The 69966-nt window shown below is 37.5% G+C and overlaps 1 non-coding gene across 1 annotated transcript; it reads right to left on the minus strand.

Moving 5' to 3' along the window:
- Positions 1 to 24938: 24938 nt before the first annotated feature.
- Positions 24939 to 25029, minus strand: TRNAK-UUU. The gene is given in 2 exon segments: positions 24939 to 24974; positions 24993 to 25029. It is a non-coding gene; the product is annotated as a tRNA-Lys (tRNA).
- Between the last annotated feature and the right edge of the window lie 44937 nt (positions 25030 to 69966).

Consider the following 69966-nt stretch of genomic DNA (forward strand, 5'->3'; position numbering starts at 1 on the left):
CTGGAAATATGCCTTTTTCTTTAAATTTATTTTTATTTTTTAATTGTTTTAAAAGATTTTATTTATTTGAGAGAGAAAGAGAGAGTACGAGCGGGGGTGTGGGGGCCAGAGGGACAGGGAGAGAGAAAGGGAGAAGCAGACTCCCTGCTGAGCACAGAGTCTGCCACCACTGGGATCATCCCAGGACCCTGGGATCATGACCTGAGCTGAAATCAGAGGCTAAACCAACAGAGCCACTTAAGTACCCCAACTTTGAATTAATTAATTAATTAATTAATTAATTTGTTATTATTATGATCATCAATTTGGAAATTCCTCCAAACACTGAAAAGTTTTTATAGAAAAGGATGAAATGATACCTTTTTTCAATAGAAGTACTAGAATGATCTTATGCAAAATGGTTTAAATGGGGAATATCATAAGTAAAAAGTTGAGATAAAATTAGTAATATTTACTTTTTTCCATAAAGATGCATGTTTCTAATTACTGTGGCCAATCTATGAATTGCTAGAGTCATTATGACTAATGGCTAGACATCATTCCATCAAGGCATAAAATCTATTTGGATGTAAAACCTGTCACTAAGAATGACAAAAACAGAAATAAGCTATTCAAGAGCTAAAGGAGTTATATTACATGTATAATATATGTTAGATTTACGTTATATATAAGTATTAGTGTGTATATATGTGTATGTATATACTTATATGCAAGTGTATACTAATACTTGCATGTAATATATATATATGTCATATTATATTGATAATGGCAGTTATTTAGCATGTGGGAGATAGATTTTCATTAATGTTAAAACTGGATGTTAAGGTCCTGAAATTAATTCATAACTCTAATCAGTATGACAAATATGCACTTCTTTAGGCATCACAGTTTTAATCATCAGAGTAGAAAAACATAATTTCAGTGGTCCTTTGCAGAGAATAGTCCACTGAGAACCTTGCTGACAAGTGTCCAAAATAATATTCTTTCAAAATTTGAAATAATTAGTTAAGTAATATGACTGAAAATCACTTACGTATCTCACCTATATATAGTTAAGTGATGATGAAAAATAGATCTTGTAACTTAATCTGAAATGTGCAAAACTGGTAATGAAGCTACTTTTTCCTTGTTTGTTTGACCTAAATGTTTGTTTGACCTAACCATTATGCTTCAAATGATGTTATAGAAGAGGGAAATTAGGATGGGAGAAGTTAAAATTCTAGTTTTTAAACATATTCCAAACTCCTGTGCACAAGAGCTTTAGGGATGGCATTTAAAACCTGAATGTTGAGTTCTCATTTTTGCTATTGTGCCAACTAAAAATATTTGTAGCTGCATCTGGAAGATGTAGGAAAGCTCCAGCCATTTGATTTATGAACTCCACAAGTGTGGTGTCTAGGACAGGGGCTTTTAGTCCACAGTAAATTCTTTGAATTCATAAACATCTTGCAAAATCCTGCTCACATACACAGAAAATGTATTTAATCAACACTGGTTTGCAGGAAGTGGGGCAGAGCAAAAGCAGTTATTGAATAATTAGGGTTCAAATGTAGTGAGGCTCTGATCTATTCTGAGTGTTTTCTCATATGAACTTCCTTTTGTTTGAATTTGCCTGAAATTCTAGGCAAACATTTAATTTGGCTGAATTGCTTCTTGGAATAGGAAATTTCATGGCCCTAATAACTATTAAGCAAATTCTGGGGCTTACTTCACCACGATCGTTGTTTCATGAAGGCACATTTTGCCTGGTGGAAAGTGCTATTGCCGTCAGATAGATGCCTCAGACATGTTGAGGTGTTGGCAGGTGTTATAAGTCAGCAAGTGAAAAAACCCATTTGTGCAAGTTGAAAGTTGTCCAATGGATGAGGGCACCCATGTGGTCAGCTGGTGGCTGCTTAGTGGGAATATTCTTGGGACATGTTAAATACAAAGTTGGATGGGGATGGGGCATCCAGGGTTGTAAGACAGGGAGTCATTTAGTGGCTAAGAAATCAAATAAGTATGCTTGCATGTGTGTGGAAACAGAACGAAGGCCTATAATTCTGTGGAGAATAGGAGAAAGATAGGAGAAAAGAGTGGCTTCATGGAAGTCAGCTCTACCAATTTCTTCTGGTCTTCTGTGTCATTTTGTATGCTTCCCTTTCCCTTTGCACCTTCCAGCTGTTTCCATTCTCTATCCTGGATGAGGAGCCACACCAGAACCAGTAGTCTGTGTGAACCTGCTGAGGAGTATCGGATCGGTCCAGAGAAGCTTGGATATTTTGGGCAGAGCAGGAGAGAAAGAAGAGAGCAAAACTGAAAAGACAGGAGCAGGGTAGAATAGATTTTAGTGGAGTGAGTGCATATTAGCCTGCCCAGGCTGCCATAGCAAAGCGCCACAGAATGGGTGACTTAATAACAGAAATTAATTTCCTCACAGTCCTGGAGGCTGGAAGAACAAGATCAAGGTTTGGCAGGGTTCAAGGCCTCTCTTCTTGGCTTGTAGATAGCCTTATTTTTCCCGCGTCTTCACATGGTCTTCCTACTAGTTTGCGTATTATTTTCCTCTTCTTATAAGGACACCAGTTATATTGGATTAGGGCCCACCCACATGACTTCATATAACCTTAATTAACTCTCTAAAGATCCTATCTTCAAATACAGTGACATTCTGAGGTACATATGAATTTTGGGAGGATACAATTCAGTCCAGAACAGGGGTCATAAAATGGGAGAAGGGAACGGATCGGGGCCACGTTGGAAGAAGCCAAAGCCCTTCGTTAAAGGTGATCAAACAAACCCAGCCTGGGGAGAGTGTCTGCAGATTGTCTCAGCAGGCAAAATAAGTGAAAGGCTAAGCGTCTCAAGAACTTGCCAGAATGGCTTACATGTATGAGACCTACCAACATGTTTTAAATTCTTCTTTCCCGCTCTCAACCTCCTGTATGCGAGATCGTTTCCCTCTATATTCTCTCTCCTCTTTGAGTGCAAATTTTCCCAGCCTCCACCCCAACATGATCTATACTGTTTTTGTCTCTGTTTTTTCACGTCCCTGACTAATCCTGTTGTTCTATTTTTGCCTCTAGTAACCACCAGCCATTTTCAATGTAATCAATATGTTCTCTGTATCTTCCCTGTTTTCTCTTGATTAGCATAAGTGAGCCTAGGAGCCAAATATTCAAAGTATGTAAGGAAAGAAATGAGACTTAAGATCTCCCGCTCCCCCTCCTCCCACTGCAAGGGACAGAGCAGATGTCATTCGATATTATTGATAAACAACTGTTTCAACAACTGTTTGTGAATATTTGTACTGGATGCTGACTTGGTTGATAAATCTTCCCTTGGGAGAGTGTGTCTCTGGATATGATCAAACTTATAACTACTGTAAAAGCTGTTCCCATGTTCAAAGAAAAAACAGCTGTACTTGCTCTTCATTTGACTTCTTAGAAGAGGAAAATCTTAACATTTCAAGTGAAAACAATTTAAGAAGGAAAATAATACTTTGAGTTCAAATAATTGCTTTCTTTGAAAATTTTTATTAAAGCACAAATTATTTTGCCACCAAATGTAAATTGGGGACTTTGAAGATTATTTACCTCACCTTACCCTGGCCCCCTTCTCAAAAAAAAAAGCCACCCAAATTCTAGATTTCCATCAGCATTTAAAGAGGCTTCCATTGGGTGTTTTTGCCTGAGTTACTAAGTGACTGTCTAAATTTTATATTGACACATCTTGTATTTATTAAGAATTTTTTTTTTCTGCTAAATCTTGTGCCTGGAATATGTGCTTTATTTAATGTCTATTTTACTATCCAGTAGAATCTCGGTCAAAAAACTGAACAGAATTAAAAAAAAACAATCAAAGCCACTATTGGACCATCAAAAAGTTATTTATTGTTCATATTTTGATGATTCTGTTATATTGATGTGATGAATAGAAATTTTGGTGTTTCTAAAAAGTTATACATAGATTGTGTTTTAAAGTGAACACAAAATCTGCCTGTACAATATAAGAGAATCTTATCCATTAAAAAAAAAATATTTAGGCCTGGTCCAAGGGAAAAAAAAATAAAGTGAACACATCACTTTTTGGTTGTTCAAGATTGAAGAAAATAACATTTCTTATCAGGACATATACAAGCACATTTTACTTGACCTGGCATTATTTTATATACACTCAGAAAACACAACTAGTAGTTTTTTATAAGAGGATTTTCCCCTACCTCAATAGACATCAATATCCTTTAGCTTAACAATATATTTATATTGAATTTATAATGAATAAATTTATTTGTGATGATAACAGTGTCCAGTGAATACTGATTTTTGTTAACACAGTGGTTGTTGAAAATGTAGTGAGAAGACAGTATCTCAGGTTTTGACAATGTACCAAATATCGTAACTCTAGAATTTTAATAATGTTGAGATTATGTTGTTTAAATGAGCAATTTGTGTGATTTACCTTCTTGACAAAATGATGCACGAGACTGTCAACATTAATTTGCTCTTTAAAATTGTTGTATGTGATTACATTTAGCTACTTAAGTGGTTGGCATAGTATTGTGACTTCTCATATACATGCTTTCTCAAAGCTCAACTTATTTTATGTAGATTTTTTATTTCTTTGTAGAAAAACTTATAAAGGTGATAATAAAGTGTAACCATACTTTTAGGGAATGAAGGGAGCATTATAGTGTTTGGGCTTAAAGACACATTGTAACTTAAAAATGTTGAGTCTTTTTTTGGTATTTATCTAATTGTGCTATAGTGTGTAGAGTAGACATTACACCAGATTTGAGACTATTTGTTGCTTTCTCTAGCCACTATTCTGTCTTTCCTTCTTTGTACATGGTTTGACTTGCTGAATTTTGATTCGTATAAATGCTGGAAATTATACACACACACAAGCACAATCTCAAACCATTAATTGTAGTAACATATCAAAGACACATGTTCCCCACAACATTTTTCTCATTGATGGAGCATGAGACATCTTTTTTGTTGTTGATTAGAACTTTTGTTCAACGAGTAAATGCATTTTCTTCTAAAAGTTTAAGGCAATAAATGCTTTTGACAGGCAAATTATTTAAATCATTTTATATCTCTGGGTTTGTTTTTTTTTTAAAGATTTTATTTATCTATTTGTCAGAGAGAGAGAGAGCACAAGCAGGGAGAGTGGGAGAGGCAGAGGGAGAAGCAGGCTCCCCGCTGAGCACAGAGCCTGGTGTCAGACTCGATCCCAAGACCCCGGGATCATGACCTGGGCTGAAGACAGACGCTTAACCAAAGCTCAACCACCCAGGCGTCCCTCATTTTATATCTTTAAGGCAATTTTAGTTTTAAATCTTTCCATTAGGCACCGTTAGAACTAGAGTATACACTCCTCTCTATTTTGGAGAGATTGGTTCCTCAACCTTTTTCAGCCTCGTCCTCCTGGAGTTGGGGGTGGCAAGAGAGGAAGAACACACTGACATCCACTGCGGGGGACCCACCTGTCTGTGGTCACCTTGGCGATGCTGTGATGTCCCAGCAGGGCTGTGCTCCTCACACATGCTAAATTAGGATGGCTTGTCCTTTGATGCCTTCCCTAGCTTTGCTCTCCTCTTCCTCTGTTCACTTCCGCTTGTTTGGTATTCTATGGCTGGAACTATTACTAGATTCTCGCTGCCCCCTCTGTGCTTCAGTCTGCTTGCCAAATTTCTCCCAATACTCTCTTTCCTTTCTCCAAACCCCTCTTCACAAAACCACTTTTCTGTCTCTGTGATTCCTCAAAACTCAGGTCTTTAGAACAAACGTTATTTCTCTAATTTTCATCTATTGAATTGGAGCTAATGATAAAAAAAGAATGTTTGACCTTATTATCTCCTTTCTTTTCATTTTTCCCCCTTGTTTTAAGGCTCCCCAAAAGAGATCCAATGCATGCGTTTACTATTTTGTCTTATTTAGCCAAAAACTGATGGCAAATGAAACTACACTTTGCAAGTGTCAATGAAGTGTCCTTGCTGTGTGACATCCTTGTGAGATGCAGCCACTTAATGTAGGAAATAGAACTGTTAAGACTGATGGAAGATGATGCGATACAAATCTACAGCTGAAATACCTTCTCTGGATCAGTTCGATGAAACTAATTCACTGAAAGACATTCACGGGACAGGCAACAGTCATGCAGTTTCTACTCATGTAGCTTAGGAAAACACTGCACACACTTTTTAAAACATAAAGGTACAAAAGGATAACATAGGTAGAGGCTTGCTTCTATGGGCGTGTGTGTGTGTGTCAATTGCAATGTTAGACTTATGTTGGCACCTTATTATAAGACCTTATAAGACCTTGAGAACATCAAGATGCTTCACAGCGAGAAATACCTCTCCCTGTACAGCAGTTCCAGACCCAACCAGAACTGTGTTGGACCGCGCTTTGGCTGATTTTTAAAATCAGTCAAAAATTCTTAAGTATAAAAAGAAAGAAAAAGCTCCACCACATTGTAGTGGTTCCTTTAAGACCTCCCACATAGCTCCCCTGACTGACAGGTCTGACATCCCTCATATTCCCACAGCATTCCAGCTAATTACTTAGAAACAGATAAACCCACCAAAAGCTAACCAGTAAGTAGGAACGTATGTGAGGAGTGATCTCATCCTGGGCTTTTCAAGGAGACAACACAGACATGGAAAAAAAAAAAAAAAAAAGAAAAGCAAAAATAGTAATTGGTGGTTTTTATTGCAACCATCTCCCTTCTTCCCTTCCTGCCTCTCTGTTTTGATCATCAATATTTTACAGTAAATGCACGCTCTATGAAAGATATTAGTGCAATTCACTGGACAGATATTCGGTTTTATGAAATCGCTAAATTTGATCAGAAACTAAAGCATCAAAATTTTAATAGGCATTACCCTGGAATGATATTTGCACTATTGGGAATGTCCTGGAAAATTAAAAAATCTTAATTGTAGGCAGTTGTTTAGGGTAATATTTTCTGAAGGCAGGGGGCAATGGATTTCAAGACATTTTAATATAGAAGCTTAAAAAATTACCATTTCTCTTTCTTCTGCCTTGTTTAAGAAATTCTTTCCTATCTAAAGGCGTCATAAAAATATTCTTATATTATCTTAAAATTTTGAGCTTTGCTTTTTCACATGCATATATTCATAATCTAGAATTTGTTTTTTGTCTGTGGTATGAGATTCTTTTATTTTCTTCAGCCAGAAAGGAAATGGTCTCATCAGCATCACTGCTCCAACGATTTGTTATGCCAAAGCTGTATGTCATAAGCAATGCCTCCGTGAACACAGGGCTCTATTTCTGAGCCCTCCGGGTTATTATTTATATCCCTGCAGGCAGCTGACCAGAATTCACATTTCAACACCAGCACTTACTAGCAATGTAGGTATTGCTGGCTTGTGGTAACTTTCATGGGTCCTTCAGTGGAGAAAATCACAACTAGATTCTTGGGTATGGTGTTTACAGGGGATATGCTGCTGGTGGAACCAAACAGGGGCTGATTTGATGCTTCCTGTCCTCTGAAGAAAAGAGCTACACTGGAGATGCTTGGGTGGCTCTGTCAGTTAAGCGTCTGCCTTCAGCTCAGGTCACAATCCCAGGCTCCTGGGATGGAGTCCCGTATGGGGCTCCTTGCTCAGCAGGGAGCCTGCTTCTCCCTCTCCTACTCCCCCTGCTTGTGCTCTCTCTCTCTGACAAATAAATAAATAAAATCTTAAAAAAAAAAAGATGCTTCCTTTGAGAATCCATTAGGGCGTTTGACATTAACCACTGAGGCACAGCAAGGTACTTCAGCTCTGAAAGGAAAGTCTCCCAGGATGCTCTGCCCATTCTGTCACCTCAGTTACAAAGATGCTGTTATACTCCTAGCATCTTCTTCCCCAAGATTATATTAAAATTTCCCCACTTGTTCCCTGAATGTCTCTTCTAGCATAGTTTTTATTTTTTATATTTTGACTATGCATTTTATGTCTCCGTCCTTATACATATTAAATAGTTTCTCTCCTTTTAGGGGGCCAAAATGAATTTGCTATACTCTTACCTCTCCGAGCTTACATCTGAGACTACATCTCTCATTTTTAGGTTACCATCTGCAAATTTATACGAGTGGAAAAAAAATAACACTCTCATTAAAACAGAACTCTCTGTCCCTACAGGCCAAAAATAAAAAATCCACACAACTGAGGTCTATTTCTGTTTAAAAAAATTCTTCAGAGTAATGAGTCTTCTAATATTTGCAGTCATTTTACTTGTTTAAAGTTTTATGAATTTTATATTTGCATACTTCTTTCAAAGTGTGTGGTATCTGGATACTTCCGAAGATTATACAGTAAAAAAATTGTTTTCTTGCCTGAAGTGGCCCATTTGCTGCCTGTATTTGCCAGTATCCACAGATATACTATAATACATAGAAACAATGTCAGGAAACAAGATATATAATTAGTCATTATCCTTATAATAGTTTTTGGCTCACTTTGATTCATTTGCTAACCTATTAAGAGCTTGAGGTAATTACTTATTCTGTGTTGTTTGGAGATGGTTACTTACCTCCTCTGGATATCAGTTTCCTTGTCTCAAAAATGGTAACAATAGTGACTTTGCAGGGTCCCTATGAGGATTAAATATGGTAATTTGTAAGGAATTTAGCAGTACCAAATTTGCCATATAAATGATGATTAAAAATGGAAGGTATAGTAGTAGTAATAGTAATAGTTTTCCATTTTGTTACAAATATTAGGATTTGAAACATTTGCGTATTATATTTTTATATACTTGCACTAGGTGCTTATTTAATAAGAAATATTTATAAGTGTCAAAGGTACATCTTGATGGTTTAAATTATTAAACATTAGAGTCCAATATCTGTTGATCGTATTTATCTACCAAGTACATTATTTGAGTTACTAATCATGATGTTGACTTTTAAAAGAGAGCAAATTGCTCATAGAATGGTTAGACTTTTAATAACTGAAGTTGACAGAAAAACTTCACACAATAAGTAAGAATAGAGTGAGTTGAAAAGGGGAAGTTTGGAGAGAGAATAATGTTCTGTTTGTTCCTTTCTGACTTCAGCTCATTAGTGAATTGAGTACAGTCGTATCCCATAAAATATAATATTAATTTAATATCTGGAAAATATCCAGTAAGGACTTAATGTATTCTTAAATACTAATTAAGGAGATAAATTTGCTATTAACCCTCACTTCATAGCTGCAACAATAACACTATGCTTGCCAATCTTGCAGAAAGCAAGTATGAGGCTTTTTCAAGGAGTTTACTTTATGCCATGAAATTTATACCTTCTCCTCTCAAGTAGGACTCATGTGGTATCATCTTGTAACAGGGTACAATGGGTTAGGATCAGAAGAAAGGAAGAGGATACACTTACTCAGGGACACATGTTTCAATGAGACTAGGAGGGTTCCCAGAATTTCTTTAAAGTTTCAAAGAAATATGATTTTTTTGATAAAGATACTTGGGAAGCATGGAAGAATAGAAACATGTCAGAAGATGTAGAGTGATTCTAGACTACAGGCCTCATAAAATTGGGGTCATCCTTATCGGGCATTCAATAGCAGCTCTCGTGACTTGGTCGTTTTGTCTTCCTTGCTGAAGAGGGCACTGGTAGCTTTCTGCTACCGTCCTTTCAGCCTCTGTGTGGATCTTATATTTATACTCTCCATAATGAGGGACTTCCAAAGAGAAAGAGTGGAGAACAAAGAAAAGCAAGCAATTTATGTGGCAGAGGCCAGAACATTCCAGTAAGACTTTACATATTTTTTTCCCACTCTGAAAAAGCAAAAACGGAGAAGAAACTTGGATCGGAAAGAATAAATTTAAAGGTAAAATTGTGTGGCAAATAGTCAAGTAAGATTCTACCTCCACTTCTTCTACTCAGAAAGATAGGAAAGGACAAACTTCAAGGTAGGACTGAATGACGAAAATCAAGTTCTTACTGACACAGGCTGAGGAGCTGAGAATAACTAAGTTACCACAAACATATGGTTGGAAATGAAGCAAGAGAAAGATGGGGGAGAAAAGGGGTAGAAGAGTTATGAGCAATGTCTGAAGGAAAGAAATAGCCAGATGTCATTAATTTTAATAAATGTTTAGTGTCTTCAATCCACATCAAATAAATTCCTAATATATATATATATATATATATATATATATATATTGGTGAATAGAAACATACAAATTAAAACATAAGTCCTTCCTTGCCAATTTGGACAGCTTCTACTATAGTTATGAGAAAACTTACCATAACTTAAATTTTGTATATTGTCATCGAAGACTGTTTTCTAAAGAGTTTTCAATGCTGACCTCTTACAAATGCCCTTCAGCAGTCTTTTCTTCTTTATTTTAATGAGAAAAACCATGCTGTTGTTCATGCACAAACCACTTTCTAATGTTCTTTAACCTTCTGCCATTTGGACTTGCCTCTCCAAAGAGAGATATTGCACTAAGTGGCCCATTACTGTTACAAAGAGGAAGAGCCTCATTTTTTTCCCATAACCACTGAAGCTCTTGCTAGACATCCCTGGAGTTTGTACTGATAGTACAACCGTGAAGCTCTTCAGCAAATGGCGACTCCAAACCAGTGCCTGTTGCAACCCTCAATCATCCAACCCCAGCTCACAGCAGACATTGTTTACACAGTGGTAATCAACAGGGTAAATTTAGAATATCCTAGAATAAATTATGATAAATTTCCTGCTGTAGGATGATAACTTAATGGAGCCGACAGCGACTATCTCCTTGAGAAGAGAGTGAATTGATGACCACTCTCTTCAGTTGACAATTAGGAGAGAATTCTTTGCAGTTGTAAAATTCAAATTTGATTATTTTAAAATAATTTGCACTCATTTCTTTTTTTTCTTTTATTCCAAGTTCATGCTTTGCAAGTTAAGGATACTTGTGGGTCTTTCATAGGTCAAGGCATAAACTGTTTATAGCAAAAGAGCAACAGGGTCTTGTTGGGAAGATGATCCTCTTTGGTTTCTTCCTCCCACCAGTGTGACCCACTGATCTCCAGGAAGAATCCAGAGGAGTGTGCCAGATATGCAATTCTTAAACAGTCTTTTATTCTCTATGGTTAGGGTGACTGGCTAATATCTCTTTGAATCTATCAAAGCAATTTTTTTTATGTCCTCCTTCTTGGAATTTTATTTCCACATGTGAGACTGAGTAGCCTGTATGGAATTCATAGTTCACCTTTGACTTCAAAATCTGCACCAGCAGCCCCTAGTGAACAAAATAGCAGCCAGCGGATAGATCTAGTTTATTTCCATTTCCATCCGTCTGTGACCCTTTTCAGTTCCCATCATTTCAGCTTAACAATTTCATTTTTCACTCTAATGCCTTTATCCATTTGAGCAGAGATTACATTTCCCAACATGGACCTTGTCTCCAGCTGAGAGGTTTTCTTTTCTTTTCTTTTCTTTTTCTTTCTTTCCTTCTTTCCTTCCTTCCCTCCTTCCTTCTTTCTCTTTGTTTAAGATTGAGATCATGGAGCAATGCTTTTCTTATTTTCAGTTCTCAGGACCCCAAATTCTGGTTGTTGGAACAGAAGCTTCAGGGGATAAAGTCAATATTAATTAAACATATCTTCAGTGGTAACACATACATTCATCTACTTTGGAAATTAGTGCCCTTGCTGTTTCCTCCAGGAGCTCCATGAAATACAGGAGTTTCTCTTTGTGAGTGGGGCAGAAGTTTAACACAGTGGTTAGACAATTTGACCCTGGACTCAGGCAGAACTAGGTTTTCATCTTTACTCTACCATTGCATGGTCTTGGTTGAGTTACTTAACATCTCTAAACCACACCTATAGAAGGGGATTAATAACACTGACTTATAGAAATGCTTGCAATGGAAATGAGAGTAATAAATCTAAAGAATTTGGTGGTTCCTGTTAGAGTGGCCATCATCAAAAGACAAGAGGTAACAAATACTGGTGAAGATGTGGAGGACAGGGAATCCTCATGCACTGTTGGTGGCACGGTGAACTGATACAGCAACTGTGGAAAACAGTATGGAGATTCCTCAAAAGAATTAAAAGTAGAACTACCATATGATCCAGCAATTCCACCTTTGGGAATGTATCCAAAGGAAACTAAAACACTAACTCAAAAACATCTGCACCCTCATGTTTATAGTGCATTATTTACAACAGCCAAGACACTGAGACAATGAAAGTCTCCATCAATAAATGAACAGATAAAGAAGTTGTGGTAGACAGATACAATGGAATATTACTCAGCCATCAAAAATGGGGAAATCCTGCCATTTGCAACAATGTAAATGGATCTTGAGGGCATGATGCTAAGTGAAATAAGTCAGACAGAGAAAGACAAGTAATGTAAAATCTCGCTTATATGTAGCATCTTAAAAAAAAAGCAAAAACAAAAACAAAATAAACCTCTCCCCGCCGCAAAAAAGGAACACAAACAAAACCCCAACCTTACAGAAACAGTGATCAGATTTGTGGTTACCAGAAAAGGATGTTGCAGGGAGGGAAAAGTGGAGGAAAGTGGTCAAAAGGCACCAACTGCCAGTGATAAGATAAATAGGTACTAGGGATGTCATGTCCAACATGACGACTCTAGTTACCACTGTTGCATGATATATACAAAAGTCATTAAGAGAGTAGATCCTAAGAGTTCTCATCGCAAGAAAAACATTTTATTTTTTTTCTTTTTCTTTTCATTGTGTTTATATGAGATGATGGATGCTAACTAAACTTAGAACAGAAATCATTTCATAATATACGTAAGTCACATCATTAAGCTGTACACCTTAAACTTATACAATGATGTATGCCAATTATATCTTAATAAAACTGGAAAAAAATTAAAAAGAGAAAGAATGTGGTGGTTAATGGGCACTCAATAAGTCATTTTATTTTATTTATTTATTTATTTTTGAGCAGCAAGGTAAGGTTTATTGAGCGATAGCAGAGTGATAGCACAAAGCTCCCAAGGAGGGAGGGGATCCGAGAGGGTTGCCGAGCACTCAATAAGTATTAAATATAATGATTACTTTTTCTGTTTTTAATCCACAATGACCATGTTTCTCTAAGTTAGTTATGGCTTCTTGAACTGTTTCCAATAATTGTGAGCTGGTTATAAGAAAAAGTTTTGTATATAACATAGGCAAAATGTACAAGATGGTACATGTGAAAGTGCTTTGAAAAACAATAAAGCACTATGTAAATATTATGATAATCATGAGAACACCTAAATGTGTTTTCTTACCTCAAGATAGTGATAATAGCCCCTCTAGAAGTGTGCATGATGAAGCGTGGCGCCCACATAGGTAATAGGAGTACGGGTAATATTGAAAGGGAAGTGGCAAGACAATCCCAGAAGGAAAATGAATTCAGGCCAATGTTTCAGGCTTGCTTTTGGTTGCAAATGACAGACATCTGACTCACACTGACTCTGTGTGGCTCTGACTCACCAGAACTGGGTCAAATACTCACTCATGGAGTAGGTGGTCGAATCGGCTCCACCAGACTGAGACTAGAAGAGCAATCTCTTCATAAATTGGAATTACAAGATCAATACATTTCCAAGGAGAATTGGAATGATTTTATTGGGGAAAAAAAAAAAAAAGGAATGGAAGCTCTACCAAGGATGTCACCAAGGAACCCTCCCATCTCACAGAGGGTCCTTCATGTCCACAGTAGTGGCATCAACGGCAAAACATCTGCGTGGCTCCAAATATTCTTCCTTATCTTGGGAAATAGTGTGAGACTGCATTCAGATCGGACAAGCCCACTTGCCACATTAATGATGTTTTACTTACTGAAAAACTGATGATGGAAATTTTTCAGGGTACAAAAACCACTGTTCAGCAACTGAATAAATACACTGAGATAGGTGGTACATTAAGAGTTGCTAATACAGTGAATTTGAACTACACTTAATATGAAAAGATGTAACTTCTAATTAATGACAAATCATTGTGAAAATGGATATTTCTTTCTTCAACACAATATATGTTCCAATTTGTGGGTCAGAAAGTTAATTGAATGTAAAGTATTATATAGAGAGAGCTTCAATCACAGTGGAAGCTTGATAAATATTTGTTGATGCTGTTTTTCCTTTCTGCCAAGTACCATTATTTCATCAATTCATCAATTCATAGGATAATTACCATGTCTGTATAAATTGCACTCCTACATTTAGCTTGCTTTCCATATATCCCATATACATGGAATGATATATCTTATTTAATTGAATTTCAACCGCGTACTCACATTGAATTTCAACATAATGCCTTGAATTTACTTTCTAGTTTCTCTACTCTTTTGCTGAGACTACTTTCTCTATTACGTACATTTGATATTTAACTACAGCTTTTAGAAACATCAAAATACCATTTCCTGAAAAGATCCTGATTGGAAGCCATTTCTCTGTGAGGTGGTATTGGCAAATAAAACATGGCCTCCAACAAAACGTAAGAGCTGTGGTGCTGGGAAGGCTGCATCTTAGGAAGTATGGTGCTTATCACAAGTGATTCTTTTTTTTTTTAAATTTTTTAAATTAACATATAATGTATTATTTGTTTCAGGGGTACAGGTCTGTGATTCATCAGTCTTACACAATTCACAGTGCTCACCATAGCACATACCTTCCCAATGTCCATCACCCAGCCATCCCATCTCCCCACCCCTCTCTACTCCAGCAACTCTCAGTTTGTTTTCTGAGATTAAGAGTCTCTTATGGTTTGTCTCCCTCTCTGGTTTTGTCTTGTTTCATTTTTCCCTCCCTTCCCCTATGATCCTCTGTCTTGTTTCTCAGATTCCTCATATCAGTGAGATCATATGATACTTGTCTTTCTCTGATTGACTTATTTCGCTTAGCATAATACCCTCTAGTTCCATCCACATCATTGCAAATAGCAAGATTTCTTTTTTTGATGGCTGCATAACATTCCATTTTATACACACACACACACACACACACACACACACACACACACACCACATCTTCTTTATCCACCCATCTGTTGATGGACATCTAGGCTCTTTCCATAGTTTGGCTATCATATTGCAAGTGATTTTTAATATTTGGGGGATCATAGAACCTTTTGAGAATCTATGAAAGCTACAAATCCTTCACCTTAGAAAGATCCACATGCACACACTGTTGCAAGTATTTGCTTAGGATTTGGGACCTCATGAAGCTATTCATGGAATACTCTGAGGAGTCCTTAGATTTGAGAGGGCTTGAGCCAATATAGGATTTACCACCCTACTTTGGAGAAAGTCTCTGAGAACTTCACATCCCCAAGAAATATCACGGTCTGGTCTCACTTTTTGTCACTTGCACTTTTCATTCATTCATTCATTCATTCTGCAAGTTAAATGAATAATATCACTGTGAAAAGCACTGTAGTAGAGCATAGCATATTCAGGGAAAGTCGTTCATTTAATAACAACATTCATCATATGTCATATACTTTGTCAAAAAATTCAGGATGTCCCATTTTGGAGAACCAAATGAATATCAGGTTTCCCTAGGAAATGAGACAGAAGGAAAGGAAGAAAACATAGTGAATGTCTATGAGCTAACAGACACTATAACTAGATATCTTACCTACATTTTCCCTTTTACTCCTACTGGCTGTAGGGAGATTATTATTATTTTCACTATTTAATCAAGGAGTACATCAAATTCAATGGAGGCTCAGTAATTTGCTTAAGGTTTGATGTGGCAGGGCCAGAATACTAATCCAACCATCTGGATTTCCAAATCCCAGTATACTCTGTTGCCTCCCCAGGGTAACATAAATTTAGGTTTATTCAAATGATAGAGCCAAGTAAAAAATCTGTGCCCAGTTTTATAGCAGGCATCCATTTTATATATTTTTAAAAAGATTAAATATATTCTGGAGAGGCAGCTTGGCCAAAGCAAGGTACACTGGTCCAACAATCCAGATACCCCAAATAGAGTTCCACTTTTGTCACCGACTATGTGACCTTGAAGTAGTTGAACCTCTGAGGGTTTTAATTTATGAATCTATGAATTGGGATTGAACTAAATGATCTTTCAGATTTTTTGAACTTGAAATTTTTGTGATGGATCCACTCTGATCATCAAGCTATTATAAAGTTCAGTTATTTGAAGACTGATTAGATTACATCTGTGCACACACTTTTTTCTCAACCTAATTAATTAAAAATCAGACTCTCACACAACTTTATTCTTGGCACCAAAATACCTTCCTCAAAATCTAACTTCACCCCTCTACTCTATGGCTTTATACCACTAATATCCCTCACCTCCCACATAGTACAGTTTAAATATACTTAAAGCCCACACGGAGTGGCTCTTTCTCTGTTGAGGTGTCTCTCCTTTTTCATCTTCTGTCCTGCACAACCTTCAAGACCCGACCAATATGCTTCCTTTTCTATGAAGCCATCCTTTTTTTTTTTTTTAAAGATTTTATTTATTTATTTTAGAGAGAGAGTGAGAGAGATCGAGGGTAGGAGCAGAGGGAGAGGGAAAAGCAAACTCCGCACTGAGCACAGAGCCTGATGTGGGACTCCATCCCAGGACCCTGGGATCATGACCTGAGCCGGAATCAAGAATCAGGCGCTTAACTGACTGAGCCACCCAGACGCCCCTCTCTGAAGCCATTCTTGATTTCCACCAGCCAGAGTGGTGGCGTCTCCATGCTTGGGAATTCTCTTAACATTTTAACTCTCATATAATAACTCTCATCTTTACCTCGTGCTGTAGTTATTGATGTGCTTTCTTGTTTTTTTCTAGAGTATAAACTTACTGGGAACAGTAATAAGGGTAGAGCAATTAGCATAAGGCCTGGCGCTTTGAGGAGAGTCAATAAATATGATTTGTCCTCCTCACACACTTTTCCACACACCTCTTCCCATCTGTCAGACAGAAAGAACACAGTCGCTTTTGTTTTGTTTTGTTTTTGAATGGATGGGGATAGTCAGTCAAAGCCCAGATGGAAGCAAGTACACTTCTAGACTCCAGCCTCTAGGCCTGCTTCTCCTCCTTCCGGCACTGACTTCCCTACTCACGCCCGTGGGTCCCTGTCCAAATGGCTCTTCCAGATCAGCATAGATCCTGACTCCTTGCATCCATATGACCAGGCCCACCGCCATCTTCCCCTCCCTTGAACTCTGTCTGCAAATGTGGTCTTTTTCAGTGGATTGACATTTACTCTTGCCTTCCTTCTGCTTTTAGAAAGTTTTCAAAATTTGCATCTAGTTTCCATAGATTTAGGCCATGAGACCTGCCTTATTCTTCTTGTACTTCTCAATACATTTTCATATGTAGAATTAGTCAAAATTAGTTAATTTAGAATATTTTAATAATGCCTTTGAGCCTACTGGGGTACAACTTATTATTTTGAGGTAACTTGCTGGTCTCCTAAAATAGTTATTAAAGCTCTCCAAAGCTACTTGGCTTCTCTTTGCACATAAAACATTTGTGGGGTGCCTGGGTGGCTCAGTCAGTTAAGGGTCTGCCTTTGGCTCAGGTCATGATCCCAGGGTCCTGGGATTGAGCCCCACATCAGGATCCCTGCGCAGCTGAGAGTCTGCTTCTTCCTCTGTGATCTCTCTCACTCTCACCCTCTCTCAAAGAAATAAAATCTCAAAAAAAAAAAAATAAAGCCTTTGTAATTTCATTTTTGCTTCATTTCAATTTCATGTCACACTGTTTATTGAATCCCTACATATGAGGCACTAGGAGCTAAGACTGCTGTCTAATAGGAGAAGCCAACATGAATTACCATTGCCAGGGCTCCACTCTTGCTACTTTTCCAGAACTAGTTCCCTTCCAGAAACGTGGACGATTGATTTGTATTGTGACACAGGGTTGAACACCGTGAAGCTAGGACTTCCCCACCTGATTCTAAATGTGCTCTGAGCCTCCGTCCCCATCTAGCAGTAGGATAACCAAGGTTATAAAGGAGCAGGCAGACTTCCAGGTCTCCTTCATCCCTAATTTTGATTTGGCCTTGTTCTCCTTCTAGGAGCTCATCCCCTTATGGGTTTTCAAGACGGAAAATACTAACTTTGAAAGAAATGATGAAAGAGAAGTATCTTCCTATAGGGTCTGCGAGACTGGGGACATAGAGGTGACATTCACAAGTCAGCGTTTGCATGGGTATGTGTGTAGAGAAGGTTGGCAAAAGGTTAAGAAGACTTGGAAAAAGCTGTTTTGTTACTAAATAAAACCGAGAAAATACAATTTTTGGTATAATTATGAAGCTTAATTATTATCAGGAAATCCTAGCTGCAGTATCTTATTTAGGCCTCTAGAAGTATACCGGCTTGCGTTTTCCTTTTTACACGAAGAATTAGCATTGGTTCAATTTTCTTCCTCTTTCATCTTTTGGTAAAACTTTTTCTCATGTTTCTGCTCTATTTTCACACATACACCTTTATGAGGTCTTATTTTAATCAGTGCATTGGTAATCGTGGCGAAAGCAGTAAGGACTCAGCCCTGATTTTGTGAGTAATTGGTAATTTAGGAAGATCATAAGCCCTCGAGACAATGCCCTCCTTATAAAAATATGAAATGACGGGGCGCCCGGGTGGCTCAGTCAGTTAAGCGTCTGCCTTCGGCTCAGGTCATGATCCCAGGGTCCTGGGATCGAGCCCCGCATCAGGCTCCCTGCTCGGCGGGAAGCCTGCTTCTCCCTCTCCCACTCCCCCTGCTTGTGTTCCCTCTCTCGCTGTGTCTCTCTCTGTCAAATAAATAAATAAAATCTTTAAAAAAAATATGAAATGACAAAATATACAGCTTCTATTATTGCAGGTGTCTCAAGAAAATAAACCACTACCACATTTAAATTTTCAAAGACTCACATTCTAGTGTGGTGTGATTCAGAAAGTAAAATTTCTATTTGAAAATAATGCAGGAGTGTGCATATATATCTCCACACACACACTAAACTTCACTATTGCTATTTTTTTCACATTCCATAGTACTCTCCACGCTAAGGAAAAAAAATAAATAAATAAATGGAGTAACCATGTATGTGAGGGAGAACTCTACAAGCACTAAGTCTTCCACTGTTGAAACCTTGCCAAAGCCAAACTGTGCATTTTATGTTCAAAGAAGGAGTGGTTATCACTTGCATACACCACTCAGGCTCGCCTCATCCCAGATAAAATTAATGGCTCAAATACTCAACTTGACTTTAAAACGAAACCTTAAAGGCCGAAACCTGATTTTTATCAGGCCATTCTAACAGAAAATCACATCTCTATGCCAACTGCCCATATCTATTCATAAAAGAAGGGAGTTGCACTTTGACAATCGTATTGCAAACCAATAAAACGCCAATTTAAACCACTCCTCAGACAATGGAATCTTCATTAAAGCATTATGCTCATGACGTGAAAGGGATGAAAATGTGACTATTCAATGGTGTGTCGGATTGACTCATTAGGTTATAGCTTTGTTGGGTCATCTCTCTAGGAACTTTTCACTAGAATGTTTTCATTGCACTGCTGAAGGCAGTTAAATCCGTTCCATTGGTTTCCTATTTCAGTGAACTGCTGGACATCTAGGTGGGGAACTGAAGTAGTTTCTACGGTAATATAACAAATGACTCCTTTTCTAAAATTAGAACCTAATCATTTTCTAAAATTAGAACCTAATTATCAAGTGGAAAAAACCGTGAGCATATAAAATGTGTTCTTCAAATTAGATTCTCTTATACGAAGTAAATTTAAAAAGTGAAGAAAGTCAGTAGTAACATGTCAAGACAATATCAATGGAATAAGCTGGAGAGCTATTAATATGTTTTGCCTTATCAGGGGTTACACCTTTTAAATGCTTATGCTAATCCAAAAATAATAATGAAATCAATTTTGAATGCAAATGCATGTCATTATATATACACAAATCATTATCTTCGTATTACCTTTGAATGAGTGACTTTCCTAATATTTTTATATATAGACTAGCTAATGACAATGGATTGACTTTAAAAAAGAAAGATAGGCTAAGAAATGCTTTGATCGAAAGTGTTGAAGTTACTTTTTCCCTTTCCAAGAGACTGTTCAGATGGCCCAACTGCTTTCATGTTCAAACCCAGGTCCTTTACGGAGTTAGACACTAGGTGGCAATACAAACCCCCCAAACTGGACACACTGTTGCCTTTGTCTATTACCCTCAAGTTTGAAATCCAGTCTCTGATTGATTTCGAGTCTTACATAAAAATTAGAAACAGAAAAACAGCGGTATTTTCATTACTATCACCATATGTTTCTTTCTTTTTGATGAAGAATTCTATTTCAGATGAACCAAAATATTTCATGTGCATATGACACAGGATTTGGAAAATAACTTGAGTACATTTATTAATTTAGTTGTCGTGTATCTATTTACCTATTAAAAGCATTGAAGCATTGGTACACTGCTAGAAATTTATTAATATCTTACTGTACAAGATAAGATATGCACTTTTATGCACACAACTGTGTATGAGACATAAAATTCAGTTATAAAATATTTTCCTCTTAATCATTTAGATATATTTCTACCACTGCATTTCTGATAAAGTGAACATTTTCTTTCAAAGGGAATAAGGAGTAGTAATCTTGTTGCCAATAAAGACGTGCTGATATGTTACTTAAAATATATTAACTGTGAGGAAGAGAACTATTCTGATAAGGAAAGTAAATTTAATATAATAGTAGTCAGTAATATTAATAAACCTGCTGTAAGAATATGTTCAAATTCTTGGGTAATACAGCAGTTAGGATTTTGGTAACAAGAAAGGCAGTGTGTTTGAAGAGTGAGGTCCCAATTAAAATCAATATTTATTTTATTGGCTAGCTCTAGAGCATCTTTGCCAGCACATTTACCTTGTCCTGTATAAACTGGGCTGACTACCAATTCAATCTGGGATTCAATTCAAAATGCTGAACTTAATGTATGGGGTCTGTGTGGTTTAAGCACCTGAGTCCTTTCAAATCTGCCTCTTGTATTTTTTACCTCACAGCAGCTGAGGTGAGTTGAATTTGGAAGAAATTTTTCCAGTGAAGTGATTATAGAATTTTTTAAAACATTCGGTACAAGACCAGGCTTTTAAGGTGGATTTTCACGATTATTTGCTGCCGGTATTAATTGATGATACCCCAGAGACAGGTAATTTTGAAACTATGCATTTCAGTTTATCAGACTTCAAATCCATTCCAAATTAAAGGAGTCTGGGGATATGGCAACTAAATATAATGTGTTATTCTTGATTAGATCCTAGATCAAAACAATAAAGTCTTCAGTACTGTATCTTAGTAAATTTCTTGGGTGTGTTATGATATTATAGTTTTGTAGGAGAAGTTTTTGATCTGAGGTGGATATGTGCTGAAGTATTTAAGGTTGGAGTGTTAACATTGACAGTAACTCTCAAATGGATAAGCATAAAGAAGTATAAACGTAGAGAGAAGAGGAAAGGAAAAGCAAATGAAGCAAAATATTTTAAAAAGGGTGAATCTAAGATATGTTGGTCTTCATTCTGTTCTTTTAACTATGTCGGCAGGTTTGATATTTTTCAAAATAAAAAGTTGGAAAGAATCAACTTCATCTCTGGAAATACGCAATAGAAAATAAATAATATTACTGTGCTTTTCTGCTTGCCCAGAAAGAATATGCCATTTTCTCTAGATAAACTGTAATCCAGACATTTTCAGGTTAATATTTGCTTGACTTCTTGTAACTGACAAACATTTTTGTCTTACGGTTATGATAGGAATGGTACTTGTCTCTTGAACAGATTGTAGGGATGCACATGGGAAAAAAAAACCCTGACATTTTTATAAGAAAATCTACCCTCTTTACTATGCCCACAACTCCCCAGGCTGAATCACTACGCATTCAGTACACAATATTGCCATCAGAAGCTGAGTCATTCCTGCTGCAAATCGAAACTATGATTCTAAAAATGAGTTTTCTAATCCAAACCAGAGCCTCAGCCTCCTTAGTGATATAGTCTTTACAGTGTTATTAGTCTAAAAAATTTCCTCACAGAATGTATGTTTATAATGATCTTAATGTCAATAAACAATTTGAAAAAACAGAATTTGGAAATACGGAATGTGGAATTTTGATGACTATTTTGCTATTGAAAATTTAAACTGGCTTCTGGGAGATTAGTTAACTGTGTTACAATTTTAGTCAGCAAGACAACCATCAAATGCTGTTTGTTTATATGTCCTCCATTTTGTTCAAAACATAACTTGAGGCAAAACAGTAAAGGAGAATGTTTAAGATATGAATAGTTTGAAAAGGAAGTTATATCCATTTGTTACATTAGCACATGTTGGGGCATAAAAAGAAATCTAAGCCCATGTGTCAGGCTTTTAAGAAAGGACTAAACATTCAGTTTCAGTGTCTATTACATGTCTTCTGAGTGGACTAATAGAAATTATATATATAGATATAGATGTATATATATCTATATCTATATATCTATATATGTGTGTGTGCGTGTGCGTGTATATTTTAAGTTGTTTATTGAAACAGTAGGGTTTGAAGCATACAATTAAAAATCATTGATGTCTTTATTTTCATTATACATTTGCTTAGTATACATCCACAAATGTAGTAATTTGTAAATTAATTTGGCTTATAAACACATCTGCCTTTACAGCCATTTAAAGAATATAGAACTTTATCACAGATAAATTACCATTTTTCCATAATAAACTTATTAAGCTCCTTTCCCAAACTCTGGTATTCTTGCATGTATTCTTTTCATGGCTTTTTTTTATTGGTTTTGTAAAAATTGAAGGTAGCCCCCTTTCTTTTTTATTTATTTTTTATTATTTTTATTATTATTTTTTAATCTTTATTTTTATTTTTTTATTTTTTACCTGTTCAGTTAGCCATTGTATAGTACACAATTAGTTTTTGATGTAGTGTTCAATGATTCATTAGTTAAGTATAACACCCAGTGCTCATCACAACACGTGCCCTCCCTTTCAAAGTACCTCTGCATCATTGGATTTCCTGGGGCTCTAAACCACTTTCTGAATATGGACAGGGTGTGTCTACTTACCAGCATTTGGATCTATTTGAAGAAAACATTCTTAGGAGCTAAGTATATATATCTATTTTACATATCAGATAGACAGATTATCATGTTACATAGCACATAAGTGATAAGTTAAAAAGGAGAACAAAACTTTCGTATAAAACTTTAATAATTTTAAGAACATGTTTTCAATCATATTTATAAGCTGGCATAAAATGAAGGGAGTAAAAAAAAAATCTGCAGCATTTAACAAACCACAATGCATATCTTACATCATAATGCTTATTCTTTAAGACATATCCACTATACATAAGGGAGGGTGAGAGAAAGGGAAAAAATATCATATTACTTCTAAGGAGGAGAAAACCCAACAGCCCTATTTTTTTAAAATTTTTTTTAAAGATTTTATTTATTTATTTGAGAGAGAGAATGAGAGAGAGAGAGAGCACATGAGAGGGGGGAGGGTCAGAGGGAGAAGCAGACATCCCCCTGAGCAGGGAGCCCAATGCGGGACTCGATCCTGGTACTCCAGGATCATGACCTGAGCCGAAGGCAGTCGCTTAACCAACTGAGCCACCCAGGCGCCCCCAACAACCCTATTTTATAGTTCACTGTTTGTTAAGCAAAGAGCGGAGGCTATAATTTAGACTTTCCTAACCAAAAGACAAAAATCCAAGGACGAGCAGCTAGATTTTTTGGATTCTTCTATCCTTAAACTAACTTCTGGATCTTAAAACTACATTGGAGGAAGTGCGATATTTGTGCCAATTTTAGTTGTCTGTACTGTCTGTGGTGGTCCAAAGAGCACCAACCCCCCCCCTCCAACCCATCTTCCACACGGTCCGAAAAGCAGGAGTGGGGGCAAGCATTGCTCCTTAGCTGAGGCACGTGGACAGGATGGGAAGCACCTTGGAATTGTCTTGGTGCTCCTCAGTGTGAGCCGGGGCCACTTGCTCCTTAGAGACTTTGTTGCAGAAGATGGTCGATTTTAGTTGTTAGGAGACCCCGAGTTAGCTCTGCCTTCTATTTTGATCACAGAGAATCTATTTTCTAAATTTCAAAACCCAGTCCAGCAGAGAGCGTGGAGCTATGGAGGTAAAGGTCTGGGGGAGCTGTCACCCGAGATGCATTTTTGAGGAGTGTGGTTTGGGGTAGGGCTATGCCCATTTTAGCATTTCATTTTCTCATTTCGACACTCCCCTAGTTTCTAACCTTATTCCTTCTGTCAACCAACATTTATTGTGCATTTACTATGCACACATTTATACGACACTCTGGGTACATATTTTGTAAAGCAGCAATCTGTCTGACTTTTTCTTAATCGTCTAGACTGCTAAGATGTTCCACCTTAAATGCCTACTGTGGACCCCTCCCCAAGGACAAAAATATTTGGAATGATCCAAAAGGAAGAAACTTAAGACATCATGATATCAGAAATGATCATTTTTAGCCAAGTCTAAAAGTTCAGTCTTTTCAGTCAAAATATGAAGTACTTGATAGAAAACATAACAAGCTCCTCCCACCTTTCAATTGGTGACCAAGGAAAGTACAAATCATTAATTACCGAAAGATCATTGAGTCTTTGCTCTAAATGCCTAATTATTGCTTAATTAGAGAACTCTCTTCTATCATTGTTATTAATTGGACAGTAAGATAAGTTAGAACATATCTTTAAATTAATACTATTCTCATGCGAGAGGATCTCCAGCTCTTTGAAGTGAATAGCTCCCCCAAAGTTGTGGTGGTCTTCATAGAACACCAGAAAATATGATATACCAAGTGGAAACTTTTTTCCTAGCAAAAAAATTTGACTATATATAAAGCATACAATTATAGCCTCAACTTATGAGTCCATGGAAACAAATATTCTCATCCTAGGTTTTTTGGTTTTGTTTTGTTTTTAAGTGGGTTCCGTGCCCAGCGTGGACTTGCCCAACGTGGGGCTTGAACTCACGACTTTCAGATCCAGACCTGAGCTGAAATCAAAAGTCAGACACTCAACCAACTGAGCCACCCAGGCATCCCTCTTATGCTAGGTTTTTAAGTTACTATTTTGTGCTGGTCATTTATTTTGTCCTTTGAGAACAGTTACTAGCAGACACACAGTTGTACATTTTAAAAGTTTAAGAAAAAATTATGTGAATAAAATATGAAATTGGAAACATATTATCTGTGAAATATGTCCTTTTTGAGAAATGGGGGAAAAAAAGCTGCTGGTATTTTATCAGTAGGCAACCTGTCACCCTTGGGATGCCAGTGTCCTGCAGTGGCTTTCGTGAGAACGACTCACCTGGCTGGTGCTTAGAACCTGGAAAAGAAACAGACGCAAGTATGACAGACGCTGATTCTGAATGTATCTTGATCCTTGGTTTTCTTAACATTAATTATTTTGAAGATTTTTTTTTTTTTTTGCATTGAGAGAAAGCAGTAATCCTCTTTCCTGTCACATTTCTTATTAACTTTTTTATTACTTCACGTCTGCGAAATTTTGTTTTAGGTGTTACTTACTTTGCTTACATTTTATGATCCTGTTGCCTCACATTGAAGAAGTGGAAAATCACATTTTTAAAAGATGAAAAATGAATTACAATGAACAGCAATGCGCCCCAGGTCTTTCACTCTTTTTTTTTTTTAATTACTTTCAATTCCACTCTCTATTCTTCTATGTATTTCTTTTAGATTTCTTTTTGTATGCTTGTTCTTTTCCCAGTATCACACCAGCAGCCCCCTCCACCTCTGCTCAGATGTTCCCAGTTATCACAAACAAGTCCCATTAAAAAAGAAATTGCAGTGCAGAACATTCAATTGTCTAATGATCGGACATGAGGCGCCTGTTCCTGTATGTCAAAACCAGGCGTCAATTTTATCTTCTTATGAGGGGAAAACTGAAAGTTTTATTAAAACTAAATAAAAAAAAACCCTGATGTTTTCAATGAATGGCTGAGCTCAGTGTCTAGTTTTCAGCCTTTCCTCAGGAAATGGTAGTGCATTGAGGGACCAGTTCAGGCTTCAGACGAAATGTGAAAGATCCACCGTGCCTGTTTGCAGTTCTACTGAGAGCAGTAGCTGTGGCGGGTGTAATGAGGCCCTGATCAAAAAGGATTTGAGAAGGTTCAAAAAATGAGCTTTACTTTAAAAGACAATAAAAGTAGGTTCCATGGAGGCTGCAGGGTGAAGGAGGAAATGGCCAACAAAAGAAAATATTTCAACTTGTATGCCTTTATGCGTTGCCTTACTTTAGTAATCACTCTATCAGTATTTGAAAGTGAGGGAAAGCTATCACTCAGCTTTTTCCCATATTTCCCCTTTTAAATTTTACTACGAACCCTCTGCAGTTCTACTTTGGAGGCATTCGCAATTGAAAAAAACATTCCAACATATAATTTTAAGCGAAAACGGGATTAAAAGCGTGGAATCTGTGTTGTGGTTGAACGCAGATTTACTTCTCACATGCTTTTCATCCTATCATTTTTTGGGGGGGGGCTTACTTTCTCTTTTCTGTAGTGTCTTTGGTTTGATGAAGATTCTTCGAGCCCACCGCTCCAGTTCCTCCTGTAACAAACTGCAAACATTCTACTAAAATCAGCTGTTATAAGATGACTTTCATAGCCTTTCGTTTTAATTTTGTACTTAGAAAAACAAACGATTTCCCATATAATGTATTACTTGTTTCAGAGGTACAAGTCTGTGACGGGAGATGAACCATGAGAGACTATGGACTCTGAGGAACAAACTGAGGGTTCTAGAGGGGAGGGGGTGGGGGGATGGGTTAGTCTGGTGATGGGTAGTAAAGAGGGCACGTTCTGCATGGAGCACTGGGTGTTATGCACAAACAATGAATCATGGAACACTACCTCAAAAACTAATGATGTAATGTATGGTGATTACCATAACCTAATAAAATAAAATTAAAAAAAAAAAAGAAAAACAAACGAAAAAAGCTGTACTCATTAACAGAATGCTAATTTGTTCATCTCTATGGTAAAGAAAAACAACTGTTTTGTTCGTCTTTGCATCCTTTCAAGAGAATTTCCTTCCCTGTAACTGAGCATGTCCCGTATTTTGGGTCCAGAGACTGCTAGCAGTAACTGTGGTCTGTACCAGGCCCGAGTAACAGGCACAGGCATACGGATGGAGCTCATTTCCATAATGTGCAACTTGAGAGATGCTTTTGAAAAATAATTGCAATGAGCGATCGGGTATTTATTCTTGTGTGGACATGGGGAGATTTGCACCAATTGGGTGTCTGTTTGCTCTAGTGTTTGAGGACTAGACCTACTCTTATGGTCATTTTCACCTCTAAGAGTTAAAATTTTACCATTGGAAGAAGTATTAAGAGTAGGAAGACAAGCAAGTTCTGCAAAAGGTTCACATCCTTGAAAACAGCAACAACAACAACAACAATGATGGAAAAGAAATTAAATGGTTGCCCAAAGAAGAGACTCTTAACAGAAATGATGACTCAGATTTATGTTGAGGTAAGTTTAGTATAAAATAAAAAAAAATTAAAAGAAACCTTTGTGCCAAGAAAGCATGACATGTCATTCAGATTATGACTTTGTCTTCGTGGCCGTAGTTTACAGCTGCCTCAGTTTATTATCAGAGACAATCAACAAGGTAAGTTAAAAATGTATGATTTAAATGTTAATTTAAAAGCATCCCCACTTAATAGATAAAGAATGGCCTAGAGAAGGAAGGCACTGTTTACGTGGTCGCTGAAGTTAGAAATAAGCTTGTTGGGCTTTAATCCAGTGAACCTCCCGGCTATCACTTTGAATCCATGAACATGAACTTTGATCTGAGCAGAACATACTGAGTTTTGCATTAGAGTTTATGTTCCATTAGACTAAGCTGACACACGATGTTATAAGGTTAATATGCATAGTTCAAATCATGAGGGATCTTACTTAATCTTTCCAGGCACAGGCTGTGTGTAGTTATTTCCCACTGTTCCTGTAGATAACAATAATATTTCATCTTCCCTGAGATATCTTTATTGATCTAGGCATTCCTTGGAGATAGTAAACCACTGATAACACTTTGGGTGAATGTGTGGAAAACTTGAGTTGAAGATTCCAGGTGCACATAATGCTTTTAGTCATTTTCTTTATTATCATTAGTATATTTTCTTTTAGCTGTATGACGTCTGCATCTATGCCATGCTTCTGTAAGAGCACATTATTGACATATGTGACATCCTAATAGATGTTAAATTAATCACCCTACATGGCAATTTTGTCAGCCTGAAATACGGATTTTACTTCTGCCTTAAAAAAAATCGATTAACTAGTGTGAGAACAGCAGAACATTATGGGAACTGCTTTCTGGGAAGCAATGTAGATGGATGAAGCCAGTCTACTTTTTAAAAAAATTTTTTATTGTTATGTTAATCACCATACATTACATCATTAGCTTTTGATGTAGTGTTCCATGATTCACTGTTTGCGTATAACACCGAGTGCTCCATGCAGAACATGCCCTCTTTAATACCCATCACCAGGCTAACCCATCCCCCACCCCCCTCCCCTCTAGAACCCTCAGTTGTTTTTCAGAGTCCATCATCTCTCATGGTTCTTCTCCCCCTCCTATTCCCCCCCTTCATTCTTCTTTTTTTTTTTTTCATAACAGACACATGAAAAAGTGCTCAACATTGCTCAACATCAGGGAAATCCAAATCAAAACCTCAGTGAGATACCACCTCACACCAGTCAGAATGGCTAAAATTGACAAGTCAGGAAATGACAGATGTTGGCGGGGATGCAGAGAAAGGGGAACCCTCCTACACTGTTGGTGGGAATGCAAGCTGGTGCAGCCACTCTGGAAAACAGTATGGAGGTTCCTCAAAAAGTTGAAAATAGAGCTACCATATGATCCAGCAATTGCACTACTGGATATTTATCCCAAAGATAAAAATGTAGGGATCCGAAGGGGGACAGGCACCCTGATGTTTATAGCAGCAATGTCCACAATAGCCAAACTGTGGAAAGAGCCAAGATGTCCATCGACAGATGAATGGATAAAGAAGAGGTGGTATATGTATACAGTGGAATATTATGCAGCCATCAAAAGGAATGAGATCTTGCCATTTGCAATGACGTGGATGGAACTGGAGGGTGTTATGCTGAGTGAAATAAGTCAATCAGAGAAAGACATGTATCATATGACCTCACTGATATGAGGAATTCTTAATCGCAGGAAACAAACTGAGGGTTGCTGGAGTGAGGGGTGGGGTGGGAGGGATGGGGTGGCTGGGTGATAGACATTGGGGAGGGTATGTGCTATGATGAGCGCTGTGAATTGTGCAAGACTGTTGAATCACAGACCTGCACCTCTGAAACAAATAATGCAGTATATGTTAAGAAAAAAAAAGAAGAAGAAGAAGAAGAGGATAGCATGAACAGACATTTTTTCAAAGAAGACATCCAAATGGCCAACAGCCAGTCTACTTTTGATATTTGTCTTTGGGGCTTCCCTTAAAATGTGACTTGCCAAAGAATTCTGTGGGTGGGTGGCATAAACTTATTTTATTTAACATGTAAAATGGAAACTAGGAACACAAATGATAGGGAGAAGAAGGTCAAAACCAACTCCTCACTCAAATCTATTACTTATCTTTCAATGTCCAAGCCTCAAAATGAGAGTATAAATGGATGCATGAGACCTGCCAAATCCTAATCATGTCAGAAAATAAATGCCACACTGAATTTCATCCATAATTACCCAATAAATGGACAAGAGGAGAATAATCAATCAATTGCATTTTAGCGTCTTAGTGAAAAATGTACACCACTTACTGGTTTGTTTTGTAACTTAAAAAGTGATCAGAATCAGCAGGGAAACTCTTTAAAGCAAAATGCTAAAAATATTCCTTTAAAAACACAGGGTAAAAGCTGACATTTCAGTTTCAAAAAAAAAGTCACATTTGGCAAGAACCTTCCTCTCATGATGTGTTAGTTATGTTTAACTCTGGGATTTTTTTTTTTTTTTTAACAAATGACTAAACCTGGACCCTGTGTTTCTGAGGCCAAGACATCATCTTTTATGACACATTTCTACACAAACATACTCCCACCAAGGTCATCACTCACCTTCTTAAACACGAGGGGAGCACAAGCCAACATTTTAATTTACAGAGCAAATTTATACACGGGACTAAAAGATACTGTGCTCCTATTGAGGGCTGCCATTAAAACAATGGAACATATGGAGCAACTCAAGGCGGTCGGGAAAGTCTTTTATATTTTGCCCATGCATTTACACTCGCATTCTTACTCCCTCTTAACCTCTTTTCTCTCCGTAATGGTTGTAACCAGGGCCTGCACCCTCCTCGAAAAAGCACAGGGAGTCGTGGTTCGAAAAAAAAAGTGCTGGAATAATGGGCCCTTGCTGTATACGAAGCAGAAACGGACAGCGTGCACAAGGAAGATGAACAAATGAATTGCTTCTAGCTGGTCTGTTCCACCAAGAATCTCCTCTGGGCCACATCCAGGTGTGCGACTCCATGAAACGAGGAAGGAGACAACAAGTACTGCTATTCATTTTTAAAGTTTCACAGTTTAAGAATATTGCTGGACGTCACGTGATGCTCCATAGAGTTCTCACCTCTAAAGTTCACCAGGAAATCTCTTTCACCAGAAATATCTTTGATCCATTTCCTCATTTTTTCTAAATTAATTTCTCTCTCTCTCTTTCTTTCTTTTCTTCTTTCATCTCTAAAGACCATATTTTCTTAGTAAAACCTGGAAGGCCAAGTTCAGAAGTAACCAAAATAGGTCTTGGAGAAAAACGTGTAGGAGGTGGGGGGGGGGGGGGGGGGGAAGGTTTGTAGAAGAGTGAAGAGAGACGTGTTAGAAAAAAAAATACTTCACAAACCAAATGGCCAATTGTGTTTTCTCATTCCTTTTCTCTTCTGTCAATCATGTTGTCCAAAATAAATTTGGCATATTTGTGGTTGAATAATTCAAAACCATGTCAAAATCTCCCCACGTGACATATTTTATCCTGCCTTCAGCAATGTCTGTTTTAGCAAGATAATAAAAAGATTCAAGTGTTTGCCTCAGAAGAGTAAGAAAGTGTTTCTATAGAATGCTTGAGATTGGTGTGTGTGTGTGTGTGTGTGCGCGTGTGTGCGTGTGTGTGCGTGTGCGTGTCCGCGCACGCACACAGGTGTGCGCATGCACATGTGGTCTTTATTCTCAAAGGTCTGTTCCTTGGCTCTGTACTAGTGCCCCTCACACCGTCTCCCTCTTCTTGCGTTGAGTTTTTCTTTATTACTTCATCAAATATTTATTAAATGAATAGACAGCCTTTTAAAAGTTTTTCGTAAGTAGCTTAATTTCAGTAAGGAGACCAACATTTTGAAGTATTTCATTATTTCTGCCCGCTTCCTTTCTGTAACTTTGTAACCTTGAATCCACATAGGGTGAGGAAAATAAATAGTGATACATTTTCTTTCTTTTTTTTTTTTTTAAAGATTTTATTTATTTATTTGACAGAGAGAGACACAGCGAGAGAGGGAACACAGGTAGGGGGAGTGGGAGAGGGAGAAGCCGGCTTCCCGCGGAGCAGGGAGCCCGATGTGGGGCTCCATCCCAGGACCCTGGGGTCATGACCTGAGCCGAAGGCAGACGCTTAAAGACTGAGCCACCCAGGTGTCGCGATGCATTTTCTTTTAGCAGAACAACTGGCTTATATTCATCCATTTATTATTAAACATATATCGCTGTGTTCCCACAAGGAACTGGGCATGGTTCTAGCCACTGGCCTGTAAAAGCTACTTTTGTAAGGGTCGTATTAAAATCCTGTTCTTTGGCTGTAGGTTCCTCTTGATAGTCTGATATTTATGTTAACTTGTTCTCAACTTTTATGTGCTTCTTCATTGTGTCTGGGCTCTTACCAAAAAAAAAGCGCCAGAATTTTCTAAACCATGGTCTGTTAAACACCAGTAGCTTGTGAGAAGTTAATGGGTAAAAAAAAAAAAAAATCCTGTAGTAAAATACATTTTGGCAAGGTTACATACTCTATAACCTCCTAGGATATAATGGCAATATTGAGATATTCAAACTTCTGAGAAGTTATGCAACAAAGCAACCAGTTTAAATTTGTTTAATCTAGTACTTCTCCAACATTGTTGATCACAGAACTGATTTTTCAGAGGACATCTATTAGTATCTTGCTGGATACCCAGTTTCAGAAATGCCGCTTGCTATGGTTAACGGATGCCAGTGAGTTCGCTCTAAGCTTATAGCACAGAGTATGACAATTGATAAAGAAGACATAGGTAGATAGAAGGTAAGTAGATAGATGGGTGAATGACAGGCACTAGGTGATGGGACAGCTGTCATTAATATCAGAAGTTTCAACACCTTTCAGCCCGGAAATTCTAAAAAGCCAGTTTTAGAAATGAAAAAAAGCATGTGAAAGGCAAAAATCTTTCAGTTATTGTTTGAGCCATGACTATGCCCAGCTGGCAAGAAACTGATCTTTGATCCTGTTTTCTCATTTTTTTAACAGGAAGAATCTTACCAAATTCATAGCGTTCTTTGGAAGATTAAATGGGAACGTTTATTCAAAAAACATCTAGTCCAGTGCTTGGTTTACTGGAACTATTCAATAAGAGATCATTTTCTTTCTTTTCTTTCTCTTGGCCTGGTATTCTGCCTTCCGGTAGGAAATACAAACACCCCTGACACAGATCTTATCCCCTAAGGAAAACTGAGTGAGAAAAGAAATCAAAATAAGAAAAGTTAAATGACAACAAAAGAGATTTATTTTATTTAACAAAGATTTATATTGTTCTTATTATGTGCCAGGCAACGTTCTAAGTAGTTTCTTAAAAATTAGCTTATTTAATTCTTGTAACAACTCTATGAAAAAGGTACTGTTTTTACTATTTTAGAGATGAGGAAACTGATGAATATCACTGGCAGGAGACCATGGAAGAGATCAAGAGATGCTCTTCAGAAATTGTTATTTAAAAAACCTACAGTGTAGCTTTAACAAGCAAGCAAGCCTCAAGTGTGATGGTGCAGAAATACTGGTTGAAACCTGATTATGAGTATCCAACTGTAAAGAAGCTTGGGCTTTAAATATGTCTACAGAGAAGAGGAACTGAGGAGACCAGGCGGCATACTGCCTATTTCTGTCTGTGTGTGTATACACATGTGTGTCAAATTCTTCAATATGTAAAGCACTTAGCACATGGTAAGTTGTCCATAGAGAGTAGTCAATATTGTCTCATGATCTGTGTCCTGGTTTTCCAAGAGATGTTACTTGGGGAATTTGGGGAAGAGGTATATGTGTGAAGACTTTCCCCTTCCATTTGAATCTTTCTTATTTCTCTCCCCAGAATTCCCTCCAACTCTCCAAGGATCATTCTTTCATTTATTAAGATCCGTTGGTGGTTGAGTTAATTGCCTGCAATCGCCCAGCCAGAAAGGTGAAGAGCCAGGATTTTGTACCCGGATACATATGATTAAGAAGCCAACCAAGCAAATCACTCTCCTCCATTACACTTGATGTCTTGCTCTGGTGGCTTTTTTCCCCCAAGTACTTAGGCTTTCCTACAGTTGGAAGTAATAGTACTATAGAAAGGTGCTGGGCTTTCAACTTGAAGAACACTAAAGATACGATGTCCTCCTCACTTATGGGGAAGGACATAGAAACCAAGAGAGGTAAAATCTCACAGGGACTAGAAGCCATTTCTCCTTTCCAGGTTCATCCTGCATTGCTGTGAGCTTTGGATTAATTTATATTAAAATAAAGAGTAAAATGTTCCAATTGCATAATATAAACCTCATCGAATGTTTATTTCTTAAATTTGTGTATATTTTTAAGAGCCAGAAATGGCATTAAGTAACTTAAAATTCTGGCTTTCAATTTTTATCATTTATCTGTAGGGCACAGACCGTGTCACCTTATGTCTTGCAGAATTCAGAATGCTCTGATGGCTCAACAAATGGAACTGTTTTGATCCATCTTGACAGTAAGCTGGGGGCCTAGTTTGAGCCATGTTTGAAGTAGACAGATAGCATGATGATTACAATAATGTGCATAATAAAAGTTCTATAATTAGGTAATCTCTTAATAAACCATCTTATATTTGGCCTGTCAACTGTTTCCACTCATATGGCATGACAGATTTCCTTTCTGCCTTTTCTCTCTTTCTCAATTTAAACATTATCTAAATTGAAAGAATGTCTTCTGTGTTTGAAATCCACTTAAAGGCCCAGGAAACCTAGATGAGTAAGTTGACTCTATTCAATTTTGAATGCTTTAGTAAAAAGTGTTTTCACCAGGAGAATTTTATAGGTAAAATGTGAAGTTGAAACTCTGTGTTTCTACCTTTGACTCAGGGATTTGTAGAAATGTCAAATGTAGTAATCACTCATTCCAGTCTGTGGGACTGATGAATGACATCATAAATATATATGGCTAACGACCCCTTGTTGCTGATAGTCTGGAATTCTATTCTGTGATTCTGCAAGAGTTGCTTGGCTGGGACTTTACTGTCACAAATAACTCCTCTCTTCAGTAGAGTATTAATTGTTCCAAAGACATGTGAGAATAAATGCAAATATACATTTCAAATATTTTCCTTTGAGTATTCTTCATTATGTATTAGATTGTATGACTAGACAAACTAGACAAACAACTTTCCCTAGATTCAAGACTCCAAGTGAAAAGATCGGAAACCTAAAGAAAGACCCTGGATTTAAATCCTACTTCTAGTAATTATGAGTTGCACTGTCTTGATCACTTAGTTTCCCTCTCTGGGATCCAGTATTCTTTTTTTTTTTTTTTTAAGATTTTATTCATTTATTTGTCGGAGAGAGAGCAAGAGCAGGGGCAGGGGGAATGGCAGGCAGAGGGAGAAGAAGGCTCCCCGCTGAACAGGAAGCCCGAAGCAGGGCTCAATCCCAGGACTCTGGGATCATGACCTGAGCCAAAGGCAGATACTCAACCGATTGAGCCACTCAGGTGTCCCAGGGACCCAGTATTCTTATTGATAAAAAAAAAGGGGAGGGTGGAGGTTTGAGACTTACCCAATAGAACTGTGAGGACTGAGGGAGCAGTGTGTGATTTGTCACAGGACTGCTTCAAGTTGGTCTTCCACACACACACAAACTTTCCACCTAAAAAGAGAGAAAAATGAAATCATTTAAGCAAAATTAAACCATGCGGACTTCAGCAGATACTTCACAGAGGAGGATACCCCAATGGACAATATTCATGTGAAGAGCTGTATAGCCTCATGAGTCATCAGAAAAGCTATGTTTTACCACTATTTGCCGATTAAAATGGCTAAAATGAAAAAGGCAGCTTCAAGAGTTAGTGAAGATGTAGGGCAAATGGAGCTCTCATAAGCCACCAGTGGGAATGTCATTTGGCACAACCGCTTTGAAAACTGTTGAGCATTATCTACTAAAGTTGAAGACGTGTGTCTCCAACCCAGAAATTCCACTTCTAGGTATACCTGTAACGGAAATACACAAAAATGTACACCAGAAGGCAAGCACAATCATTTTTAGAACAGTGCTATTCGTAATAGTATAAGGTTGAAAATGACCCAAATGTCCAGCAGCACTAGAATGGATAAATACACTGTAGTATATTCACAAAACTGAATACTATATAACAATGGAAAAGAATAGGATCATCAACATACACCAACCCATATGAATCTCAGAAAAGTCATGTTAAGCAAAAGAAGACACAGAAGACTATATACTTCATGATTCCATTTACATAAGCTCCCCAAACAGGCAATTTATGGTGTTTGAAGAGAGTGGGGTAGTGAGTTGGAGGGACCATAAGAGGGTCTTTTAAGCTTTAAGATAATAATCTATTTCTTGATTTGATGCAGTAATTTAGGAATATTTATTTTGTAAAAATTCAATGAGCTGCATGCTTACTATTTACACACTTTATATATGTAATATTTCCAGAAAACAGTTTGATCATCATCATAATAAAACACCTAAACACCACTAACCTAATTCAAATGACCTTCAAATTCAGCCAGGCAGAGTCACTGGTGATGGCTTAGGGCACAGTGGTCAATCAAATATGAACATTGATTTCAATCCCCCCTCATTGTTTAGGTTCTTTTTTTTTTTTTAAGATTTTTTTTTTTTAATTTGAGAGAGAGAGAGAGAAAGAAACAGCATGAGAGGGGAGAGGGTCAGAGGGAGAAGCAGGCTCCCCGCCGAGCAGGGAGCCCGATGTGGGACTCAATCCCAGGACTCCGGGACCATGACCTGAGCTGAAGGCAGTTGCTTAACCAACTGAGCAACCCAGGCGCCCGGTTCTTTTTTTTTTAAAGCTTTTATTTATTTATTTATTTGAGAGAGAGAGAGAGCAGAAGTAGGGGGAGGGGGAGAGGGAGAGGAAGAAACTGACTCCCTGCTGAGCAGGGAGCCCGATGCGGGAATCGATCCCAGGACTCTGGGATCATGACCTGAGCCGAAAGCAGATGCCTAACCGACTGAGCCACCCAGTGGCCCGTTGTTTAGGTTCTTAATAAGACAGTACTTTTTCTATTACTTGTTTAACTTACACCCCCTTTTTCTGTGGTGCTGTTAACTCCATCTATGATAAACTCCTTGAAGTAATATTCCCAGGGTTTCTCTTTTTTTTCTTTTTTCAGTAATTACCTTTTGTAAGATTAGCCAGTCCTTATCAAAAATAATTCAGTGACTCGTTTGTGGCAGATGTTACTGGCACCCAGGAAGAGTTTAGATGTTTTAGAAGCAAAACTTGCTGCACTCTGTGATTTACAGACTCCGTTTTTGGAAAGCAGTTTGTTTTATTCTTTATATCATTCTATTATTTATATATGGCTTCAGAACAAGTGAAACATATAGTCTGGTTATTGTCAGGATGTGGAGGAAGCCAAAACAGTGTGGAAATGTAACTTTGTAAATTCTTTCATGTGACAGTTGTAAGCATGATTTTTCAGAGTGTGTATACAGTGTGCTTGGATATCCTATCTCAGGGAAGAGGTGCTGCCACCTTCTAAAAGGAAGGAGAAATTAAATCAGCTCTGGAATTATGCCAAATTATATTAGGGCCACCTCTTGGTACTGCCAATTTTTGCAGTTTACAATCTTAGTAATTCTTAAGACAAGATGTCAGGAAAGTTGACCCTGGTATTCTGAAAAGTAATTCTGCTTACAGAAAAATCCTGAATTTTTTTTCCTCTTTGACTATTGGTTTCATCTTTATGGCACAGGACAAAATATAAATCTTACTAGGTTGATTTGCCAGCGTGGCAGCCAGTCAAACATAGAATCAACTGCAAAATACTAGAAGTTCAAAAACATCTCTGGAGATGGACATTCTTAATTGACTCACTATGCTAATTAAATTTAAATTCTGCTTCATCAAATTTGTGCTTGTGAACAGTTGATAGGTAGCTAATAAAATTTAGTTTTAGTAATATTCTTTGTCATATTCTAAACAGCTATCTTTCCAAGGACACTTTTTTTTTTTTTTTACCAAAACACTCTTTCATTATACAAATCTACATAAATGCAAAATCGGCTTGAAAAATCAGCTGGCACAATTGATTTAAAATTAAAAATCTTTGCAAATAAAAAAAAAAAAAAAAAAAAAAGACTCAGATTGTGAAAGCCCAAAATTTGAAAACAAAGCTACCTCCCAACAGCCTGTCAGAAGGGCAGCCTTCAGTCCTTCCCTGCCAGATGGATCACAACTCTGGGCTTAATATAAATATTCAGTTTCCTCACAAAAATCATTTCATCCTCCATGTTCCCAATAGATGCAATGCATTTCCATTTCTTTGTGAATTCTAAATAATGAGCGCAGGTAAACCTTTGAGGTTCAGCTTGGCTTGAACTAGGATCCACATGATTAAATGCTTATTCAAAACTCTTTCATCTGGAAGTCTTACAAGAAGTCTTGTTTTTGTTTTACTGCCTTTCTTAAAGTGTTTCAGCATTTCCAGTTTGACTTCCATCTCGTACCAGAAGGTGAAAAGACATTGGGAATGATTGCTCTTTCAGTGAATTTCAAAAGAAGTTCTGGGTTTGATTTTGAGTAAACATTTGGCTTTATTTTCAGTTTTCTGACCTGAATGGCTCAGCCTTTTGAGGTCTCTTTATAATAGATATAATTTTATCATTCTGATGGTGACTAAATTTGCAAAATAAATTGGAGAATTGAGCCAATTTATTCACATAGTTCAAGCTGGAATGTCATTTTGTCTCAAGGTTATAGATATTTCACAAACAGCATTTTGGGAGGACCCTTCTTTTGATAATTGCTCTGTTTCTTCACTTTGCAGAGACAAAATCGGTGTTAATAATCAACTTATTTAATACAGTTTTCATGATACTTTCCTATATATGGACTAAAAATACAAAATACAGAAAGCTTGGAAAATCTTGAGTAATTAACCTATTTTTTTCTCTGTAAATATAAGCCCCCCTCATGTATCATTTAAAATGTCAGAAGATCTTATCTTTAATTTCGAGAAGGTCAGCAAACTTTTAATTTGTTTCTTTCTTTTAGGTGGAATGATTTCATATAGCTTCTTTTACATAAAGTAAGAACAATCTAAGAAATCATGTATCTGTTGCTTTGAATAAAATGATGTAGTAGAGGGGCACCTGGGTGACTCAGTGGGTTAAGCGTTTGATTCTTGATTTGGGCTCAGGTCATGATCTCAAGGTCCTAGGATCGAGCCCCACATAGGGCTCCATGCTCAGCGAGGAATCTGCTTGAGGATTCTCTCTCCCTCTGCCCCTCCCCCTGCATGCACTGTGTCTCTCTCTCTCAAATAAATAAATAAATCTTAAAAAAATGATGCAATAAAGCAAATGCTGTGTCTCAGGTGGTCAAATGTATAGCAATATGTGAGGGCAAAGTAGGCGATTTCCTATATGAAGTTCCAGAAAGTTTTCACCTACAGGAAATTTCAGGATTTATTATTCGTTTGGAATTATTCATTGTTAAGGAATTGCTTCCTAACTCTTGGGAAAGGAAACACATGAAAACAGACATTTATGCTTATCAAAACATAAAATATTTAAACTAGATATTACTGAAGCCACTTTAGCTGCTAGTAACATTAATCATGAATGGGACGGGTCCATCTTTTCCCTGGGGTTGTGAGCGGCTTGCAGTAGTAAGATTCAGTGGGATACACTGTGACGGAAGGGCTCTCCTCCGGGAAGGCAGACTTGGAACAGGGGTGGGCACTGTGCAACAGTGGTAGGAGCAGAATGGGGTGCTAACATCAGGGAAGTATAAACTAAACTAAAGAGGGGAGCAGGGATTAGAGAAAGTGGGGGGGGCCAGGTTTGCTAACCTCTTAGCTGGCTCTGCCACAAAGAATGAAAACCCAGTTTTACTTTAAGAAGTTCAATCAGGGGCAACTGGGTGGCTCAGTCAGTTAAGCATCTGCCTTCGGCTCAGGTCATGATCCCGGGGTCCTGGAATCGAGCCCTGCATCGGGCTCCCTGCTCAGTGGGAAGCCTGCTTCTCCCTCTCCCTCTGCTGCTCCCCCTGCTTGTGCTCTCTCTCTCTCTGTCAAATAAATATATAAAATCTGTAAAAAAAAAAGTTCAATCATTGAAAATAAAATTGTCCCAGTGATAGTGCCCCTCTTATATAAACAAGATAAGTAAGATAAGGCATCTTCCATATAATTCAATGTTGATGTACATTATATATATATAAAATATGTATGTATATAATATATATATATATTATGCTACCTGGATAATTTTTTCCAAGTTTTTATTTAAATTCCAGCTAGTTCTTTTTAAAGATTTTATTTATTCATTTGGGGGAGAGAGAGAGACAGAACACAAGCAGGGGGAGAGGCAGGGAGAGATGGAGAAAAAGACTTCCTGCTGAGCTAGGATCCTGACGTGGGGCTCGATCCCAGGACCCTGGGATCATGACCTGAGCTGGAGGCAGATGCTTAACCATCTGAGCCAACCAGGCACCCCATAAATTCCAGCTAGTTAACATACAGTGCAATATTAGTTTCAGGTATAGGATTTAGTGATTCATCACTTACATTCAACACCCAGTGCTCATCACAACAAGTGCCCTCCTTAATACCCATCACCCATCTAGTCCATCCCCCACCCACCTCTCCTCCAGTAGCCCTCAGTTTGTTGCTACTTGGATAATTTTTGAATATAGGAATATTCAAAATTTTATTTTGAATGTTTGCGTATAGCACTGGGTGTTATATGCAAACAATGAATCATGGAACACTACATCAGAAACTAATGATGTAATGTATGGTGATTAACATAACATAATAAAATAAAATAAAATAAAATAAAATAAAATAAAATAAAATAAATACTGTCCTTTAAAATACATGAAATACAATTCATTTTACGTTTAATTTCTCCATATCAGCTCTAACATGCTCTTATTTTTCAGGGACTTTTCGTATTCTGGCAATTTCATTGTTTTTCTTTTAAATACTTTTTTGGTTTATCAATTATTTTCCTGCCCTCATATATATGAAGTTTTTGAGTTTCAGGGGCTCTAAGTAATTCTTTTTTCATATTTCAGCTATCCATAATTTCCCCCATTCAATATTCAGGATTCTGATATTTCCATATTTCAGAACAAAGGTATTCAACTTTGTGCAACTGTGGCCATGAAAATGTACAAAGTGACAGAACTTTATTTCTAAAAATGAAAATTACGAGATGCTCCCAAAAGATCATTGCAAGGACAAATAGTTTACCAGAAATGTTTTGATTAAGAACTTGAAGAAAAGATAAAGAAAGAATCAATGTTGGCTTCACGCAACATGTAAAGTAAAATTCTTACTTAAGACTTGAGAAGTTCTAAGAAGTCCAGTCATAAAATGCTTGGATGTGTTTCCTCCGTGTTGAAACCTAGATATGTCACTCTGATGGAAAAAATTCCACTGGTAATATGAATTCTTGAGCTTAAGGATAAACTGTTAGCTATCAAATCTCTAGAGATGATGAACCCAGTTAGGCGTTCAGACTAAATAAATACTTTGATGATGGTTTGTGGAATGCAGCAATCAAAGTCTTTCCACTGCCTCGCTTGGGAGTTGGGTGTCCTCTCGGGAATTCTGAAGACAGCTGCTCACAACCAGCATATAAATCAACCTAAAAAGTAAATTCCTTCCCTCTCCTAATTATGGCTGTTAATAATTATCTGTTATTTTGGAGTCATAATCATTTTTATTTGAAAAAGCAAGGAGAACTGTGCTTGGCATCCTTTTGTGGTGTTATGTCAATTAGTGATGTTGGAATGATAATTTCACCCTGTAATTAATCACGATACTCATTTTGGAGCTTTATGCTCTGCCCTCACAAATTGGAATGCTTTTTGGGATAAGGTGATCATAATATTTAATATTTACTGAGCACTTACTATATACCAAGTACCATGCTGGGCACTTTATATTTCCTCATTTAATTCTCAAAGTAATCTTATAGGAACTATTATATATCAGAGAATTTAAGTAACATCTCAATGATACACTGTTAGACAGTGGCAGAACCAGGATTGGAACTTATGCAGTGCATGAGGCTCTAGAACCCATGCTTTCCTATTTATTTATTTATTTATTTAAAAGAGAGATAGAGAGCACAAGCCGGTGGAGTGGCAGGCAGAGGGAGAGGGAGAAGCAGACTCCCCGCTGAGCAGGGAGCCCAACGCGGGGCTCGATCCCAGGACTCTGGGATCATGACCTGAGCCGAAGGCAGTCGCTTAACCAACTGAGCCACCCAGGGGCCCCAAGCACCCATGCTTTCAATCACCAAGTTATACTGCCTCATCACTGTTCCATTTTTGGCCGCTTGAGGACCCAAGAATTCAGTGAGAAGGACCAGGAATTGCGTCAGGAGGGCTGCAGCCCTCGGGAGAATGAAGGGAGATAATGCAGAAGAGAAAACAAGAAGTAACTTCCAGATCTTCTGAACTATATTAGAGATTTCTGTTCATCCATGGATGAGCTGTCCTAGAACGGTCTTGACGCAGGAGTCCTTTTGGACTTTCCCTAAACCATTTATGAAATGTGTCAGCACTCAAAATATGGACAGAGACCAAAGTTTCCTCCTGCCTTGGAAGGTGGGAAGGTAACATAGCCATGATTAAATATTTCCATTCCTGGATCTCTCCATGCTTAGGACATGTGGTTGAGAGGAGTTTGGAGCCCTGCACTGTATTGCTCCTAGAGGGGGGCTCCGTGACACTCCCTTTACTGGCAGTTGGCACTTTTTCTAATGTCAACAGAAGAAAAAGAGGTGTTCGTCCATCCAAGGTCTTGAGTGTCTTCTACTCTGTGGGTCTTCACATCCTTCAGTTTTTCATTTATAAAACTCCTCTCAGGAATAGAAAACAATAGAAATTAAATGGAGCTGTATGATAAACATTCAAAGCCTCCACTGGTGCCTGCACAATAGAAATTATAATTGAAAAAAATAATGTTTTGTTAACTTAAGATTCTATATAGTCATAAAGCAACATCTTCTGGTATATGTGTTAAAGAAAATTCTAACCCACATGTCTTCTTCTTTCTACCTTGCTAGCAAAAATGTAAAAGGTGTCAAAATATGTTGCTAGCAAGAGATGCTAGAATTATAAGATTGAAAGAAATATTCATTGATTCCCATCTAATACTGTAGCAAAGTAATTTAGTAAAAATCTCTGTTGTTTCATTCAGTAATCAGCACAATGGAGTTAATGACTCAGAATGGATTATCAATAAGCATAAACGACTCAAAAATAAATAGAAATGTTATATACCATGAATATGCTCTAATTCTATAATCATTCATATCACTAATGATATTGTTTTGAGCCAAATTTAACTAAGTAAGAACTCTGTATTAGTTGACTATAATTCAATGTAGCAGAAATTGCATCTACTTAATTTATATTGTATCTACTTAATATATATAATTTTGAAGTAATGATCGTTGATTGATTTTAGATATTGTAGCCTAATGTCCTTTTGCATAAAACTGGCAAGATCAACTGGGGCTGAAATTTAGGGCCCTGGGTCATTACTCTTAAAAAAATCTTTTCTTTAATTGGGCAATAAAATGTCTTTGTAGTTATCCTTGACTTATCAGGACCACCAAGGGATAAGGAGGATTAGAGTTGCTAAAGTCATGGGATCAAAACAAAGGTAAAAGATGTAGGGCACGTGCATCTCCATTTTAGAGAAGAAACAAAGATGAGGCACAACCATATATGTCAGACGGTTAATACCAAATAATACGACAATCACACTGGTGGGGTATGTGTACATACTGCGCAAAATGACGCCACAAGTTGAGACTTCAGATGTTTCAGCCTAACATACTTGGGTGATTTATATTAGAAAGTTTTGCTTCAGTCTATTTTGTTTGGTTGTATAAATCATCTGGGCCATTGATAAAACTATTAGATCAGCTTTTATGGGAAGATGCAATCCATAAACTAATATAGAAATGCTAATTTGGGACACTGGATTGGAAATAAAAGTTCCAAGTTAAAAAAATATTAAAGCACATGCAACATTCAGAAGTTTATACTTTGGCAGAGGGACCTGGCTATAATCTGTTTTAAAACAAATAGATTGTGTACAGCTGTCCTTATATCCCCGGCAAAATGATGATTTAATGTTGATTAAGAGCGAAATCCTTTGAAGTGAGTGAGGCAGTGGCCCCCAAGATGTCTTTAGTGATCATTATCCGTCTTTCGTAAAGGATGCCTTGGTGCCACAAGCTGTTTCCTCCAAACTGGTTAAGGTGGATTCAGGAGCGAAGGCTTTGTATGTCTGAAAAGGCCTTCTCATTCACAGGCCTCTGGTGTCTTATTCCTTTAGGATCGTGAATGTCTGAGAATAAGCAGATGCAGCCCTTTTCACAAGAAGGGCAAGGTCCGCAACTCCACAGCATCCTGGCATTACTTATTCATCATGAGAACAGCGAGTGCACATGCACCCTGCAGAAAAATCAAATCAGTGTTCGTTTGCCAAGCAGCTGCATTGGGTCGAGAAGCATTTGGATCTAACTTTGGTATCCGAACAGTTATGGGCCTTATTAAATTGGAGATGCAAATGAGTAACCGTATTTTCTTCTCAGTTTGTTGTTTTTCACTTGCAGGGCTTAAATTAAAACCAGCCCCAAATTTGCAAAAGCTGACTCCTAAAACCTTAGATTCCTCAAAGTCCGTCTGTGGGTAGTTTCACTAAAAATAGCTACTTATCTGTTAACCTCAAAGAACCAACTCTGCGGTTCTTATGATTACAGGTTAAATGGATTCAGTGGTGTCAAAGTCGACATGTTCTTGATGACTCATGCTGAAGACTTGCTCACAAGTGGAGATTCTGACAGCATAAAGCAGCATACGAGCTTTTATGTGTTAATAAAATAAGTGCATGTATCCTAAGAATATCTGTAGATAATTAAAAGGCTGTGTAATTTTTGTGTATATTACATGATTTGTGAAATAAACCAAGATTACATTATATTCGGAGAAAATTTAATAAATTGCCTAGTTTTTCATCCCAGTTCCTAAACTTACAAGCTCTGGGACCTTGGGCAGACTTTACCTCGGTCTCCTCACCATCAGATGGGGATAAGAATAGTATTTACCTCTTAAAGTTGTCAAGAGGATTAAATAAATTTGTATGTAGAGAGTGCTTAGAATAATGCCGGACGTTTAGTAATTACTGGGGTGTGTGTGTGTGTGTGTTTGTGCACGTGCACGTACACATATGACTCAAATACAATTTTATCCAAAGGTAAATTGGCGTAGAGATTCTTATCTCTCTCATGATCTGTCATCTATCTATATGTCTATCTGCCTCTTCTTCTATGTTTCGGTTTAGGACAAACCGTTTTGAAGGATTGCTGTCACATTGTGGTGCACGATGTTGGTCAATTTGAGTTTATGCAACATGCTGCTGGGCATTTTGAGGGACATTTTGGAGCCTTTAAACTGTAAACCAGTGTGTGTCCTGATTGGGGAATCCAAAAATCAAAGCAAGAGGGTTTTTTCCCCCCAGTATTTTATCCATAACTTCTTACCATTTGAAGTTCACTACGATGCATGAAAAACTCAAGAGGAAATTACTGAATGATGGTGAAGTCATAGCAAAGTAAGACGACACAGCGGGAGAGCAGCGCCAAGCTCTCTGTCTTCTTCCCACGGACATCCACCGGCACAGCTGACTTCACCACGTTCCAGTAATAAACCCTCACTAAATTCCTTGAAGTGATTGGGTCCTTGAGTTCAGGTCTGATCTGGTGCATAAATCTCTCTCGTAGTTTTTAAGTATTTTCAACCACTTTGCTTTTCCCATGGTTTATTTCTTATCCCCAACAACTAATTATTCTACTTTTTTCTTTTTTTCCCGATTTGCAGCCTTTTGCGTCCCATCTCTGAATTACCATGGCTATATTTTACTTTCACTTTGAGATTAAGCTTGAAGCCATCAACATGCAAAATTCCCATTAAAATACTCAAGAAAGTGTGAGTTCTGGAGCTACCGGATGGGCTTAAACTGTGGAATGAAAAACATTTATTTGTGTACAAAGGGAAACATTTTAGAATTGTGCAAAACTTATGATATTAGATCATCTTCTTTCTCTTTGTGGACAAGTGAAAAAAAGGCTGCAGCTTACATATGTGTGCCCGTGTTGGTAAATGTTTGTGATGTTCTAGCTCTGAACATCTATTAAAATCGCTGTCTGTAATGTTAACCTTTTGTATGATTCTTGGATTTCTCCGTGATTTCTCGTAGTGACAGACGACATTTTGTGTTTTCACATGTGCCCCTGGAATTTGATTTTATTTTCTTAGTTCTAGCTTAAATTTTAGAAATTAGTATAAAATGGAAGCTGTTTTATCATTTTGAAACCCCCTTACGTATGATCTGGAGAAAACTCAAGTTGTTATTTAAAAAATCCACACATGCTATCTGGAATTAAAGCTTATTACCTGAATAAATACACTTTATTTAAGAAAAATATGTCACGGGATGATTCAGGTCTTTTAAAAATACTAGATATAAAGGATAAAATGATTCTTTAATTGTTCAGTGATTAAAAAAAAAGTCGAGCAATGCAAACTCCACATCTGCTTCAACTGCAGACATATAAAACCAGTGTGACAAAAAAGGATCATTAAACAATCTGATTTTCTTGTTGGGAGGGTTTAATGCTGTTGGGTATAGTATTAAAATGTAGAATTTGATAGCATGTCTTAAACTTTTAATGATGTGTCCATGAATATAAAACATGCTTCTTCTAGTAACTTTATGACTTCTCCTCTGCATAATTAGTGGTATCTGTTTTATGAGCTTACTGTTGTTTCCTTGATCCCATGAAAATGTGAAACCACTGTAATGATTTACACCATTCCAGACCTTTAAAGATATGAGCTGTTTCTTAAACTAAATAACAAAAAAGATTCCAAAAGCATAATACTGGAGTTAAAGTCATGCTGGGATCTTTGAAAGTTAAAAAACAAGTAAACACACATAGGATTTCAAAATAAATACATTTTTTTTACATTTTCCTTATAACCTTCAGTCTTTAATAAAAACTAATAAAGAATATACCCATCTTTTATTGTATATATAAAACTCCCCTCCTGTTATATTTATTTATTTATTTTTCTCATTCACAGCTAAAATGCTTGGGGAACATCTCAATGAAATGTTTTAAAAATAATTATTTAGATCATTTGCAATCTTGAGAGTTATTAATTGAAGGAATGGAGAAAGACTTTTAACTAAGCATTAAAGACCCACAGAATCTCACACACGTTATACTACTTGCTCTTTTTAAATTGCCATTAGTATATGCACAAACGGGTGTCTCTGTACCTTTGACTTTTAGATTTAACATGGTTATTTCACTTGTCATATAATATAGTGCATATTATTTAACTAAATAAAACTTCATCATGTTGACTCAAGAGCTGAAATAACTTTGACCTTTTTTGCTTTTTTACTATTTGATATTATTAAACGTATTTTCCTCAAAGATTCTTAATTATTTTACATTTGTTTTCTTAGTTTTAATCCTGGTAGGGAAATTTTGTAAGTAAGTAAGTAAATAAATGATATGCTACATATTCATGCAAGAATTTTATCCAAAAGAGGAAAATAAAAAATAATTGGCATAATTTGCATATCTTTGGAGTACTGTTTTTTCTATTGTTGAACTAGAGCTGCATCTATATGTTTCAGGGGCAAAAAAACAACAAGTTTTTCCCACAGTAAAATAATTGGTTTGGTTCATCTTCTTTAATTGGGGTGACTTTTTCAAAATAAATTGATCAAGTATTTGATGCTTCATGTAACCTATTTAATAATAAAACAGTTTTGCAACTTATAAGTAGTTATCTTTAGGTATCATTTAGTTAGTAAGATGACATCCACAGTAGACTTCAAGTAGTGGGTTTTCATTATATCCACCAAATAAATGTAGTAGTCTAACTCTTAATTTTAAAAGTTGAGATTTTTCAACCACAGGGAGTCAGATAATTAGAGGATTTGCACTACTTCCTTTCACATTTTAATAAATTACTTAATTGTTTTAGAGTTATCTTGCAAACATTTGATTGTAAAGTAATCACAATTGTAAGAAGTGGGGTAGTCCTTGCTTCAAACAAGACAAATATTTTAGCAAAAATGGTTGTAAAGCAAATATTAGAAATGAGAATCCATTTCCTATTTGGTTTGCATCAAGGATATTGGGAAGACAGTTTCCAACAGATTGAGCTAAAACCCGAGTGATGTAGAAGTCTTTGAGATGGAAGAATGTCCACACATTCTAGCTGCCATGTTCTTGGAAGTATTTTAAAAAGCTTTGGATATTTCTTTGGTCTTTGCACTATGTCAACAAAAGGCAGTATTCTAGCACCTGAGGCAGAGGGATCTGCTTTTAGACGAACAACTAGCTTCCCACCCATTATTTCTTTAAAATCTTGCTATAATAGCACATTTACTAATAGCCCATCTAAAACTTTGCCCTTTGAAACTTAAAGAGATGACTGCCCTACATCCATTTGCAAGAAACATACTTCAAATTTAATGACATTAAAATCAAGCAGATTGTTCGTGTTCACTATAATACTTCTTCAGTCATCTAGTTCCTGACCCTAGGTCCTGAAGTAGCAGTCCTCATGATTTGAGAAATAATAGAAAAAAAAAAGAAAATTCTAATGACTATGATTCTGTTATCAAATGCACTGCAAATAAAGTTTGGTTCAGTTGAAATGGGCAGAATTCTATAATAAAGAAATTATTCACAGGTTACCTGCATTCTGGCTTCAAAATGCAAATTTAGAAATGACCTATCCTTTAGCATCTTACAAGGCTTTAATTCCAGCAAATCTTTTTATGTTGAGTTACCAAAGTCTATATATTTAATTTTGTCAAAATAGACTTAGGAAATATATTGTGAACTAATTTCTGTTCCCATTTGCTATACACCCCTCTTGTTTTTGAATACCAATTACCTCTCATACAAAGTTCATATGAATTAAAAATGTACTTTTCCATTAAATATACAATTTTTGAATTTTTTTTAAATTGAGGGATCAGTTTTGGAGGACCTCTTATATTCAATTTTCTAGGTAATAAAAAAGATGTGGCAAAAGATACAAAAGTAACTCTCTTGTCAATACTGATATGAGGTCAAAACACTTAGCTTGGACCCTCCTGCCCCCAAGCAGCAGCCTAATGAACAGTGCACTTGAATTTCCCAGCAGTAGATAAGAGAATCGGGACCATGTCTTACCCATGCTCTATGGTAATGTCTGGCACATAGTACACATTCAATACATATCTGTCTTATATGTGTGAACTAATGTGTGAACGACTTAATTGGTTCATCTTTGGACCTTAATGCACATAATGGCTCATACTAAATCAATATCCCCCACGCGTCAGACCCACAGAACTATCTGCAGTTCTTTTGGAATCCCACGCTCTTCCACCTCTGTGCTCTTTATTCTCCCTACTTGGGAGAAAGCACTTTTCTATGCTATGTGAACCCCTCAACACCATCCTACTCGTTCCTTTCAGAACTACCTTAAAGGTCACATTCTTCATGAAGACATATTTTATTTGAAGAAAAGTTAGAAAATTCAGCTAATGAATTGAGAAAATCTTCCTAAGCTGAGGATCACATGAAAGCAGGACAATTGATTCCAATGACCATTTGAGGTGGTGGATCAGACAATGGCTTCAGTTGGCCCATCTGTGCAGATATACTCTCCTCTCCACTTCTACCAACTGTGAACAGAATGGAGATCTCTTCCATATCCCTCACCATTCATGATAGGTGTTATATTCTGAATGTTTGTGTCTCCTTAAAATTAATACTTTGAAACCTAATCCCCAGTGTGATGGTATTTGGAGGTGAAGCCTGTGAAGAAGTGACTAGGTCAAGAGGGTGAAGCCCTCATGAGTGGGATTAGTGCCCTGAACTCCCGAGAGCTCCCAGCCCCTTCCACCACATGATGGCACAATGAAAAGACAATCATCTATGAAGTAGGAAGAAAGTGGCACAATGAAAAGACAATCATCTATGAAGTAGGAAGAAAGCACTGAATTTTCTAGGCTTTGATCTTGGACTTCCCAGCCTCCAGAACTGTAGGAAATAAATTTCTGTTGTTTATAATCCTCCCAGCCTGTGGTATTCTATTGTATTAGCCCAAACAGACTAAAACAATGAAAACCAGAGGTAGATGGTAGACTCCCAAAAGCACCTTATATTTGATCAGTGGGAAGAATATCCATCAGAAAAGAGGTCATGGTGGCTGAGAATAGCCCATACTCACCTGGACTTGCCATCTTGTGAACCCAAGAAGTCCTACACTGGAGCCACCATTAGATTCTCCTCTTTTCTGTGTATTTTCTCACTGATTTGACCTTTACTCCTGTAATTGTGTGACCTATCTGACATGAATGTTTCCTGATTGCTGCTTCAGAACCTTTGCAAAGACTGAAGAGTTCAATCTTACCTCAGATAGTTGATGGCAGTGGAGGGCATTGTGACTGAGCTGTGTTTAAAGTATGAAAGCTTGGTGTAGTTCCCAAGTGATAGCCTTGCTGGAGATCTGTTGCTCCCTGCACAAACGAATCTTTAGGATCTGAAGATTTGGCCTTAATGTTCTTTTTTTTTTTTTTTAAGATTTTATTTATTTATTTGACAGAGAGAAAGAGAGAGAGCACAAGCAGAGGGAACTGCAGAGAGAGAGGGAAAAGCAGGCTCTGCACTGAGCAGGGAGCCCCATGCGGGGCTCGATCCCAGACCCTGGAATCATGACCTGAGCTGAAGGCAGACGCTTAACCAACTGAGCCACCCAGGCGACCCTTGATCTTAATGTTCTTAATATGATGCTCAGTGAAAGGGATCCCAAGCCCTATGAGGCTGGGGCCCCTTGGAATAAAGCTTTTTCAATTCCTTTTGCCTCATGGGCAGAGATTTTGTTGGGATAGGCCAGTGACGCTAGGTACTGAGATCTCTCTCTCTCTTTCTCGGTACAAAGCAGGCCTGGAACACTTCAGTAGTTGGGATCTCCAGAGGGGGAAACGTGAGGCTTCTCAGAGATCAGAGGCAGCTGAGTCTGGGCATTTGGGCTGCAAAGAATAGAGGGAGGGCTGCCAGCAGGGGGAGATTTCTCTGAAAATTGGGTGTGGAGCTGTGGAGGTTATTGGTATGAATTGGTTGTTCCAGAGTCCTCTGATCTGTCTGCTCCCACTGGAACTCCAAAAGCCCCTTTGCAGAGGCTCCTCCAGTAACGTTATTTCCTTCACAGCGAGTTCAGGTGTAAGGTCAGCACTTTCTATGAGGCATGAATCCAAAGTGTTACAACTGCGAGTGATCAGTTTAAATTCACAACCATATCCCAGGTCACGAATTAGCCTCAAGTGTGCCATGAATCCACAAGATGGGATAGTATAATTAGTCATCTGCCCTTTCTCTTCCTTAGCCCACTCTCTATGACCCCTCCCACCCGCCAAGAGTGAAGTAGCTCTGAACATAATCTAGTGTTGGTTTTCATTCATTTGTTCATGCTTACTCATTTTTCCAGCACATAGTTACTGATAATCCTCTATATGCCTAACACTTTGTTAGGTGCCAACCATACGTTGTTGAAGGATACAATAGAGTATGATAAAATTGGTTGTTTTAGGGGAAGTACTGGAGACAAGGGAATGCATGAAGATGACAATTACCCTGGACTTAGTGGAGAGGATTCTCAAAAGGCTTCTTAGAGGCAGTAGTAGTTAAGTTTAAAGATGAAGTGAAGTTCTCAAGGTGAAAAGTGCTGCTGGCAAGGAAATGCTATCCCTGATAGAACACAAAAATGGGCCCAGAGGTGAGAAGGAGCATGGGGTCTTCCAAAAACTAGACAACTGAGGTTTAGAGTTCAAGGAGGGAGGGTCTAGAAATGAGGCTGGAAAGATATATAAAATCAAAATCACAAAGAGTCTTAAAGTCACATTATAGAGTTTGGTCTTTATCCCGAGAACCTTTAAAGGTAAAACATGGAAATTTTTTTTCAAGTTTTTATTTAAATTCCAGTTAGTTAACATACAGTACAATATTAGGTATACAGGGGCACCTGGGTGGCTCAGTCGGTTAAGCGTCTGCCTTCGGCTCAGGTCGTGATCCCAGGGTCCTGGGATCGAGCCCCGCGTCGGGCTCCCTGCTCAGTGGGAAGCCTGCTTCTCCCTCTCCCACTCCCCCTGCTTGTGTTCCCTCTCTCGCTGTCTCTCTCTCTCTGTCAAATAAACAAATAAAGTCTTTAAAAAAAATATTAGGTGTACAATATAGTGATTCAATACTTCTATACCACACCCAGTGCTCATCACAGCAAGTGCCCTCCTCAGTCCCCATCACCTATTTCACCCATCCCCCACCCACCTCCCCTCTGGTAACCATCAGTGTGTTCTCTGTAGTTAAGAGTCTGTTTCTTGACTTCTCTCTCTCTCTTTTTTCCTTTGGTTATTTGTTTTGTTTCTTAAATTCCACATATGAGTGAAATCATATGGTATTTGTCTTTCTCTGACTGAGAAAGTCAGAGAAAGAGTCTTTAAGACTCTTATTTTGCTTAGCCTTACACTCTAGCTCCATCCATGTCGTTGCAAATGGCAAGATGGAAAACATGGAAATGTTTAAAGTTAATAAAGGTTGGATTTTGTCTCTGAAAAAATGCTCTAAGGACAGCGTGGAGAAGAGTTTGAAAGACTGAAAACCTGCAGGAAGAGCATCTAGGGTGCTAAGCTGTCACATGAGTGAAAGGAGAAGCGGAGGGTGAACTAGAGAAGTGGCAGAGGCAATGGGGCTAAGGGGAGGGACTTAGGAAGTGTTGAGGACACGGAGTAAACAGGACTTATGAGTGGTTTGATGTTTAGGCAGGATGGGAGGAGCACAAAGAAGAGTTAAAAATGATACCACATCCCTGACTTGATGAACTTTGTGAATGGCAGCGCCATTTTTTTTTAAATTTTTTTTTTTTTTAGCGGGGGAGGGAGAGGGCAGAGGGAGAGAGAGAATCTTCAGCAGGCTCCATGCCCAGTGCAGAGCCCCACATGGGTGGATCCTACGAGCCTGAGATCATGACCTGAGCTGAAATCAAGAGCCAGATGCTTAACCAACTGAGCCACCCAGGCGCCCCAGAATGGCAGTGCCATTTAAATGTTGGAGGAAGGGCATTTAAACATTTAAAAACTGGGGTGGAAGAAAAACTCTGTTTTAGAGATTTGTTAGGGGTCTGTCAGGGACAATGACAGAGAGCATGCGTGTTCTGGGTAGGGGACATAGATTTAGAAGTTATTACCATCTTCAGATGGTATATAAGGCATTAAGCATCATGGAATCACATAAGAAAAGTATATAAAGGATGGAAAAGAGAGCAGAGGACCTGAAAGCTAAGGAACCTAACATGGAAAAGATGACTACAGAAGGAGAAGCAGGAAATGGAACTGAGGAGGGGCCAGAGAAAGAAAAGGAAAAAAAGAATCAGATTCATGAGGTGTTCAACACAATCAGGAGAAGTCGAAAATGTTTTCCAAGCTTCTGACGTGGAAGATTGCACGTTGGTTCCTTCAACCACAGTGCAGACCAAGGTGGGGAGGAAGAGGCCATTTGATTGGGATGGGGAAAATGAGTGCTTTGTTTTGGGCCAGTTGAATTTTTGGTTTGTGAGACATCCAGGTTGAGCTATATAGTGAGCCACTGAATATTTGGATCCACAGGGAAAAAGAATCTTGACCCTTAAGTGAAAAACATGGCAAAATATAACCTTGACTTCAAAGTATTTTGTTGGGACCTTATCATAACTTTTTTTATATTATCTAGAATACTGCAACTTTCTTTTAACATTTCTTGGTTATCTTGAGTAAAACTACAAAGGCTTTTCCATAAACAAACAAGCAAAACAACCTCTGGGGACATTTGAGAAATGCTTTCTGGTGTAGGAGTTGAAATCAGGAACGTGGGGTCTGACTGGTCTGAGTTTGAGCACTGGCTTTATCACTGACCTGCAGTGTGACCTTGACCAAGTCAATCTCTTTGATCTCCTATTTTTTCATCTGAAAAACTGGGCGAGTAATATCCAATATTGGAGGGTGTTGGTAAGAATGAAATTAGCTGATACCTGAAAATAATCTGCTATCATAACTTGTACCTAATCAAAGCTCAGTAAATAGTGACTATTATAATTATTTAAAATCATCAGGCACGAACATTTAATTCTTTATCCCTTCTTTAATTAGGTCCACATTTCAACATGACATCTACTTTTTCTCCTGCCTTGCCTCCTCCTAGTGTTAGCAGCATTTCATGCACATTCAACTCAAGCTTTTCTCATGTGGAGAATTTGGGGGAGTAATTACTATTTGTAGGCAAAAATGGGAAGGACGAGATAGGAGGAAACAGCAAATAGCATTGCTTTCAAGGTGTGGGCAATCCAGTAGAGGAGTCAGAAAGTGCTCTTACTCCTAAACAACTAAGATTTCCCAAAGCAGTGCCTCCATAAGTGAAAACTAGTATCAGACAAACAAGCTGCTAGTTAGGTAGTCCTAGTCCCACCTCCCTTTGAAATAAACCTGTCTATGCCTTAATAAGCACAGTGACTACTGTTTCTTCATTCATGTTTTTCACTTAAGGGTCAAGATTCTTTTTCCCTGTGGATCCAAATATTCAGTGGCTCACTATATAGCTCAACCTGGATGTCTCACAAACCAAAAATTCAACTGGCCCAAAACAAAGCACTGGGTTCATTCATGTCCAGAAACCCAAGAATACTGTGACTGTGGCCACTCCATTACTTTCTCCAATATCTGGAAGCATGTGGGTATACATCAATCCCAGAAATCCCAGAAAGATGATTTTACTGGAAAGTCATCCTAACGTTAGCCTTTTATAAAGATGTGTGAAATCTGGAGGATGCCACCCAGCATTTCTCTACCATGGCACCTTATAGGTCAGACAGGGTTGGCTTCAAATCGAAGTCTACAGGGGTATCTCTCCCGTCTTTTTTACCCATCCGCCCTCACCCCATCCCTTGCTTTGAATTCCTGGCATGCCAAGATCAAAGCCTCTGCGACTTTTATTCTTGGCTCTATTTATGGGAATGGATAGATCCTTCTGAGGAAAAAGTTTAGGTTGTTCTTTGGGATTTTTCCAGAGTAAACTATTCGTATAGCAAACATCATCAACAATAAAACAACATTTTTCTCGGGCTTAATTTTACCATGTCTAACGTGTTATGCTCAAAGATCTTCTTACTATGGGTGAGGAGAGGAAGAAATAAAGTGGAGAAAATTTAAAATTTTACCCTACCCCATAATATTAGGAAAATGGAGCCAACAAATACTTCCGATTCTTGCCTCTGACCTCACTGAAGAGACTTCCCCGTTGTTCCCAGTTATCAGAAATGTTTAAGTCAGTAGAGATCTTTGCTGACTACACTCTGAAAAGAGCATCAAAGCAAGCAATGTTTTCCAATAGTTCCAAATGGAATAGAAGAGTACTTTATTTACGAAACTCTGCCATTGGGAGTACCCCTCCCCCTTAGCAATGAAAAACAGGGAGTGAGATAAAATCAGCTGGTCCCAGTGTTAATAACACACTGTTTAAGTTAACAGAGTCTGTTCAATTCAATAGAGGTTTTAAAAATGCCTGTTATATGCCCATGATAGTAGTAGGTCTTCAGCTTACAGAGATAAGATCCCTGACTCTTGTAACTGACAATCTCGTGAGATAGACCAACAAGTAAACATATACTATAAGGGACTGAAGGCTTGAATAGAGATATAAAGTGCTAGGGGAAAAAGTAAAGTGCTTGGATGCATTTGTGTGCACATTTGTGGGGGGGGTGGTTGGAGGCTTGAAGGATGTCGGGGTACGTTAAGAAAGGGAGTTGAGTAAATAAATAAATAAATAAATACATACATACATACAGTGATAAGCATCTTATGAGTTTGCATCAGGGGAATGTTAACAATAGTCACTATAAATCTGCTTGCCTGTCCCTTTTGCTTTCTATTCTCCAGTTTAGAGAAGAAATACTGATTTCCTTCCCTGCCTAATTTTGCCTGTGACACTCTGTGTTGTCAGTAGTGAGGACACAATAAGGCTAGAGTGTAATCCGACGATCGGCTTCTTAGGTCATATAAGCATATTCTTGCATCAACCACTTATGCTCTCTATTTTTATTTATTTTTTTAAAGATTTTATTTATTTATTTGACAGAGAGAGACACAGCAAGAGAGGGAACACAAGCAGGGGGAGCAGCAGGCCAAGGGAGAAGCAGGCTCCCCGCTGAGCAGGGAGCCCGATGCGGGACTCGATCCCAGGACCCTGGGATCATGACCTGAGCCAGAGGCAGATGCTTAACTGTTGAGCCATCCAGGTGTCCCCACTTATGCTCTTTAGAGAGCTATTTACTATTCCTGCTAGCAGTTGGGGCTGGGGTGAAGAGCAAGGCTCTGGTGTAGAGAAAGTCAGAATCCCAAATGAAAAGACTTTGTGCAGACGACTCTTGACACTTTTTAAGCTATTGCTTTGGAGAAATATTCATTACATTTTAACAATTAAAATGTTATATTTTAAGAAATTTTTCCTTTTTTGGAAATTAAAAAAAATCTTAGCGTTCTTGTTTCTTGGTTCCAAGAATAGACTGTTTATTAGGAGATTAAATATTCCAAAGAGCTCAGATTAAGTGCTGGCTTTTAATGCCTTTCCAAGTTCTGATTAACAGGGTCACCCTTGGAATATATTATTAGTGAGAGTTGGGGGGAGGGGAAATTAAAAATACGCATAATATCTGAGAAATTGTGCTACAAAATCCCTCATTTCCTCTTTGAGGAATAGTTTATCTGATTTCCAAGGGAAAGGGGAATATGTGAACATTTATGTAAGTTAGAAAAATATACTACAAATATGTACCACTGATATTCACAGAGGTTAAAAATTATAAACAAGGGACTATTTGCAGTAGGTATCCAATAATGAGAAACAGCAATAAAGAATGGCTCGGGATTAAGAGCAGAGTCTGTAAAATGTGACTGGAATAGGGTTGAGGGTGTGGAAACCATGCCATGCAATTAAGGATTCGGTCAATAAAGGTGGTGACCTGACTTCGTCACAAGAAACTGCATCAGATAAGAGTACCCTTATTATATGGCCTATTGCTTACTTTGACACATGGAATTTAAGAGCCTGATAACAGTTTAGGTTCAACTATCCTGCCCTTTTGTGGAAGAAAGCGTCTCCAGGATGGTTAAGGGACCTGGTTAGAAAGAGAAATGGGAGTTATCTTAACTCTGACTCCAGGACTCTTTAAACTTCACCACATTTTTTTTAATGCCATTGGTGGATGAAAAATTAAAACACAGACATGATATTTAAATGTTGAATACTGTGTAATTTGCACAAGCAAGATTCCACTATAGTAATGAATTCATTTGCTTTTTCTGATGAAAAGGCAAAGTTGCTTTGTGCCATTAAGAGGAATAGGCTTGTTTTCTACCACTAGGTGGCATGATATGTTTTTTTTTCCTGACACTCCTTTGAAAAAGAATCCATCCTTCTTGCTAAACACACACACACACACACACACACACACACACACACACACACACACACCCTCATCCATTCTTTGAGGACTCCTGTCATTTTTACTGCTATGAAATTTGACTTGGAGTATCTATAAAATACTTAACATCAAAATCAAACCTATTACTTTCCACTTTTTTCATTATATGGTTTTGCCTCTGTGATACATGTCTGTTTTGTCTACTCTGTATGGGAGGAGAAATTAGGTTTGGTTTCAGTTCCCGTTTATGCTCAGTTTAATAAATGGTGGGCAAAGTCTCTTCTCTCTCTCTCTTTATTTTTTTTTTGCCCTTGGAGGGGAAGAAGAGAAAGTTCTAGTTGATTCTTAAGTGGCCACGTGTTCATTCAATGTCTAGTAGGAGCTAATTATTGAATGGAGAATAATCTACTAATGACGCTTTGGCTAATTACCTAGCTATGATATTCTTATTTCCCATCCCAGAGACCATTGCCAAGTTGAGGTCAGAGTCCTGAGGAGCAGCTGTCCGTTTAAGTGGAAGGAATCGGCAGTCCTAAGATGGTCCGAGAGGCACTGGAAAGACTAAGGATTGAGCAGGAAGAAGGGATTGCAGTGAAATTTTAACTACTTCACAGGTCAGCCTTGTCATCTCCTGGCTTTTCTGAGTCATTAGAAGCTTCAGCATGTGAGGTAAAGAGGAGAAACTGCAAGAGCAGGACTTACAGAATATATACTTTTCAAGTTTATCTTTCCACCCTGTGTATTACTTTATAGATTTTTTTTGCTTCAACTCTTTTTTATTTTCCCCCTCTTCCTCTGCCTTAATTTTTGACTCCATGTACTAAATGTCATAGCTTTCCAGTTTTCAGCACAATATTTTATTATTTTAAATGGAATTGCGTTTTAGAAATAAACAAACAAACATTTTTTTGGAAGGCCCAGACATGGAAAAATTTGTTTTCAACCCCATCAAAACATGAAAGTCACTGGGGAGGGGTGAGGTTTTTATACAACACTAACGGCAGAATTCACTCCTGACCCTTATGTCTTAATTTCTAGGGCTGGAGGTGGACATTGGTATCCTTTTAAAGCTTTCCAGAATATCCTGATACACCTTGAGGGTTGAGACTCTGAAATGCCACGATGTGTCACATGTCATCCTTCCCTTAAACCAGCATCTTGGTCTTGCACAATTTCCTGTGACTCCTGCTTAAAACTCCGCCATCTTTATTCTTCCCTCTGCTGTACCTATTTGTAATTAGTCCTGAAAACATTGCATCTTTCATCTCACTAATATCTTATACCTTTCCACCTTGTCTCATTATCAACACCATCGTCCCAATCCAAAGCTTCCCACAATTCTCTTTCCAACATTGATGTGTTTAGCTTCTTTTGCTGATGTTTGGTTTTACACTTATTGCAGCATTCTCAAATGGCAAAATAACAAGAGGAAAAAATCAGGATGGGAGAAACTAATATTCTTATGGGTAATAAAAAGCTCTTGTCTAATGTGTAACAGAAAGGAAAATCACCTCCAAATTTTATTCATCAAGAGAAAGGAAAATCCATGCATCCAAGAGCTTCGCAAGGATAAGTTCCTTTGTTCTCCTAGCAATATTACTGAATTACCACCTACTGACCTTACCATAAGGGTAAGAGCTAGCTATCTCTTGTTCAACATTGTATCCCTGCAGGGAAGCATGATATCTAGTTTTATTAACTGAAGCTATATTAGTTGTAAGTAGCGGGAATCATCCTGAGATAACTTACACAAAACAGGTGAGGTAGAAGGCTACAGAGCTCAGTGGTTGAATTTAGCCTGGCCTTAGGAAAAAATTGCAAACAGGCCTTAGAAAGCCTACAGAATTCAGTGCTTTTTTCTCAGTGGGTATTTTGTTTCTCTTCTTTCCTCCATAGACTAGCTTTTTGGGCTTCTCAGGCCAATGTGGGTTTATATACCTGCTCTCTGCTCCCAGTATATATGATACAATTCTAGTCATGATAAAGGATTAACTGGCTATTTCCCAGCCACCTTCTTGGAACAGAATCTAGTTGGCCCAGCTTGAGTGACGTCATAAACTCCAGTCAAACTGGCCACAAGCTCATGTGGGAGTAACTATGGCTGCTAGAGATGCACCCCTTCCTGACCTTCATAAATGTTCAAAAAAGGAGAATCAGTGTAAGCTGGGCAGATAACCCAAAGCTGTCTATTGCACCAACATGTGGTAGGGATGCAAGAGATACTTAGAACACATAAATGAATAAAAAATGAAAGAACCAAGAGAGTCTGTTAGTTTGGGGTAGTCTAATAAACTCAGATTGATGGGTACAGGACAATTTATTAAGGATGTACTCTGTACCAAAGACTGTGCTTAATAACGTAAGGAATAAAAATGGAAAAAGAAGGTAGTTCCTGACCTTAAGAAGAAAGGCAAGAAGAGGTATCATTGATATATAAAAGGAGAATACTGAAAGTGACAAGAACAACATGGAATGTTATGGATATTCAGTCAGTGGAGAGATGGTCATTTTCATTGTGTTGGTTAAGATAATATTGGCTGCCCAGAAATCTCAGTGAAGAAACACAAAAATTCAATCGGGGTGGGGGGGATGGGAAGGAGAGCAGGCTCTACGGCAGAGTCTTCAGGGACTCCAGCTCTGCTACCTCCAGTATGTGGCTTCTGCATAATCTGAATTCTGCAAATAAATCCAGCCAGCCGAAGGGACAGTAGTGGTTCACACAGCAGGGTATTATAACTTCTGCTGACAGCCCATTGGCCAGTCTACCATCACATGGCCACACCTCTCGGAAAAGGAGGCTGGAGAATGTCATCTCGCTTTTTCCGGAGAAAAAGCCAATACATTTTGGGAACTTAGAGCCAGGGACTACCATTAACAGTATTGTAGTCAGGGCACTGGGAAGGAGGACTAATCCGAAAAAAAAAAAATGTATTAAAGGATTGCTACAGGAGATCATCTTTGAGGTGTAGATCTGAACTGGTGGGGGAAAGATGTTGTTTTTGGAAACAAAAGTTTATGGGCAAAAGTCTGGATTTGAGGGACATAACCGTTTGTGGAGTAGTGAAGATGGAGTGGTTGAGTTGAAGTGTAATAAAACCCAAAAAGGTAAATGCCTTTATTTAGCTCTTTCTTTTGAAAACATCTTTCTATAGAACTGAGAACACCAATTTATTTTCCCAGACAATAGATTTTGGCTAGAAATTATGCTGATAATTAAATAGTGAGGAGGAACTAAAATTTGAAGGAAAAATAATGAACAAAACTCGATTATATCTTGATTATATCTTGTATTCCCATTCTGGCCTTCTGCGTTCTAAACTGAAACAACCACCCTCATTTTCTTTTTAAAACATCAAGTTAACTTGATGATCATGTACAAAAGTAGTACAAATTTATTTATCAAGACAAAGGTTTAAAACAATCCAGATCAATATTAATATATTTTTATTGTCTGCATCTTCTAACTTAAATATCCTCATACAACTCTATATATAAATGTTGTTTTTCCTTGGATAACATTAATCTCAACAAAATATCTTAAGAGAATAATGGGAGGGTTTTTCCTTTTTGTTCAGAATTTCTTTTAAATCAGACATCTGGTATTTGGCACTCGACTTTTATTAGACCGATTGAGCACTTTTAAAGGGGGATAAATCATATGACTTTCATTTTAATTTTTACTGTAATGGCTTAATGTAGCCAACATATGCTGAGTAATAGCATTAAAATAAAATCAGTAAATGAAGGATTAAAATCTGTCTGTATTCAATTTTGCAAAGACACTAATTAGAGAAAGGTTTTTCAGATCAGCAATTTTTAAAAATTGTAATAATATAATATAAATGCTTGGATTTTAGCATGTTATTGGGAAAGAAAAATTGCAAGGGAAATGAATGCTTTCAATCTGCTTCTACGCTGTGGGGAGCATAGAGTAAGAAACTCATTAGCATGACCCTATCCCCACTGCCAGAAAGCATTTGGACAAAAAAATTTAAGCCATTTCACAATTATTTATTCTGATTAGAAATATTAACTTGAGAACTGGACTGATTTGAGCTAGCCCAGGGATGATGGAGATTGCTCCACACCATAAGGAACATTCATTCTAGCCCACTTCTTAATTTTTGGCAGAGAGCCAGCTATTTTCTATGGTTCTACTTATTGAGGTACAAAACAGTGTTTGAAATTAAGTTGGAATTTTATTTACAGCTTGAGAATGTCTTGCTAAATGTCCCTAAATATGGCACTTCTCAGTAAACTGGAATGAAACCTCAATCATTTCTCCATAGAAATTGAGCAAAGAGAATATTGAGGCAATACTTTTTAGTTTCTTTAAATTCCTCCAGTTATGGGTAGCATAAATAAGAAAATTAAATGGATTAGTCTTACCACAGAGATCCTAATTACAAATACCTCTGGTGCATATATATGACTACTAATTCAAAGGAGATTTTGACCAGTAACCTAAAATATGGCAAATCATACCATAAGAGATAATATTACGACTTGTAAGACAATTTGGAAAGGTGCTTCTCTGATTAAAAGAATAAAAGGCTTTCTGTTCAGTGAGGTATAAAATCATTATACTTTCACCCACTTCAATATCACGAATAGGACAAACACATTATGTTCATTTAGTGTTTTTCAATTAGTAAGAAACGTGTATTGGTTGTACTTTGCTGTTTTTAGGCATTCACTATAGTCATAATTTCTTTATATTACAGAAATCCAGAACAGGATAATCCAAATCACTGGTTCAATATGCTGAGTTAGCATATCCAGCATTTGAAGAACTTACAGAAATTGGCTTTCAAAAATGCAAACATGTTTTGCCCTCCTTTATTCCTTCAAACTATCTCCATTCTTTTCCTAATATCTTAAATATCCTAAATTTCAGAGTCATTTTTACTTTCATTTTTTTGTTCTATTCTTTTCTACTTAATCCCAAGCAAACAAGGTGATATAGGGAGAAATTTCAAGGAGTGCCACAAAGACTCCTCCCGCTATTTGCCAATTTGATCTCTTTTCTTCTTATATAGACAGTAATGTCCACTACTAGATTCGTTAGAAAGTAGACAATAGGGCAAGAGAGTTACCTTAAAAGATATAAATAGTGCAATGAGAAAGAAGGTATTGAGTCTGGTGTGTTTCTCAGTCTTTCTACTTTTATATTATTTTTCATTTGTATATTGCTCTTGGTGAAACAAAAATACTATGATATACAATATCTGTATCCTCAAGGAGTTTATTATGAAACAATAAATACACCTGCAACAATCTATGAACAATTCAAGAAAACAAAGAACAAATTGAGAAATTAAATATAATTATTTCAAATCCATATGATACAGATAATAGCCAGGACAAGGGTGGGAGTTGCTGAGTCCAGTTTATGTGTGGAAGTAGCTTGAGTTGGACCTTGGATTATATAAAGAAAGAGTGGGAGTCCAGAGATTGTCACTGAATGGATGTAACAGAAGAAATTCCAAGTACAGTAACCACTGATATGGCAGAGATAAATTTGGGGGAAGCCAGAGTATCACCTTTAGCTTGTTGAGTCATGGAAGAAATTCCTAAGTTTATTTAGCGTCCATCCAAGACTCACATGTGGGGGCTTTGGAAAGTGTGTGGATATAATCAAAGAAAGAGAATCAAAAGATCAACACCGACCGCTTAAAAATTTTGGCTTATTCTAGTGTTCCAAGTGTATTTATCCCCTCTTCCTTTCTATTCCCTGATATTCAGACACTATCTGGTGAAAGAAAATAAAATAAGATGTTTTTCTTAATTTGCCTATGCATGCTCCTGTATTGAAATATATCTGAGTAGAGATGCCCAAGAGCAGAATGGAGCTTGTAACATCTTTTCAACTGCCCACATAGCTCTTACTGACCAGAGCTTTGTATATTTCTTTACACCTGTCGGTCTCTACACACCTGCCAGAGGTTTGGAGCACTTGGCAATTTTGTTAAATGGCTCCAACTTTCTTAGGAAAACACACTGGTGGTCTCCCAATGAAAACTTTTCTCAAGTGTAGCTATATAATTTCGTTTGGAATATTTTAACTCTTTTTTTCTACCCAGAGAGAAAATGTTTTCATAATGTATGTAATGTATATGTACATTATGTAATATAACATTTACTCTTAACATATTTGCGTATTTTCTGTCCAATATTTATTGTCTGTTTTAGTCTCCTTATCCTTGTTTTTCTCAAGTATTTGACATCAGCCACTTGGAATTCCCAGTCATGGGGATCCATGATGTCATAAGGGAGTTAGACAAGCTTGGTTCAGAATGCTCTCAAAGAGCTCTATTTCACCCTGTATTCACTTAGCCCTTGTATTGCTTCTTTGTATCGGACTGAAGGGCTTTAGTTTCTCCAGTTAGATATAAGTGACAGACAAGGCAAAAGAAAGCTTGAAGAATGGTAAATGTCCCTTTAATGCACATTTTCTCCTACATTGGTTCCCGGGTTTTCTAACTTAGTTGTTCCTGAGTAACTCAGAATTGTCCACATTTGTATTAAGATGAGGAAAAGCGAAGTTCTGATTACTAAGAGTAATTACAGAGACAGTGATAAAAAGATTGGTTCTTTTCTCAATGCAATGTTCCAGGTTAATGAATCTAGCACAGAATAAGATGTTATTTTGTATGCATTCACAGCCCTTATCTGATTTGACTTCTTGTGGTACAGTGATGAGGATAAAGCCATGTGAAATGTAATTTTCATTACTCACTCTGCTACATATTTAATTAAGCTTGAAAAAATACCATTGATTTGACCACATAGCCCAGGGCTAGCATTTCCCTCCCTCAGGCTAAAAGAATCTGACCGAGCATTTTTGAGGAGCAATTGCAATTAGAATTTCCTTCATAGACTTTCCCAAAAACCCAATAAAAAGAAATAAAAAGGCGAGGCTGAGCCTATTACATTTACTGTAGGCCCACTGCCTGCTTTCTATTAAGTTTGACAGTATTTATTTTTGAAGCTAGACTAATGTACAAAACAGTGGTTGTAAATATTTTTCCCCAAATATCAAATATCAAATATGAAAAACCTAAATTATAATAATGAAGAGGGTGGAAAGTGACAAAGCTGAAATTCTTCTCCCCACTGCTCAGTCTCAGAAATTCCACTGAGTGGACAGACACTGATACTTCCTGTCTCACTGTAAAGTTTTTTGGTGCTTAAATTTAAGTCTCCATTGAGCATTTTGAAAACAGATGTTGGAAATATTTCTCCATTATATATTGCCTAAATTGTATCCTGAATAAAAACTCTACTTCTTAACCTGTTTTTTTTTTTTTTTTAAAAGTCTCCATTTTTAGTTCGGGGTGGCGTTATCAGTTGCATTAATTAATACGTAGCTGTTCCAACAAAATTGTGTCTTCAGTTATAAAATTGGGGCATATTTTATGAAACAATTAATATATGTATTATTACCTTTTATGAAAATTCTAGAAAATTCAAAGAAGTTTTTTCTTCCCCTTGAAATCTAATGGTATAACATTTTCAGTAAGCCTGTCTTAAAAAGTTGTCACTTATAAAACCGTGTTCCCATATGACATACCCAAAATTCTAGGTCCTGTCCAAAACTTTGTATTTCTCTCCTATATTTTTCTCTTTTGGTAGTTGGTCATGTGAAAAAAAAAAAAAAGAATTTTATGTTTCTCTAAGCAGAATGATTTTTCCAATGAATAAAATCTTAGTCCAATGTTCCCAGTTTAGAGCCTGAACAATAATCTTCTTGGTATGTTGCAGAACTTCAAGATCTCCTATGGATAGAATTTCCTCACAAATGTAGCAAAATGACTGCTCCTACTTTTCAGGGTTTTTTTCTTTTTAAATGGTGGACTTGAAACTACCAAATCTGATTTCCTTTCTTTTGGACTATCTTTATTATAATGCATATTTTAAAACTTTAAGCTCTGTCATTATTAACCAGGCCATTACTTCTGAGATTACCTTTTAGGCAAATGGTATTCATTTAAATTTGGGTTCTGTGAATTTTTGATTTTACAAGAACCCTTTGGCTTCGGAAGGAGAATGAGAACATCTCTGGATTCTTTCACCCCTCTTTAACTGTGGGGCTCAATATACTTTCCAGTGAAGGAAGGAGCATTGTCAAGTAGCTAACATAAGTGATTGGAAAAATCCCTGAACTTTGCATGGGCAGAATAATTGCACACAAATGCATTCAGGAATCCTATGGAAAATATAGTGCTGTTAACTGGCATGGTTACAGCACAATTTAGCAAGTATGTTAGAACAAATTACCCCCTTTAACCGTAAGCCATTCGGTTTCACGCTTTTTAATGAAGGTCTGTGCCACACACCAGAATACTTCTCACCTCATTACTACTCATAAAAAGCAATGATCCATTCAAAGGTTCCTCATATCTCCCATATGAGTGGTAAAGATCTCTGCCTCTCATTCTGGCTCAGAAGACAAGGAAGCTTCTTCCCATCTTGTCTTTGAAGTTGATCATTAGAATATTTACTAGATAAAAGAACTCAGAGATTTATCTGTGGAATCTCACTGTTGTCATGTGTTAATGTTCTACCCTTCTTTCAAAAACAAAACAAAACAAAACAAACAAAACAAAATAAAACCGGAAGACAGTTCTGTTCTTGTTTAGAGAATCCACGAGATTTGCGAGACTGTTGGTGAAAACTTTTCTCCTTCAGTCTTCACAAGATATTTTCAAAGAAACTCTAAAAAGCAGGAAGAATTTAACAGGCCACTGAAATTCAAAGTATGGATTCAATAAAAAGGCAGGCAGAGAAGAAAGCTGGTAGGCCAGTTTAGGAGGAACAGTTCAATTTTTAAATTATTTTTCCTCTCCCCAGAGGATCATCCAAAAAAAAAAAAAAGCTGATTATCCTTGGAAATGCACTATCTTTATATGTGTTACTGATGAACAGATTTCAGCTAGACTGTAATATTCTCCCCACCGCCCCCCCCCTTAATTTCAGGGACAATATATAATACTATTGAAGATACATTGGGTATGTTCAATTAAATTTGAGGTGAATGCATGGTTTGGGGATGGGGGTGTAAGTAGGGAAGGATACTTTTTTTTAATAATTTTTTTCAAGGATGTGATAAGGCAAATCCAACTACAAAATTTTGTACTTTTTTTTTAAACTCCATGTAATATGATGTAATATGATGAAAAAGCCTACGTAGAAGAGAAAGAACACATCCACAGATTTTGTTTGTACAACATTACTGTAGTTCAACCAGCAAGAGAAATAGCTGTTCATCTTTATTACATAAGAATTTCCAGTTTGGCCGTTAGCTTAAGAGTATACAACAGAGTAACAACATTTGCAATTCAAGCAAAAGCCCACACCAGCACTAAAATAATTTGAAAGCAGAGAACCAGAAACTAAAGGCCGTCATGTAACAAACCCCTGGAATCTGGCACGTGTTATAAATTTAAATGATGTTTAAAATCAATTCCTCGGCAGGAAAAATACAGTTAACGTAAACTTTTTGGTGACATTTCCAACTTTCTTTGTGGTATCTCTGAAAATATATCTGATCACCTGATGCAGTGTGGTCAAACCCTACCAAACACTTAAGCTGAGCAGTTTCTAAATTAAATTGGTATTCTCCAGGCGCTTTCCCAGAAACACAAGCTCAGGTCGGATCACACTCACAAAGCTACAAGAGGGAGATGTCGGTACTGTACTTTAATAGGCTTGAGGAAGCACGTGCTTGCAGAGACCAGTCGACCTCTACAATAGTAACTGCACAGCTTTGTTTCATTTGAAAACATAAATCTGTACACACATACTTAGGTAGACATATATCCATGTATATAGAAAAAAGTTCAGCTAATAATAAAAGAAAGGATGAACATTGGCACTGTAGATGTTGACAGCATTATGCAAACTTTTCAATATTCCCTTGCATGCTCAACTTTAACTTTTGTTTATAAAGTCCACTTAGACATAATTTACAACTTCTGTTAACTTAAGCTGGGTTCTGTAAAATCTGTCTAAAAAAATCAGCACAGAGTGCTTTTGAGATGTTACAAATATATCTAGACATCAAACACTGAGCCGTGCAAATTATATCCATTTTGGAAACTCTGGGTTTGTATTTATGTACATAATATATTTTAGCTCTGATGTTTTAAAATGATGAAGCAAGCCTTGCTTTTTTCTTTTTTCTCCTCCTGCTTTTTCCAACTATTGCTGTAGTATCTATGAGAGACACTTAGGAGCCCAAGAAAAATAAAAGGAGAGATCCTGGAGGTTGTCACTATTTGACAAATTACTGGAGTTCATATTTTGTAAGGTGATTTGGAGAGAAAAATAAAAAGGTCAAGACAAAACTTCTTGCAAATTACCTGAAGTTTGTGATTTTATAAAAGTAGCATAAAGATTTCAATACTTAAAAATGTTTTAAAACGGTATCTGTGGGGCGCCTGGGTGGCTCAATCGTTAAGCGTCTGCCTTCGGCTCAAGTCATGATCTCAGGGTCCTGGGATCGAGCCCCGCATCGGGCTCCCTGCTCAACGAGGAGCCTGCTTCTCCCTCTCCCACGCCCCCTGCTTGTGTTCCCTCTCTCTCTTTGTCTCTCTCTGTCAAATAAATAAACAAAAAATCTTTAAAAAAAACCCGTATCTGTTATTTCGTCCATATACAACATTTGCAGAAATCTGACCTTCTCATCCTCCTTCAGGACTAGTTAGAAATGTCAGGCAATTGAGATTAAGAGAACAGGGTAAATCCCACCTCTTGATTTGCTCTTCCAATTTCCATTGCTTTTGAGATCAAAGAGATTGAAACTGTTCTTAACATCCACATTTTACACTAGCAGAAGAGCAAAACACTGAGCTTCATTTTTTGCTTTCCTTGCTTTCATTGAAACAAGAGCCTATACGCTTCTCCCCAAAGCAGTCATGGAGAGTGAGATACCCTGAGTGGTACCCCTTCGCCAATATGGTGAAAAAAAGAGAGCATCCTTAGTAAGCAGTACAAATTTTCAACAGGCTTTGGTCAAAGTGAAATATTTTGGACTCAGGATGAGAACCGAAGGGATTAAAAGAGAAGTAAAATAATAGAGAAAAAAATAATTTGATTATATATATATATGTATATATATATATATACACACATATTATTGAAGTGTAATGAACATACAGTGTTATATTAGTTTCAGGTATACAACATAATGAATCAACAATTCTGTAAAATACTCAGTGCTCACCACGATAAGTGTAGTCATCCACTATCACCAGTGTTTTTATCATCTTACTGACTATATAATCTTTTTTTAAAATTTTTTTTAAAGATTTTATTTATTTATTCATGAGAGACAGAGAGAGAGAGAGAGAGAGAGGGAGAAGCAGGCTCCCAAGGAGCAGAGAGCCCGATGCGGGACTCGATCCCAGGACCCTGGGATCATGACCTGAGCTGAAGGCAGACGCTTAACCATCTGAGCCCCCCAGGCGCCCACTGACTATATAATCTTATTGACTATATTCCCTATGCTCTACTTTTCATCTTTGTGACTTATTTATTTTATAACTGGAAGTTTGTAACCCTTAATCCCCTTTATCTATTTCATCCATCCTCCCACCCACCTTATAATATTTTAATGCAATTGTACTTCTTTTTTTTTTTTTTTGCAATTGTACTTTTTGACTATGAAAATATGGATGTAAATCAAGGGTTAATATAAAAGGGGGGGCCAATTCCATATCAATATTCAGTTGGATACACACATGGAGACCTTCTTAGGGGAAAGGTAGATTGATATTTAACTTTGGCCAATAGGAGGTGCTAGAGAGAGACTGGCGAAGAGATCAAAGACCTGCTCCTTTTTGTTTTTTCTTGATTACGCACCAATAGCGCTTCACTCTTGAAGCAGTGGGTTCTAGCCTCTAGCCTTTTCCCCATCCCCCAGAACCAGTCTCAGTATGTCCTCTCTGGTATAACTGGGATCTGCTGCCCAGTCCCTTCCTCTGAGACCTGGATTCCAGCTCTGACCTCTCCTCAGAGCTCCCAGGTTCCAGGTACCCGACCTTCTTCCTTTTGTTCTCCCAGCCTTAAGCGTCCCTGCTCTCTGCGGTTACTATCTCTCCTTGCCCAACACTTGTGAAGCAATTCCCAGTTCTCTTTGTTAGAATAACCAGTTTGGTTTCTGTTTTCTTTCTGGACCCTGGCTGATACACTCTCTTTACTCCAGACAGATTTCTTAAGTTGCTCAGATTAGGAAAGTTCTACTCCTGACTTCCCACATTCAGCTCTCTCCGCTAGGAATTTTTCCTGGCCTTGTCATCCTTCCATCCCTCTTTTACCACTTACTATCAGTTTTTGCCCAGGTAACTCCTCCTTGAAATGTCACCTCCTCAGGGAATCTTCCCTGAGCCTAGACCAGATCGAATCTCCAGTGTCTCCCTTTTATAAGACCAGTTATATCACGTTGTTGCCCAATGTCCATCTTCCCTCCTGCCTCCACGCAATGAGAGATCAGGAAACATATCTTCTTCCTACTCAGTATCAAGCACGCTGGAGGCAATCAATAAATATTGATTGATTATTAATTAAATTGACTTCTCATAATTAAAAAAAATTTTTTTAAAGTAAAGTTTTTCAGTTAAGTTATAATTTTAGATTTTTATTCTCTTTCCATTTTAGTGATTGCAGGTATATGGGCAAAGAAATGTAGGATTCTTTCTTTTCCTTCCTTCCTCCCTTCCTTCCTTCCTTCCTTCCTCCCTCCCTCCCTCCCTCCCTCCCTCCTTCCCTCCCTGTTTGTTTGTTTGTTTGTTTGTTTGTTTGTTTGTTTGTTTCTTTCTTTCTTTCTTTCTTTCTTTCTTTCTTTCTTTCTTTCTTTCTT

This window comes from Neomonachus schauinslandi, chromosome 2 (genome assembly GCF_002201575.2).
Source record: "Neomonachus schauinslandi chromosome 2, ASM220157v2, whole genome shotgun sequence".
In the NCBI taxonomy this organism is placed as follows: Eukaryota; Metazoa; Chordata; class Mammalia; order Carnivora; family Phocidae; genus Neomonachus; species Neomonachus schauinslandi.